General features: G+C 53.0%; 1 protein-coding gene across 2 annotated transcripts; it reads right to left on the reverse strand.

Annotated features, from left to right (window-relative positions):
* Positions 1 to 2491: 2491 nt before the first annotated feature.
* SYT6 (synaptotagmin 6) lies at positions 2492 to 59556 on the reverse strand. 2 transcript variants are annotated; one of them, XM_077767891.1, is made up of 7 exons: positions 59394 to 59556; positions 48653 to 49001; positions 46983 to 47541; positions 15783 to 15903; positions 10974 to 11145; positions 9642 to 9792; positions 2492 to 4065 (listed from the first exon to the last, which is right to left on the reverse strand). In XM_077767891.1, exons 1-7 carry the CDS (start codon positions 59554 to 59556, stop codon positions 3994 to 3996), a joined length of 1587 nt encoding a protein of 528 aa, XP_077624017.1. In that variant the 3' UTR covers positions 2492 to 3993. The 2 variants fall into 2 exon arrangements, with proteins under 2 accessions (XP_077624017.1, XP_077624024.1); XM_077767898.1 differs by lacking the exon at positions 2492 to 4065 and adding an exon at positions 5710 to 5727 and having other exon boundaries at positions 9663 to 9792.
* Positions 59557 to 69375: the final 9819 nt, after the last annotated feature.

A 69375-nucleotide genomic window follows, 5' to 3' on the forward strand; every position in this document is an offset into this window, starting at 1 on the left:
TCGGACACGAGCACAGTCCTGTGGCTCAGTATAGTCCTTGATTTCATCTGACAGTGAATAGACTATAGCTTCTCTTTGTTTCTCTGAATCAGACATTCAGTAGCTGTCACCCCCCACCGGTCTGCTAACCTCACTGTGGTCATCCCAAGCTCTAACCAATTATTTCCATTTCTTTGTCCCCTAGGCGCCTGGACACCTATATTTTGGGAGGCCACATGAGTAGTTCTGGGCAATGAACCGTGAAGGAAAGGGATATGTGTCGCCTCTGGGCAGGAGTGCTGAGGCCAACAGAAGAGCCTTCGGAGAGCTGTCTTCCCTCCGGCGTGGCAACTAGCAGTGCTGGAGATGTTGGCTGCCCAGTCGTCCCAAGTCCCCCTGAATACATCCGATGAGCAGAATGTCCCCTCCCTGCCACCCTGCACCCTTGCTGACCTGCGACGGGCATGAACACGGATGGGAAGTAAGCCTTTGTTGTTTCCAGCCACCAAAGTCTGAATAACCCAGCCCGGCCAGACAGACACGTTACCCCATTGCTAGATCTGCTCTAGATACATGCCAAGCCACAGGTTGACCCCTACGGCTGACAGGTGACCTGATGGGAGGCAGGAGCCAGTGGAGGCTGTGTGTTTAGGAAGCAGAGTGCCTCTCTCGGCACTTTGGCTTCCTTGCCGGCATCTCACTCCGGAGCACCAGTAATTTAGATGCAGATGTGCAGGAAAGGATGGTACCTTCCCCTCTCCTCTCTGTGGGCTGCTTCCTAAATTAATTAAAAGCCGGGGGTGAGCGGAAGGGATATTCTATTAAGTCAGAATGTTCTTTTTACATTTTTGAGCCTGCAATAGGATTTTCCTCCTCATTTGGCCAAGTGGTGTTTCACGAGAGTTAGCAGGATCCCTCGCCGGGGGGGCGAAAGCATTGCACTTTCCAGATTGGAGCGTGCAACCCACTTCCCTGGGCATCTGGAGGGGCCGCTCGCTCGTGGAGCTCGACAGCTGAGGAGACAGCACAGCCCCGCACCCCAAATGCTCTGCAAGCCACACGCTTGACCAAACGCAGGTGTATTCCAGCCTCTTGGGGATATGCAAGGGTTCCTTGGGCAGAACAAAAACAGACAAGCCTGACCGCTGTACCTCGGATGGAAGGGAAGTGGTTATCTACGTGAAACAAAGCTTAAAGGTAAAAGCTCTGCAGTGTCCTATGTGTATGTGGCCCGCTAAGCCTCAGGAACATACAGTGACAAGAGAAATGGGGGAGAGACAGCGATTTAATTGAATAAAAACTCCAGGCTGTGACAGGGGCGGAGAGACATGAAGCTGTAATTAACAACATAATTTTTTTCAATGACGATGCAATTAATTAACATCCTGAGTATGCGAAGGAAGTGGGGAGAGGCAGCTCTCAGCCCAGAAACACTGCTGAATAAAGGAGGGAACTTGGCGGTTTTTTAAAAAAAAACAACAACACATCGATATGCAAAAGGCCCTGGTTACCATGACATGAGCAAAGCTCAAAACGCCAAGCCAGGAAGGAGGTTTCTCGGGGCAGAGAAGTGAACACATGAATCAACTTTGTATTTCATTTCATTCTGAAACTTCTAATTCATTTTATTCTCACCCACAAGGAAGAGGTATTGGGCTAGATAATGACGTGGGCAGACATTCAGGTTCATTCATGCTGTGGGTTGAGGACTAGTCTCCTCAGAAGCCGCTGGAAGCGAGGTTTCTGCTGCCGAGAGCCTCCTTAGGCTAGGCTTCCCAGGCTGTAGAAACTCACCAAGGCTGCCACCGTGGAAGTGGGACCTGGGTCGGTGGTGTGGGGCAGACCGTACTCTGCTCAGGAAATGCTCTCCCAGACCCCCTGGGAGGCTCACTTGTGCGGGTTGGCTGGACATAAAAGGGACGTCTGAGAGCAGCAACTATTCCACCATTCACGCTAACACTGATCATGCTCCCTCCTCCAAAAGGTCCCAGGATCATCCTCACGTGTCTAAGGGTTACGAGGATGGCAGCTGGACATGTGTTTTGCGCTCACTTCTGGAAGGAGCCTTTCACACTAATGGCTGGGTGGCCACCCAGGAAACTCGCGGTCCCCTTCCTGGTTGCGGGGCCCACAGCATCCGCTCAGTGATTGAGACGGCCATCTTGAAGGAGTCAGTCTAAACTCAAGAGACAGAATGAAGTTTATGGCCTGCTGGGAGTCTTGCCATGACTTCGGGTTCTCACTCTCGAAAGAACATCCAGCCGCAGTAGTGGCCTCCTAGGATGGCCTATCAATCACAAGACATTTGGGGAGAAAGCTTATCTTTATACCATTGACGCCCATTAGCTCCAAGCCCCGAGACTCAGTACCGAGTAGAGTTTGGGTTTATCTGCCTTTACTTTTCTAAGCGGAAGACTTCTCTGGCCACAATATCCTGGTCACCCTCGTGCCCGGGCTGAACTTTGGGTAGAGGACACTGCCCAAAGTTATATCAGCAGAGAAACCTGAATGCTTGGCTTAAAGTGAGGGTTACTTTATTGAGTTTCTGCTCCTAAAGCACGTGACATATACAAAGAATAAGACACAAGGTGTGTGAGTAGCTTTTCCGTTCTTGACCTTCCATTGGCAGAAGAGGATCCTTCCTCAGACCCGCCTCTTGCAGGTCAACACACACACAACTCTGGAAGTCGGCATTGTGTAGTCACAAGATACAGTGGCAACTCATCACCATGAATTTACCAGGGCTATACAGACTGAGATTAAGCAAACCAACTGAGCTATAGGGGGTTCATGGGAAGACCACTAGAAACTCAACAAAAATGTACTGTAACAATGCAGAACACTTGAAACGTTATTTTTTCCTAAACTGAATTTGGCCTAAGGTAGAGGTCTAAAGGAGAAAAAAACCCCAAACCTTCACTACCACTGAAACAAACACTGAAGTACTTAGTAATTTATAGAACTAAAGTTGAAGATGAACATTGTCCCAGAGTCAAGGGGGGCTGAAATATGCTTAAGGTGACTTTGTTTCAATCAAGAAGATTCTGTTCAGAGAAAGATGGATTCCAGCTCGGACCTGGATTAAAACTCCACATTCCCCCAGAGAACCAATTTATCCGGGTTCTTCTTTGATCTTATGCAGGCATTTGAAACAGTTGCTTGACACGTCATGGAATTTTAAAGCTATGCACAACACGGAAGTCATTCTGGAACATGGGTGCCTTCTTTTCTTTACCACGAAGTTTCTTTCGGAGAACAAAGATCCTATTTTCAAACAACTGTGGTCATTAACCGTGGGTGTCAGGACACATAGGGCATGGTCAGTGTTGGCAGAGTCATTCCTAAAGAAAGTGGCTAAGTTCCCATGAGGGATCAAGACAATTTATTTCAATGCATGGGGAAAGTCAACAAGGAAATGGGGGAAGGGATCCTCACAACAGCAGAAGGCGCACAGACACCTGGGAGCCCCGGCGATTTCAGCGCAGGACCAGGAGTCTTCATCTCCATCTGCGTCACATCAGCGAAGAGCTTCCAAGGGTCATAACTAGCCTTGTAAAGGCTCGTGGCCCCGTCTGCACGCTTCAGCAGGCCTCTGCAGAAGCAGCCATTCCTCCAGTCTGCTTCCTTCATGTCCAGGATTGTGGAGCTTGGTGGAGACACGAAGCTTCAGGAACTCAAACCACCTCCCCCGAAAAGACGACTATTTTACACTGTATTTTCTATGAACCAGCCTCTGGGTTCTCTGCTCTTCTTTCTTTCCAACGATTTTCCCCCCTTCTTTTCTTGGCAGCAGATCCATAAAAAGTGAAAACCACAGAAAACATCACCTTGGGAGACAAAGAAGACTAAGACAGGTCTGGCCACTCGACAAATGTCTTGGCCTTGACCTACACAGGAGCGGTTAAGACTCGTGCTACGGCTGCCGCTGCTCCTGTGTAACACTGTGTTTGGACGGTTGAACAGGTGCAAAAAGGAATGCCACTGAGTCCCCTCGGTGTCGCCCAACCGTGCAGCTCATGGTGTGGGAGGTGGTTTTGGGGACGGGCACGAGCTCTCGCTGTCAAAGCTGGCAGCCCGGCCCTGCCACTGCAGAGAGGGGAGAAGGCTGGTTATTGATCGCCAAGGGGGTTTGCATTTCAACTTTCAAAACTTCTCTGGCCCATGCACTGAATTCACCTTTCCCGGCTTTTCATAAGCTTTCTGGAATTTTGCTGTGAGCCATGCAAAAACAGAAGGGAAAGAGCTGTAGGGCTTCTAGTTTGGAATACCTGATTTTTAAAAAAAGACCTACTGCAGAGATAATTAAAGCTCTCTCCACTGTGTGCAGTGCGTGTGCGTGTGCGTGTGCGTTAATGAGGTGCTATGACTGGGCCATTTCTGAGTGCTTCAGCCATTTTTCACACTGAAAATCAGATTATGTTAGCAGCGAAAGAGGCAGTCCACAGAGTATGCCCTTACTGCCAAGAACCCACGATCATGAATTATTAGCAATTTGTCTGGGAGCTGTTAGTACAGCTACAGACCTGATATTGCTTTAGCTCTGTGCTCTCTTTCTTAGGCCTAATGCTTCCTATGAGCATTCACACCCACCTTGTGAGGAGGTGGGGGTGTGAGGGGGGCAGCCCTGCTCCCCTTTCTGTGGCATCTCCTTCCTTCTGTCATCTCACAGGATGCCCCCTTTCAGACCCACCTTGACCCTGCTGTCAAAGTGGGTGATGTAATGGGGCATCATGGAGTGAAGAAGTTGGGACTGAGGATGGATGGAAGGCCGCCTGAGCCGTTCGACCCTTCCTTACACTGAAAAGCCAGTCATGCTGGAGCAATGCATTCTGGGCAAAGAACTGACCCCGGGCATATTCTTGACCCGTCTTGAGGCTGTGTAACTTCAAAGTGAGGCAGGGTCCACTGCTCATGCCATCCTTCTTATGAGCTGGGGGGGGCCCAGACCTCTCCCAGGTGCCCGTGGGATACAGCTCCAGAGAGTCAGGGCAGTGGTGGAGATGACCCTTCAGAACTGAAGTACAGCCCTTCTGCTTCCCCCGAACTTTGGGGGTCTCCGCCGTGGAATGATGGGCCAAGTAGAAGCTATGTTATCATTTGTGCATGAATGGGGGTGGGAGGGGGAAGGATGCAGTTCTCCCCACAGCACAGCCATTTCTAGACAGAGCTGAGCCCCCTAAGGAGCAGACCATTTGCCAGCCAGCATTTCCTTCTGGAAACCCACCGTGCTGAGGAGAGATCCAGGCCACTGGAGCACCTCCATGCTCCTAATTCTACACAAGGCCTCTGCCACCTTTCCTGGGCTCGGTCCCCTAGTGCTTCCTGTGCAGGCCGATCAGCAGACCCTCACAACTAGCCAAATACCGGACAATCCGGTACTGATGACCACCGCTGTGTGCCCTAGATCCGAGCGATCTTAGCCTGCTTGACCTGGAGGCGGGCCCAGGGGATCATCAGGTCAGCAATCTCGTTCTCACGGACAACAGAACGAAGACAGAAGTCAAGACACAGCTAGTTAGGGGCAGAGCCAGGATGTGAAGCCAGGACCCCTAATTCCCAGCGCGGCCTTCTTCCTGCTCCATTCCGCCGCCGCCTGAGCATCTGGCCGAATCAGGGGAAGAAGGAGATGCAAAGTGTGAGAAGAAACCTAACCTCTTTGGGTCCACACCAGGTACTTACTCCTAACTCCGGGTGGTAGTCTCTCTGCGTGCAGCATCCACGTGAATGAAATCACAACCGAGGGTTTCCCTGGTGAAATATTTCAAATAAATAAACGCCTGGTTGTTGAGCCCACTGTGACCTCTGACTCAAGGGTTCCCTAACTAGGAGGTGACACAGGATGATTGCTACTGTTCGCATTCGACTCGCCTTTGTTTTAGGAACTGGGCTTTTTTATGGTAGGACCTTTAATGTGGGTGAAAGGTGACACTGTAGTCTCTGGCTTCTTCCCTGGGGAAGCATGCCACCTAAACAGTCTGATTGATAGGCCAGTTCAGAGGAGAAAAAAAACGAAGTGGCTTCACAGAGTATCTGTTTTGCTCTATATAATAGCCCAAAGAGAAGTCACAGCAGTGTAATTGTTAATCCGGGACAGATGAAGAAGGTGCACTGATCNACAGAGAAGGGAGATGCATTCGTGGACAATGGGGAGGTGAATAATCCCAGCAGGCTCAGCATGGTGGCTGTGAAATAGCAAAGAACTGGCCGCCCGCCCCTGGCGGCTGTGTTTATTGCTCTGAAATGGGTCACGCTCCAACAGAGATCTGAAATCTCTGGAAGCTGCTCTAAACTTGGGGCTCCATGATAGAATGCCCTGGAGGAGGCTGCTGGTCAAGCCGGACTCTGTGCATGGTGACAGCAATGAAACGTGGCACGGGGCAGGAGTGCTGAGAGGGAAGAGGGCCACGGCCGCTGCCGGAGAGGGAGGCTCATGGTGGCTTAATCAACTTCTTCTCACGAAGACATCCCAGCGGGGAAAAATACCTTTTCAGTTAATTTGTTCCCCTCGACCTTATTTGAAAACCCTAAACAAGGGAGCAAGCATGGGGCCTTCTGTTCTCATTAATAAAAAAGAAATGATCACAGCACTTGAAACTCCTCGAAGAAAGGTACAATATAAATAGAGAGCACTTTACAGATACGATACCATTTATCTTCCCAGGAGCTGGGGAATAAGATTTCTTTATGTGCTGTACAAACGGGAGAAACAGGTGCCAGGAGCAAGGTTCTTGCTCAATGTCCAGCACAGAACTGAAGAGGTGAGCCGGGACCCCTAAGGCATGATCGAGGGGGATAAACGTTCAAGTACAATGCATCATGTGAGCCCAAAAAGGGTTTACCTCCTATCCGCCTGGTAGGTTTCTAGACGCATTTTTTAAAGATTCTTAAACTGTGGGCGCTCAAAGTGTAGGTGAAACCCTAAGTTGCCAAGATGAATGTCATTTGCAGCTTCTTCATACAGAGAACTAATCAGCTGAGTGGAAAAGGGTAGGATAATGAGTGGAGGAGGGGCGGTCTAGGGAGCTTGGTGTGTGAAGTCAAGAAAAAAGTAAGCCCAAAGGATAGGAATCAATTTAATCTCTTTTCGTTTTCCATATACTGTTACTTTCCCTTTACTGTCTCATCAAATATTCATTTTCAAGGGCTTGATTCTACTTTATCTTTCTTTCGTTTGCAGTCTGGACTAGTGAGTCAGAGTTTTCAAAGAAATGGGACTTGGAATCAATTATTTGGCTTAATTAGGTGGCATTCATCACGGAGTGATTCTGGAACCGAGTCGCGGCAGTCCGTGCCACTCGGCACCCACCCTCAACTCCAGCCGCTGCTGGCCAGTTGCTTCGGTTGGCATGGCCAGACCAGCGTGTCCTCTCTCTGAGGTGATGCACCCTGAGGACTCACTGGCTCTGCTATTCATCATTTAAGGGTCAGAGTTTCCAGAAGAGCAGAGATGACGGGAGCCTACCGCCTCATTTACCAGGAAACGGGAGACCAGAAGAAGCAGTGGCCGCTTGCGTGTCCCTGCCCCTAAACCATCCCGAACACTCCAGTGTACTTACTCTACTCTTAACGTATCTCCAGTGGGTTCAAAAAGGGAAGAGGGGGCAGGGCACCCTCCCTTGATTGAATCACCCCTGCATTCAAGTCTCTAGGCACCTACCGTTCTGTCTAGGAGCTGCCTCCTGAGTAGGCAGAGGCTGGTCGTGGGTGCCTCGCCCACACCCTGCAAAGAAAGCTTTCTGGATAAGAGGGGGCAGAAGCTCCCTTGGGGGAAGGAGCTGGAGAGCTAGGGATGGGACTGGCCTCAGTCATTCAAGCTTCATGCCTCTGGTAGAATTGAGGCAACCAACAAGGCAGAAACATGAGGCCTCAGAGGACCAGGAACATTGTGTCTATGACCTACTTCTCCATGCTGGCCTTGAAGGCATGCCTAGCTGAGTAGGTAAATCAATTAGCCTGGCTTCTAGAACCTTCTATCCCTCACAGGATTCCACACGTCCAAATCCCCTCAGCTCTCAGTCTCTCAAGACAACTCACACTGCTGGAAATAGGTGGTAACACCCCAAAAAGAAAGGGGAGCTGGGAGGTCCTCTGGGTTTGCCTCCCACACCTTTCCCATGTGGCAGAGCCTAAAGAAGGGATTACAGTTGACCCTTGAACAACATTAGGATTAGAGGCACTGACCCTCCACACAGTCAAAACTCTGAGTATCGCTTTTCCTCCTCCTAATCTTAACTAATCACGTACTGCTGACTGGAAGCCTTGCCGATAACATAAACAGCCAATTAACACATATTTTGTAAGTTATAGGAATTCTACACTGTATTCTTATAATAAGGTAAGCTTATTAGAAAATGTTAAGGATGTCATGAGGGTGCGGTGCTGGGGTGGCTCAGTTGGTTGAGCGTCCGACTTCAGCTCAGGTCGTTTTTTGTGGTTTATGAGTTCGAGCCCCGCATCGGGCTCCGTGCTGACAGCCAGCTCAGAGCCTGGAACCTGCTTCAGATTCTGTGTCTCCCTCTCTCTTGCCCCCTCCCCTGCTTGCTCTCTGCCTCTCTGTCTCTCTCGAAAATAAATAAACATTAAAAAAATTTTTTTAATAAAGCCATCAGGGAGAGAAAATACATTTACAGTACTGTACTGGTTTTACGTTTTAAAAAATCCACACCTAAGTGGACCCACACAGTTCCAACCGTGTTGTTCAAAGGTCAACTGTACTGTTTTTAAGGTGACTGCTTTTCAGCTGAGGGGCCATGTGGCATCACGATTAAAGCTTTTTTTTTTTTTATGAGTAGATTTTCCAATTTTATACTCTAGACTTCTTAGACTTGAAGGCTAGAAAGAACAATCACCCAGGTTTTTGAATATGGGATGGAGTATGAGATACTCAAAATGAAGTTTAAAGCTCACCTGGCAAGCCCCACCTCCCAACCCATTTGAGAAAAAGCAGGCCTGGGAGCCCCCAGGATAACACATCATGGGATCTTACATTGGTGGAGTTTGGCGGAGGGGAAGCCAACTGTAAATGTCACCGGAAGGGACAGTTTCTTTGCAGTTGGGAGAAATGATTGGCTCAAGATTATATAGCAAGTGTGAAGGGGCCAAGATCGGAGCCCAGGGCTCAGGACTCCATTACATCCGTGTTACGATCCGGTCACACAGCGTGCCACCTTGAAGCCGTACTCTGTCCCCAACAATGGGAGAACAAGCACTGATGGCAGCAAGACCTTCCCTCTGGCCATCGGCGCCCAGGCAGTGAAGACTGCCTTGGGACCCCCTAGCTAGAGCCTCAGGGAACCTAGTGCTGATCTCACCCTCTTGGGGCTTTCCCCCAAAGGACTGATGTGGCCCTGGGGGCTTTGTGAAAGTGTTCTGGGCCTGGCACGGCTGAGCTGCTGGGAAGGCTTCCTCTACATTTTAATTTTCCATTTAGAACTCAGTGTCACTTTCAATATGCTCGACATCAGAGGCTTTTTGTCAGGCAGCTTCCCACTGTCCTCCTCCATTTCCTTCCTGCCTGTTACGCACTGGGTGAGAAGCGCGTAGCCCCCCGCACACCCCAGGAAGGACCCACGAAGGCGAGGTCGTACAGCCGCCAACTGCCATTCTCCAGCCCGCGCTGCCATGCAGCAGACATGCCAAGGGCCAAGCGCGACCTCACCCACCTCTTTGAAGGATTTCTTTACCTCCACCAAGGAGTGCCAGTGGGCGATGGGCTTCCGTGGGTATGCCAGCATCTCGTTCCAGTGGTCCCTGCCCAGGCCTTCGGCATTGGTCCCCACGCGACAGACTCCTATGATCTCATTGTGGCCCACTCTGAGGGAGAAACAGAGGGCCTGGCGCTGGTGACCAGACACGCTGCCAGACGGGAGCTCCTGGGGTCTGGGATTCTGCCTGGCAGGTCCAACTCAGATTGCCGGGCTCTGAAAACAGATGCTCGGCAGGGGCTCGGAGTGCCCACTTTGCCCACCCTCCTTGGGGGGACACTGACACAGACCGATGAGAGAAGGTTACAAACTGCTTTGGAATTACAGGAAATGGTGGGCAGATGGCCTGACCTTAGGCAATGGGAGGGTTTAAGTCTTGTCCCTTATTGGACGCAGCTAGCACATCACAGCCTTGCTTGAGATATCAGCATGTGGAAATAAATCACCCCGCTCGAAGTACTCTTCCTCCATACCCACAAAGGCTAGAACGTGATTTATTCACTCAGCAAGAACATCCATCACCACTCAGCTGTGTTCAGCGAGCACCTAGTATGCCCGAGAGCTTGTGCTAAAAATTGCAGACGGAGGGCTACTGCATTTTTTCTTCTCTCCTTCAGCTGGAGTGACACCCGGAGAGAAGGTGTCATGGTGGCTGGGGTGGCTGGAAAACGTTTTTGATCCAGCTGAGGGAAAAGAGGGTCTGGATAAGCGGAAGAGAAGAAATACATCCAAAGAAGGGGAAATTAAGTTGGATGGACATGTGGGGTCTAGATTCTGGAAGGCCTTGAGAAGCATAGAGCCTGGGTAACAGGAGCCATTGATGGTTCTTGAGAAGGGTAGGTCCCAAAGAAAGTGGTCCTTTAGGAGAGTGTGCTTCTAGTGAGCCAGGGAGTGACAGGGGCAGGGGTCAGCTGAGACGCTGCACAGCCATCCCCGAGTGGAAGTGGTAGCAGCATCAGAAATGGAAAGGACAGAGAGACATTTTAGAGGACAGATGCCAGGACTTGGTGGCAGATGGGGGAACAGGAGTAGTCAGGGGTAAATTTGGGAAAACTGATGGGTGGATTGGCCCCTGACAGAAACGGGCCTGCTGTGAAGCCAAACTTGAGCTTCTGCTCAGGGGAATCCATGCTCTTCCTCAAACTTCTGCACCCTTCTTGGGTGGAGGCAAATTTGAGGCCAATGGGCCCCTGAGCCCTGAACCACAGGGTCCAAGGTCGGGAAACCCTGTGCTGCACTGGTGCGGGCGTGAAGGGCGGGTACACATGGCCCTCTGGGACCAGCACCTACCGGTCGTAATCCATAACCGAGATGAGCAGGCTGACTTGATCCATGTTCTCTGGGGGAATGTCAAAGATGATGGCTTCATTGTAGACAGGATTGAGAGTGTTCTTTTTTATGGTGGTTTTCTTCTTCTTCAGTCTCCGCCCGTCACAAAGCAGGGACACTTTGACATATGGATCTGTGCCAGCGGGGGTGATGGGAAGGGAAGGGAGCATGTTAACCAGATGTCCTGGAACATAATTTGCAGCGGAGGGACGGAAGCCACAGACCTACTGTCGCTCATCAGATGGTATCAGTGGGTTGTTAGGATAATTAAACCACCTTGTATTTATGTAGCACACCTGTCTCTGAGGACACTTCGTGCTTAATAAACACAGAGTCTAGCGACCTCAGGATTATTGGGAGAGTGCCTAATGGACTTTCACTAATGGTGAAGCTGGCCTCAAATCAGACAGGACACCTGCCCATGGGTATGTGGATCACGGCCCTAAATCTCCGCTCCAAAATGGCCAGCTGGCTCCAGAGGGTGGTGAAGCTGAACAAGGCACTCAGTTCCTTTCACCTACTTGGAGTCCTTTCCTCCGGGGGTTTGTCAGCAGTATTAACCAAAGGATAAGGGGGTAAAAATAGAGTCGATGACACCCAAGGAGTAGCAGCACGTCAGAGTAAATGAACAGCGACAATCACAATGCTCGTCCTGTCCTCCCACCTGACGATGGGATTATGGGTCTCATTGTCCCAAGGAGCTCGTTTCCAGTTGGTATCAAGAAAGGCCTTGCTCTCTGCTTCCCTGGGAAGCCGTTTCCTGCCCACTTCTAGGCAGAAGAGGAGGGTGGGGCTGTGGCGGGGGCCGTGAACAAGGCGGCTTCCTGAGAATCAGGGCAGCCAGCTGACATTTCATTTCTCAGTGGGATCTTGGATTCTCTCCATCCCCAGAGGAGATGTCTTTTTACTGAGCGTCCATGTGTCTCCCATCCCTGTCTTTCCTTTAGTTCCCTGAATAGGTCTTTTGTGGTCATCCTTCTACCCTGAAATTTTCCACTCATCCAAGTGAAGTGACACCTATTGTATCTCCTAGCACAGGTGTCTCAGACGCCATCATAATTGTTATTTATGCCGCATGGCTGAAGAAATGGGAGGGCGACTCACAGGTAATAACAGCTGTTGAGACGCTGATGTGCTGAGACACCTCCTTGCCCAGAAGCCAGGGTTCATGTGAATCTGTCCGTGGCTGTGGGCCAACCAGCCACCTCCTGGTGCCTTGATGCACGGGCATGCGGTTCTGTCTCTTGGGTACCTGAGCATCCACCAGGCCCTCATGCACCCTGGGCATCGCTGGGGTGGGGGTGGGGGTTCTCACAAAGAATCTCTGTGAGAGAGCTTTCTGGTTTCTGTGGGCTCTGTCCTCTAGGGAGGTGCCCGGGACAGTGCTCAGGTCCAGGCGGTCAGGTGGGAAAGCCTGTTCCCATACCTACCTACACTGCAAAAGGTGTACACTGCTTTGGAAAGTGTCTTCAGGCTTGAGGCCGCTCAAGGGCTGGCTCCACTTGCATGCACCCCTAGAGCCCAACAGATTCCCATGTCACCAGGCTTGGAAAAATACGGCAGGGCCACCTGTCCCAACGGCCACCAGGCCAATGCCTATTACTGACCGGGAGATTCTCAGCTTCCTTCCCCAACTCTGTTTACTCCCCCAAGGCCTATCCATTTATAAATTTCAGTGGGTGTATTTCCCTTGAAGAACCCATCGATCTTATGATTGTCCAAGAGGCTAAGCAGGGAGATGACCATTCCTTTGGATCCTCTGGGGCAAAAGTCTGTGGCTTCTAGTGGAGTGCTGCCTCCACATGGCCTTAGATGTTGTTTCTTCTCTAACAGCCTCTGATGTTCCGTGTGGCGAGGGAGGGGGCACAAAGCCTGGCAGTGTATTTCGGCCTCGTTGTCCTGAGAGCCATCATAATTCACCATTTAGTATGTACCAAGCACTGTGCGGAGATTTATGTACATCATGTCTTTTAAACTTCCCCCCGACCCCTATAAAATATTTATCGTCATCATCCCCTTTTATAGGTAGGGATATTGAGGCCAGACAGATTAAGGAACTTGCCTCCAATTTGAACCTAGCTCTGTCTGTCTCCAAAATCTAACGCTTTAAACCACCAGACTCAAATCAGTACCACCTGGATGTGGCGGAGATGGGTGGGTTTTGTGGCATCTGGACCCTTATTATTTTGTGTTATTTTCATTGTCATCATTCCAGTGGATGGTGGAGAATTGGTTCATGATTAGTTAAATCAAGGGGACTAGGAAGACCTGTGGGCTCAGGGGTCAATGTTACAGAAATCAAGAACAGGCAAAAAGTTCCATTTGCCCCCTGGCTTAGTCCCATATCAAAGCAGTCTGGGCTGAAGGCAACCTCAAAGTCCTCCTCAAAAACAGGAGATCTAGTTTCAGAGGCCCCGGGCACATACACCCCCACGGTATCACCCTCTGACAACGTTCCCCATGCTACATATTCATTCAGTCACTCATTCAAAACGTATTTATTCAACACCTATTGTGTTGCCGTGGGCCGTTCCAGACCTTTGCTTACATCTGTGAACCAAACAGACAGAAATCCCCGACAGAAAGAGGACCCCTGAATTTTCAGTCAAGTGGAGATTTAATACCCAGCTTCCAATCCCAGGTGAAAAAGAGGGTCAGTTGCAAGAGGGAGATCAGAATTTGGCATGAGAAAAAAATCTCTCCCCCACAACCCTCTGATGTGGAACGGCCATTCTGATTACCTCAGTGGCTTCAGCATAAGCTCTCTCTCTCTAGCACATCGATTTAATTACACCCGAGAAGATAGTGTGGGGACTTAGGCAGCAAAATCCTATTTCCCTCAGCAGCCTGGAGAGAGTCCTCGGTGAATTCCTGTCCCTGGCATGCACTTATTTTGATATTAAAATGAAATCTACATCAGCTGTATTTTTGGAGGAAGCTGACTTGCTGGGGCCTAAGAGCTTTACACATATCGGGAGAGGCTCCTTAAGTTCCTCACCACGACCCCCCCTGAAATGCAGGGGAAGGAGAGGCATTAGGGTGGGCGCCATCTTGGAGAGCTTTTGGTCTGGAAGACACGAGTGTCACACAGAGACAGTGGAGGCTGGGAGCAGAGGCTCCAAAGGATTCAGGGAGGCAAGACGCACACATTACTTCAGCATCTTCCAACCGTCTCCCCCCAAGCCTCATCTTTCGGGGTCTAATACCTCATCTTCTTCCACTTACACCAAGGTTGCACCTGGGCCCAGATGTCTGCGGCTGGACCGCCCCCTCCGTACGGCACCTGAGACAACACCAAGGAGTTTTCCAGGAACTAAGTCATGAATGGATAAAAGGAAAAATCTTCCATTACCTTTCGTATCTACCACCCAGGCTCAGAGGCACGTCTGCGGTGGTTTTCCACTGGAAACCTGATTCATCACAAGAGCCTCTTGGGTGATGGGTCTTGGAAAACAAGGCTTTTCCTTCATTTGTAGCTCTGCACGCAGCCCAGGCTGTTCTGTAAGTCTGCTCTTTGGGACACTTCACCCCATTTCGCTTCTCGGGCTGATTTGAGCAGACAGCAGGAAGGAGGCTCCTGGGACCCACGCTACTCCTCTGTTTTATCAAAACTCAAATACCTTCTCTGACAACAACGTTGCCATGGGAAAGGATCAGTCTCTATAGCTGCCCTAAGCAAGCACTTCCTCGGCTCACGGCTCACGCTTCCTGCTGTCCTTAGCGGCTCTCCTGGCACTGGGGCTGGGCGGGGCCAGGAGCCCTGCGGGAAGAACTCAAATACAAATGCACTTTGCTTTTCAGTGGCTTCACCCCTTTAACTAAGTCTGGGGGGCTGCCACAGGGCTGTGCAGACCTCCAAACATTTACACACTCAAACTTGACATAACCCTTAAAAGTCCTGGGGCCTCCTATCACTGGAAAGATTTTCCTTATTTTCTTTTCTCCTATTGTGTTTACTTCTTATTCTCTGCCTCTTCTGAGGGGAAGAATGATAGGAGTCGCTAATATCTACTGAGTGCTTATTTTGTGTCTGGCACAAGTGTAAGGACTTAAATGAATCAATGCATTTATCCTTAAAGCAAACTGTACGTTCTTTTTTCAGATTAGAACATCAAAGCATTACATGGCAAGGGAGTGGCAGAACTGGAATTTGAGTCCAGAGCTGGGGTTCCCCTTCTAACAGCACTGATAGTTTTGGGGCGCTTGGGGGGCTCAGTCGGTAGAGCATCTGACTTTGGCTCAGGTCATGATCTCATGGTTCGTGGGTTTGAGCCCCGTGTTGGGCTCTATGCTGACAGCTCAGAGCCTGGAGCCTATTTAGGATTCTATGTCTCCCTCTCTCACTGCCCCTCCCCTGTTCACGCTCGTGCTCTCTCTCTCTCTCAGAAATAAATAATAAAACATTAAAAAATTAAAAAAAAACAGGAAACTTCAAAAAAATAAGTATTAAAGTAATTTTTTCCCAGGGTGCCTTGGTGGTTCAGTCAGTTAAGCTTCTGACTTCGTCTCAGGTCATGATCTCACGGTTCGTGGGTTCGAGCCCCGTGTCGAGCTCTGTGCTGACAGTTCAGAGCCTGGAGCTTGTTTCAGATTCTGTGTCTCCCTCTCTCTCTGACCCTCCCCAATTGTGCTCTGTCTCTCTCTCTCAAAAATAAACATTCAAAGAAAAAAAAGAACACCGACTTCTCCCTTCTCTCTAACATTTTTCCAAGTCTTAATGTCTGGGTGGCTGGAAGACCACATGGCGAGCTGCTTGGGTAGGACAGGTACCTGAATAGCCTGTAATGTCCATCGCCTTGAGATTCCGACATTTGATCACTGTGAGCGTGAGCCTGCCTGCTGTGGGCAGGTAGCACAGCGAGAACATGATCTCTCCCAGATCCACGCTTTCCTGCAAAGAAGCAGACGAGAGGGCAGATGAGAGGGACACAGGTCCCTGGGCAGCTGCCACGGGCCACTCTGGGGCCCAGGAGAATGCCCTTTGGGGCAGAGTGCCATGTCTTTTGGACCCAAGGATCTGGTCTCCATGCCGGGAGTAGCTGGGAATTAAAGTCAATGATCACGATATTGCCTCTTCAGTACAATTTGCCCCCTTCACTGTTCCTTCCGAACTCTGCTCAGATTCTGGTCCCGGTCTTCACGGACCTGCTCTGTGCTGACTTGCCCTGCATGCGTCCCCTCCCCACCTCCCTTGGCTGCAGCCCCGGGACCAGCAGCCCCTTTGTGGCCCGGTCCTATTCCCTTCCAGCTCGCCCTTCTGAGCCACTGGTCCCCTTCACTCCACACCCCAGCCCCTTGCCGGGCTCATGGTCGTGACCATGCATCAGACACACCCCGGCCATCCAGAGCTCTCTCCCAGCAGGTCTGCTTCCTGCGCTTGGCTCGGTTGTTTCTCACCAGTCCCTCTGCTTCCTCGCCTCCCTGGAGAACCTCCAGCTCTGTCGCCTCCAGGCCTCAGTGTGGACACACTAGGGATCGTGACCTCGCTCCGGCCACGCTGCAGACCAAGGAGATATACAACTCTACATCTCATTTGTGCCCGGTCTTGGATCCCCCTTGTCCTTTCCCCTTAAATGTGGTCAACCTTCAAAAATGACCCCAGCAAAGAGTACACAGTGCTGTGTCTCCTAGAGGCCCCAATTCTAGGAAGTTTCTGAGCAACAGGGAACAGGAAAACTTCAAACAGGGTAAAGATGTCTGTCTGTCAGTTACATCGCTCTTTCCTGGACTGCTTCCTCTTCTTACTCCCCCCCCCCCCCCCNCTCTGAAACCTCCCCTCAGCCTCTGAGGCTGGCCTGCTGCCCCGGGGACCCCAGGTGGAAGAGGAAGAAGGCAGGGTTTGCGGGGGGGTGGGGGGCTTGGATTTCAGATGGGGCCATCTGTTCCTTCAGGCATCCGTTCAGTCAACAAATGTTCACTGAGCACCTGCTGTGTGCTGGGTGTTGTTCTGGGAAAGACCAAAATACACAAAAAGCCCTGCCCTGATGGAGCTTACATTTTTACTCGGGCAAAGGGCACCTGGCCCAGACTGGAGAATAATCCAGACACTCCCACCCCTTCCCTAGCATGTGGCCCTGGCTCTCCTCCAGATGGAGCCTTGCCCTGGCCCAAGATTCGTCTTGGTATTTTTACTCACCCCACAATTAAATCCCAGAGTGGCAGAAGGGGGGTCTGGCTGGGGCAGAGCCAGACACCCCATAGGGGCAGGACCCCCTCCAGCACACAGAGCCTGTGATGCCACAGAGCCGGCGACCCCAGACCCACAGCCACCAGCTCCCGGGTCTGCAGGACCTCTGCAAGCAGGCAGGGAGTGCTGTCACCAACCCTACTTCGCAGGCGGAGCACTCAGGGTTCAAACTCCCTTCTCAGAGCTCTGCCGGCCAGGCTTAATACCGCTGGCAGGAGATGCAGCTGGACTCCTAACTCTTAGGAGAGTGCTCCTCACACTCCATGCTGGAGCACCTGCCAGCTCACTGAGGGAGCACCTCAGGGTAACCCCGGCCCCTCTAGACCTTATACCACAGCTTCCTGCACCTGTTCACTTGTCGGCTCCTGTGGGCTGAGAACCTGATGGAGGCACCGAGCTTTGTGGAGAGCACATAGTCCCCCCTCCGCACGCACATGGTCCAGGGGCGTGTCACCAATCAGAAGAAGTGCCGGGATCTCCACCTCCCTCAGGGCGGCTCCTGGGCCCTTAGCCCTCTAGTCCAGGGAGCGAGAGAGACACAGGAAATGGTCGAGCGACAGGGTGTGGAGGGAGTGTGATGGCCGGTCCCCTCCTGCAGCAGGTCCCCAGGGCACCCGGCTGAAAGTCCTTTCTCTGACCGAGGCACACTGAGGTACAAGGGGGGGCCCCCAGCACCCTTCATGTCCCTTACAACCCTCCTCGGTTCGTTCCTACCCAAAGTTAGAGAAGCCTTTTCGACCCCATGGCAGCACCAAGAACTAACCCTCTCACCTGCCGACCATGTGCCACGTCCTTCAAAGCCAGATGGTCTCAAGAAGCCCTGCCACAGCCTTACGAGGTATGTGCTCCTATCGTCCCCACTGCAAGCGGCAGAAAAGGACTGCTTGGTGAAGTTCAGTAACTTGCCCAAGGTCACATGGCCAGTGAGAGTCCTGGTGCCAGATTCACACAGATCAGTGCTGCTGCTCAAGCACCCCCAGTAGCTCCCCTTGTTCCGCTTCCAGAATCAAAGCACGTCTTCTCAGCCTGCACTAAGGACCCTCAACAACGGGGTCTTGTCTTACTTCTTTGCCTGGTTATTTCTCCCTATTCTTCTATGCCTCCCCCCCCCAAAAGTGGTCCCTTCCTGTCTTCATGCGGACAAACCTGTGCATCTTGCAGGGGCCCTCACCCAAGGTCCAGCCCACAGAGAGCACCTCTCCCCCCACACCCCTGCAGCACCTTCTGCCCCTGGGCCACTCAAAGGCGTTACCAAGTCCCGCCTCTGCTGCCGCCGTGCCCTCCCACTAGCACCTGGTGCAGGCTTTGCTTTATGCCTATCCGTGCTTCGGGCTAAGCATGAGAGGCGCTACATGAATGCACGTAGAAATAGATGGTTGTGTCTTAGCCAGGAGAGCCCTGGAAGGAGTGGTCCTCAATGTCAATGTGACAATCAAGGTGGCGCCCGAGAAGGAATCCTGTGGCCCCTCTGTAGGGAGTGGCTTCTCTACGATACAAAGGGGCACTTTTAAGGGCCGTGCAGCTCGGGAGAGTCCAAGTTGAGTTGATTATGGCCTTAGGAGACCTGCCTGGGGTACCGGGGGTCTCTCAGGGTAAATGGAATCACTTGGGGCTCTATGCACTGCCCCTAAGGACGGCTCCTTCCAGGGGACCGCCAACCCGGGAGGTGCCCCTCTTCTGCAGGGGCGCCTTTTCTGGACCGGACTGTGGCAGCTGGGGAGCAGGTGGGGTGCCAAGTCAGCGGCATGCCGTGGGAGCCCCTGACCCCAACTCGGGCCCTTGCTCCCAACCGTGAACTTCCTTCTCCGTCACTGGGAAAGCCAACGGGCTAAGATCCCCCCGTGACTTGCAAGAAGAGAGGAAAGGGAGGCCAAGAAGCTAGTTCCAGGACCTTTTGCGGCGGGTGACTGAACCTCGTGGGGCCTGACTGCTCACTGGCTGCTCGTGGCTCAGCGGGTCAAGGGAGATGTTCCCTTGCACATACACACTGCAGGGGACTGGCTTATCCGAGAAATGAAAATAAATAGGTTACTTCTGAGTAAATAGAGGGACGGGGGCCAAGCAAACAAAGAGTCAGCACCTGGCAGCCACCTCCCTCTCTGGAAAGCTCGGGCCCCAGCTGGGACCCTCGGGCTACCTTGCCAGTCCTGGCTCTGCCCCACCCCCTTTCTCAGGAGGTTTCAGCTCCAGATCCTGTGCTCCCTGCCAGTCTTTTATCCTCATTAGTGATGCTTAAGACTTTGGCTTCAATAAAACCAGGCTGACCAGGGGCTGCGGAACAGCTCACACTTTATTGCTTTCCTCCTCACTTGCTGTCAGGGGAGGCCGCCTTAGGGCTTCTGACTGGTGATGAGCTCTCCAGCGATGGAGAGGTCACCGCTGTCCAAAAATTGGTGGAGACCGACCTGGCCCTCCTGCTAGACTACGGGCTGATAGGGCGGATCTGACCCCAGTGGCAGCTGGCTTTAAGTCCCGGCTAGTGTTTCGAAGGAGCAGACCCGCGGCCAGTGTAGGGAGATCCAAGGTGTTGGCTCCTGGAGAAGTCTGTCCTCAGGTGCCAACTGTCTATGTGACATTGTCACTCTCCCTTGGCTGCAGCGCCCAGGCGTCTGGGCAGTAAGTCGCGTCCACAGCACACCGTTGCTCTTGCAACAGCTCACTATAGATTTCCTTCTCTTTGATGCGCTCACATGAGCCCCAGGCATAGAAAAGAATTCTTGTCTGTGTGCTTCCCCAGGGGGAAAAAGCAGTGAACCCCGAGTCTGGAGCCTTGGACTTTAATCCTTCGGCCACTAACCAGCCATGAGAGCTTGGGCATGTGCTTTCACATCTCTAGGCTTCAAGTTGTAAGATGAGATGATTGTTCTAAATGTTCTAGCCTTCGGGTCCCTCCCTGCCAGCCATAAAGACCGAGGAATCACACTGGAAAATGTAGCATCAGTACCACCACTTGGGAGGGTGCCTGACTGGTGTCCATTGCCAGCCTCAAGGAATCCCGCAACTTCGTTTTGAAATCCAGATGCTCTCATTCCTTTAGTCCCGACTGCCCCCAAGTGTTTTTTTCCTCTCCAGGGCCAGCCTCCTCCTCTTCCTCCTAAATAGGCGATGAGTGGTGTCAGGACCTCCATGTCTGTCTTGGTAATCAAGGCTTCCCCATCTCTTAGAGAAGGCTTCTAGTCTTTTCGTCATTAAGTGGCTTGTCTGAATCTCTCACCAGCAGCAGAGAAGCATCCGCTACCCTTTCAGGAAAGCCACAGGAGACCTAAAAGGATGTCTGAAGCCCAGGGCAGGAAGTGCTGTTAAGCTACCCTCGGGCGGGGGCGGCCTAGAAGAGATACAGGGTGGAAGCCAATTTGGCTCCAATGGGTAGAGAAAAACAGCCAGTGAGCAATCCCTCCGTAAAGGTCTGAGACTTGGAATTGGTGGGGGAATGGGGGGTGGGAGGGAGATGGAGAGCTGAGTCAGATTTGGAGGCTGGCACTTGGGGCTGGGCCATCTCCTCTGGTATCTGCCCCTCCATCCCCCCAAGTACCACAGACCTCCTCTTCCATAGCCCGTGTCACCGCCATAACTTTCCTGTTGCTTGTGGGGATTATATGGCAAATGGTGAATTCTCTTCAGATTGTGGGCTCTTTCAGGGTCTAGTTTTCCTCATCAACATACCTGTCATGTCTTACCCAGAGCCCAATACACAGTAAGTGCTCAATAAATACTGGCTGATGAGCGAAAGGCTGAGAATACAGATTTGGGGTCAGGCAGCTCTGGGTCCAAGCTCCAGCTCCGATGTCCATGAACAGTGCAATTTATCTCACCTTTCAAAGTCTCAATTCCTAATCTGTAAAAGGGGCTGATAACAGTACCTTCCTCTTAGGGTTGTTGTTAAGATTAAATGAAATAATTTGTATAAAGCGCTCAGCATAGTGCCTGCCACATAGCAGGCTCTCAGAAAGTATTAGCTGCCAGTATAATGATTACTTCTATAAATACAAATATGATAAAGACCTCACCGTCCTGGGGCAGGCACACGGGAGAGAAATGTTGGTTTGATGGGTGCTTTAAAAGAGGTGTGGGCAAGACGTGGGGGAGCGGAGGAAGGAATAACAAGCTGCCCAGGGTTACGGGGAGGCTTCCCGGAGGGGGTGGCATTCACAGGGTCTGGCAAGGTGAGCAAAAGGAGTTTGCTGCAGAGGAAAACGAACGAGGACATTCCAGGCAGAGGGAGGCGGCACGAGAGTCTCAGGGTGTTAGAGGGGAGATGCAGGGTGGAAACAGCGCCCCCCCTTCAGGAGTCCACCCTGGCTCCTGCCCCACTTCGTCCACAGAGTCACCTTCCATCCAGACCCCCACACCGGAGACCAATTTCGTGGGTGCCATTCGTTGGCCACCCACCTACTCAATGTTCATGAATCTGGGATATGAACAGACAGGGTCCCAGCCCTCCAGGGGTCTGTATTCTAGGGGAGGGCGACGCAAAGAAACTCAGCCAGAGAGGCTCCGAGGGCGGTGGATGACTGTGACATGATGGGGGCTTGGGGGGGCACTTCAGAGTGGCTGGGAAGGCCGGCAGACCTGGGAGGGGAGAAGGAAGAAGAGGGGAAGGCGACGTGTGCCNGAGCTGGGGGGGAGCCAGGGTCCTGGAAAGATGTTTGCATTTTATTGCCTGTGGGAAGCAGAGCCCTCCGCAGGCTTGTGGAGAATGGACGGCGGGGGGAGAGAACAAGCTTCCAGGCCCTTCTGCACAATCCATACCTACTTGTACACGCTGCTCTGCCTTCCACGTGTCTCCAGACCCCTCCCCTCGGCACGACCTTAGCTCTGACCCCCGCCTCCCCTTGCCTACCTCTGACCTTTCCTCCTGGCTGTTCTCCTGCTCCGAATCCCCCAATGGCTCCCCACTTCAAATCCATTCTGTAGCTGGAAAACCTCTTCTCTGTCCAGAAGCACAAATATATACAACAGATAAAAAGTGGCTCAGAGACAGGGCACGCAGGGCTCCTACCTTCTACCCCACAGCCTACCTCCTTGCACTTCTGGGAATCAGCCTGAAAACCACACAGAATTGATTTCACGCCAGTGAGTGTGCTTTTGCACCCCCATGCTTTGGCCTGGTTCTTTCCACTTCCTGAAACGATCCGTCCCTACCTCTGATGGTCCTGGATGACACTCGTCTTTCCAGGCCAGCTTTTCTGTTCCTTCCTCTTACACTGCTTCCTCCTCACTCCCTTGGTCTGACTTGCGGGTCCCCATTGCCCCTGGGTCTAAAGGGCTGGGATCAAGTGTTACAAATGCCTCAAAGCAGAGGCGAGGGTTTCTGAGACAGTTAGTGGGTTCTAGTGACTGGCTGGATGAGGGGGCTGCAGGGGAGGAGAACGGAGACTGACACCCCGCCCGCCCAGCTCCCCCAGGGCCGGCTCAGCTCTCTGCTGGGAGCCAAGGGGGCGGGGCGCTTCTTCGGGTGCAGAGAGGACTCCTGCTGTGAGCACAGGGCCTGGGTTCCAGGGCGCTGGGGGTGCTGGGGTGGCCAAGGCGGAAGGGCGGGATGGGAGGGCTGGGATGCAGGGCTCGGGCGGGGTGCCGGGACCATTCGTTCCGGGTTCCATCCTCGCCTGCTTTCTCTCTGAAGTGCTTTCTGCCCCAAAGGCTTTGCAGCGATATGAATAAATGATGGGGCAGGAGAGAGGTGCCTTAAATGAACTGCACGGAATCCAGCCGCAGCCCGTGGCATAGACCCTGGGAGCCAGGGATGGCCCCGGGGAAGAGGGAGACCCCCCAGCTTGCACTGGGCCTGTGGCGGGGGCGGGGGAGTAGGGGAGATCCTGGGGCTGGGCTGGGTCTCTGGGACCCTTCGGGAGGTTAAAGCCCATGGGCAGGAGGCAAACATTCCTGTATGCGCGCATTTTTAGGGAAACAGATGGTTTTATTTAGCAAACTTTTGCTCAGCCTCTCCTCCATAAACCTGCCCTTGAAAAGAGGTTTAGTGCTTCACATGCACCATTACTTTTGGGCAAATATCTGTGAGTCAGAATCACACTGGGAGGTGCAGATCTCTTCCTAATGACTTTTTAAAAGGTGGGCGGAGAGGGAGAGGGGCTGCGAGGGGGTGGAAGGAGCTTGAGGACAGCGCAGTTTGGGGAAGTTCTAAGGGACAGAGGTGATGCCTGGTCAGGCCGGAAAGTCCGCTCCACGGGTGCCCGTCCTTCCACAGGCACGCCATTAATGAGAGACGGGAATCAACGGCACATTAATGAAATTAACGATGAGAATCTTTCTTCATTCCTCGCATCCAGTTGTCCTGCTGTGTGGCTGTCAAACAGCGGTCAGTTTCCCCCCAGGAGAGGGTGGGCGTCTCAGCAGTGAGTGAGCTGCCGTCTGCCCCGCGCAGGGCAGCAGCAGCAAGGGCTCTCAGCACGGGGGAAGATGCCCTGGGCCCAGTGAGGTTGTCCCCTGGAGCAGCTAAAGGGGCATTTCTGCAAACAGGTGCTCTGGGGGACGCCCAGCCGGCAGGGCTTTGGTCTCAGCCAAGGGCACCTGCTTGAGGAGCCAGTAACAGGAGCTTTAGGGCCCTCGCTGGCCCGAGGGTTTAGGGCCTCACCCGCCTCCTGCTGCAACATGCAAGAATCTGTTGGTCTTACCAGGGTGTGGCTGTCCTTTTCACAGCCTTCCCTGAGGTTGGCCATCTCACTCCGGAACATCTGCTTCCTTCCGTTCTCCCACTCTTACGGCTTCTCCCTCCCAGTCGCTGCAGGATCCCCCCATCCCTGCCTCTAAAAACAGCGCACTTCTAAACACACTCTCTCTGATCATCCGTAATGTTAATACCCATTTCTATTCTCAGGACTCCCAAATGTATGGCCCCTCATAGACCTCTAGGCTCCGGACTCCTATATCCCACACAAAGTCACCATGTAGATGTCTCACCGAAATCTAAAATCTCTCAGATGCTCAAAGGTGGACTTTGACCTGCCATTTACATCCTCCTCTGGTTCTGCCTAACTTGGCAAATGGCGCCTCCATCCACCTAGCTGCTCAAGCTGGAAACGAGGCAATATCGCTGATGCCTGCCTTCCTGCCCCCTGTACAAGTAGCTCACCACCTTGCCTGCCAATGCCACCTCCAGAGTCAGTCTCCAGGCTGCCCCTTCTCTCCGTCTCCAAGGGCAAATCCATCTCTCACCTGCCCACTCACAGCCACCTGCTAATGGACCTCTCTGCTTCCCTGTGTTCGCCTGCCCCACTTTCCGCACGGCAGCGAGTTCTCTTTCAAACTTATAAGATGAGGCACGTCACCTCTCTGTTTAAAACCCTCCAATGGCTCCCTTTTGCACTAGGAATAAAATCCCAAGCACTTACCAAGACCCACAGGGCCCTACCTGATCACAGTCTGAGTCTTCACCCTCCCCCTCCCAGAAGAGCCGAAATATTCCAGGGTCTCCCTGCTCCCTGGACTGTGCATATTCTGCTGTCCATTTGACCATTCCTTCCCCAAGTCTTCATATGGCAGATGTCCGTTCATCCCTCAGGCCTCTTCCTCCAAAGCCACATCCTGCTCTGGACTGCGTGTTCCCGAAGGAGAGGGACTGCATCTATTTTACCAGGAGTGGGACCAGGGTGATGCAAACCAGGTGCCCAGGGTACAGAAGTGAAGGAGGCTCATGCATGCCTCCAGGAAGGAGGGCCTCCTTAAATTTTGCCCCCTGGGTACCTCGTTTCCCAGACCCTAGTCCTAGCTCTATATGGACTGAGCACAGTACCTGGTATGTAACACAAGCTCGCCACATATCTGTTGAATGAACGAACAGCTTAGCTTTGTGGGATGCACCTGGTTACGAAGGTGGTACAAAGGGTTGGTGCAGGGAGTGGACCCTTGCTTAACCTTGGCCTCTGGTCTGCCCAGGAGTGTCCCTGTGGGTAACAAGATGGCTTCAGGGTTGAGCCTCATCAGGTGTTCCTCAGGGTGTGCTCCCCTTGAGGGAGGTGGAGGCTTGATTCTTGAGCTGTGCCCAACACCTACTGAGAGTCAGAACTCCAAAGTCGGGGCCGGGTGTGTGAGTGATTGAGAGGCTTCCCAGGTGATTCTTAGGTATCCTCAGTTTGCAACATAAGGCAATGAGGGGATTCTGAGGCGGCTCTGGATCAGACCCTAGAAGAATCGCTGTGGCGTGGGACATAACCAGCATCACTCAATATCAATGCCGCCAGACCAAAGTGAGACTGATGAAAGGTGCAAACAAGGTGCTGACGGGTCAAAGCCATGTGAGATCCTCCTGAAGGGGCATACTCACTCTCACTCTTTACCTTTCCTCAATGCACCATGGGCACATTGGATTGCCTAATTTTAGCAATAAGATGCCGCCCCCCCCCCAAATTTAAAGGGTCTAAGAAACCTGGATAGGGTTTTAAAGACGTCTGACGTTTTCTGTAAATACTCTGATTGCAGGTGTTTTCCAAGTGTGTTTCCCTGGCCAGCAGCATCAACGCCGTTTGGAACTTGACAGAAATGGAAAATTATTGGGCCCCTCCCTCACCAGGGTGAGAGCCATTGCCTTTTCCATTTAGAAGAACCGGCTGAGCACGCACACTATGGCCAGGAGTTTGAAGGGGCTTTGACTTCTTTTTTTTTTTTTTTTTTTTTTTTTTTTAATTTCTAGGAGAGAGAGAGAGAGACAGCATGAGCAGGGGAGGGTAAGAGAGAGAGGGAGTCACAGACTGAAACAGGCTCCAGGCTCTGAGCTGGCAGTCAGCACAGAGCCCGATGCGGGGCTCGAACCCACGAACCGAGAGATCATGACCCAAGCGAAAGTCGGACGCTCAACCGACTAAGCCACCCAGGCGCCCCGCTTTGACTTCTTTTAACCTACATTTTTTGGTGATCAAAGCCAAAGTAAAGAGAGAAGGAGACTAACAGATACAGCACACCTGGATACTTAACATAGATACACCTCATTTCATTCATACCACACTCCTTGGAGAAGCCCATAATCATTGCCATCTTGAGGTTCAGAGAGGTTAAGTAACTTGCCTAAGCTCTCAGAGTGATTGACTAAGTCTGGGTTTGGACTCCTGTCTGTTGACTCTGAAGACCTTGCTCTTCTCCACCATGGCACTCAGCCTCCTCTGTCTGGAACTGTGCATGTGTTGCTAATTTCTCTTCACCCCCACCTTCTGCCCCTGGCTATTAAGGGCCAGGTGGGCTAAGGACCTAATTGGTTTTTGAAGGTGAACCTTCCAGTTGCTCTGGTACCTCTCTCTCTGCTGCTTCCTCTAGAGAGAAGACAAGTGGGTGGTGTCAGCCAACATTACAGATTGTGAGGGCATCCATCTCCTGAGCACTTAAACCAGCCAGTGCTGCCCCAACCCCCCAGCCTGTCATTCCTCACAAAATGCACCTGTATGTCATCATGTCATGAGGTACTCAGCTGTTCCCGTGGACACTGCCTCGTGTGAGAGGTTGGGAGGGGGAAAAGCTGGGCCAGTGGAAGGCATAGCCCTTGGGCCGGAAGTTCTGGTCTCCATGCAAGGACCCTATGCTCTCTCTGCACAGAGCTTCCCACCTGAGCTTTACCCCAGGGTGCAGACACCAAGATGGATGGAAGGGGGTGGAAGGGACACCCTTATATGAAGAGTTTTGTCTCTTGCAGAATGGGAGTATTTTCTTCATTTTCGTTTTCTTGCTTCCTTAGGTTTTGAGGGGGGTGGATGGTTTGCAGTCCCAGTGGGCTTCTTGGGAGAGTTGCAGGTGTCCTGTGTGGGGATTCATTCTCTTGATGAGGGATCTTTGTGGATCCAAGGAAGACCACCCCAACCACATGCCTCTAGGCAGCAAGAGAAACCACAAGTGATTGCTCAGCTCACCCAGTCCTAGCATCTAAATGGGACTGCACCAAATGGAACAATGAAGCCCTCTTCTGAAAATACCACTCACACTTTTCCCAGTGGTCCGCCATCCTGGAACTCGGGAAATCCTCCCTACGTCCACTCCACATATGCCCTTCCTTCCCAGTTCCCACCTACTATTTCACCATGATGCAGACGTTACACCTTCAAAGTCTGGAAGACTATCTCAACTCTCACTGAATGTTCTTCTTCAAAGCCAAGAAATTCAGTGTCCCTGACCTTCTAAAATTTTCAGGCTCCCCATGGAGACCCACAATAATCAACAAGGAACATTCAACTGGAGGTCTGGTGGGAAGCTGGGGTCTTGGCTCTTCATCCAACAAGAGGGGAGGGAATCACTAGTCTGCTTCAAGGGAATTAACACAAACAGCTCTGGTGGGGGCTGGGGGTGGCGGAATATGTGGGGTTTGGGGCAGAACCTTGGGTTCAAGTCCCTGCCCTTCTGTTTTCCAACTGCATGACTGTGAACGTCATTGAACTTCTCTGACCTTGTCTGAGCGTAAGCGTCAGCCACCCTCAGGGCGAGTTCCTACAGGGCTTAGCTGCTCGAAGCCCCTGAGCTGGAGCCATGAGAGGAGGCCACATGGTGGGTTTGCCAGCTGCTAGTAGAAAAACCAAGATGTGGGGCGCCTGGGTGGCTCAGTCGGTTTAGTGTCCGACTTTGGCTCAGGTCATGATCTCGCGGTTTGTGGGTTCGAGCCCCGTGTCGGGCTCTGTGCTGACAGCTGGCTCAGAGCCTGGAGCCTGTTTCAGATTCTGTGTCTCCCTCTCTCTCTGACCCTCCCCTGCTCATGCTCTCTCTCTCTCAAAAAAAAAATAAATAAACAAACATAAAGAAAAAAAAAAGAAAAACCAAGACGTATGAGCGGCAAGCACACGGTCTGTAAACTCAGCCCCCAGCCATGCCGGGACAGCTGGTGGCCCAAAACCCACCTGGTGGCCCGAAGGGCCAGGTGTGTCCCCTGAATGTCTGGGTCAGCAAGAGGAGAAGGAGGGTCAGCCATGTCCCTGAGTGGAAGGTGACAGTGAGGACATCTTTTAGCCTGGCTTTTAGAGGCCGGCTCCTGGCTGCAGGGCCCCCAGAAAACCGTGCTGGTTCGCAGGCGGCCTCTTCCCTCCATCCCAGTGGGGGCTCCCCTCCCATCAGCACCTTCAACAAGCAGGGTTGGGGGGACATCTTGTGGGTCTTCTCAGGCTGCCGGCTGCAGCTTGGGTGTCCCCAGGACCAGGATGAACTTAGAGCCAGGAAGCAGGGTTCAAATCCCTACCCTGCTGTCGACCACAGAATGAGGGAGGGCGAGTCACTGCGGCTCCCTCAGCGGCTGTAAAATGAAAGCGTTGTACCAGGTGACAGCGCCTTATCATAAAACGGGATGCCCCGTGAGGCGGACCGCACGCGCGCCCTTTACCCACTGCAAGGCAGACTCTTCAAGCATCTCCACACACTTTCAACCTGCTCCCTGCTTTGTGCTGCCGTGGGGCTGTAGCTGGCAGCTGACTGGGGCTGGCTTCTGGAATCTCCAAGCTGCGTTCTGACAGAGCATCACCGGGAGAAGCAAGTAGCAGGGTGGAGCCCCAAGGACGAGGGAGCACGTCTCCACGGCCTCTTACAGTGTCGCACAGCTCTGCGCTGGGTGGTTGTTGGGAACCAGGCCCCAGGCCTCTCTTCCCCCTCTGCCCACCTGGGGTCTCAATGATGAAACACCAAATTAGCCCCATTATTGTAACCCCACAAATTATTGGCCGCACGTTCCGCCAGAGCCAGCTCATGTCTCTGGCCGGTGAGCAGGTGACACTAACGGGTATTTCCGCCCTTCCAGGCACCAAGTGCTGAGCGGCAAAAACNCCCGACTCCCATCCGCCTCTCCTCTTACACCACACAGAACATCTCCTGTCCTGGCAGCAGACGCCCCAAACGAGAGTGGAAACAGCGCGTTCCCAGGCAGACCCAGGCCCTTGACGGCCAGGCCCGACACGGACACTGGCAGGACCTGGGTTCACTGCCGTTCACACGGCCCCTGGCCCTGCCCGCACCCAGCAACTGTCCCCCGGCCCCGCGCCTTCTTCAAGACTAGGGTGGGAACTGGGTCTCTTCAAAGGCTTCCTGACCAAGCGCCCTCTGTGGTGAGTAGTTTCAGAGTAAAGCCCTCTCTGTGATAATCAGGATAAGAGCTCAAGGGGCCAGAGATATGACAAAGATCCCTGCTCGTTTTCCAGATCACGGAAACAAGGCTTTGAAAGGCTGTGTGGCCTAGGTGACACGAGAGGGAGTTCCCCAATTCCTAGGCCACTTTGGAACCCCTTTCCCTTACTTCCCAATTTCACACCACATGTATAAATTGAGTACCCACTAGATGATGGCCAAGGGCTGAGGGTTAAGAGCCACAGGGGACAGAGAAACCAATGAGACCAGAGGGTGGCAGAGGAAGGTCGGGATTCCCAGGCTCCAGGGATGCCCCCTTCTACCACGGTTAAGGATGATTACAAGGGCAAACAGTCAACATACCACCCGTGGTGAGCATTCACTGACTTCCCCACACCTGGCTAAGCCCTCTGTGTGTTTATGGAGTAGGAATTCTTCTTTTTCTTCCTCTTTTCTTTTTAACATTTATTTATTTTGAAAGACAGAGTGAGACAGAGCACAAGTGGGGAAGGGGCAGTAGTGGGGGGGCACACAGAATCCAAAGCAGGCTCCAGGTCCTGAGCTGTCAGTACAGAGCCCGACACAGGGCTTGAACTCATGGACTGCGAGATCATGACCACAGCCGAAGTTGGACACTCAACCGACTGAGCCACGCAGGCGCCCCAAGGGGTAGGAATTATTCTTACCCACATTTTACAGAAGAGGAAGCAAGCGCAGAGAAGAGAGCCACAGAGATATAAAGCAGAGATATCAACGAGAGAGCAGGGGCGGTGCCCCACACAGCCAAACCAGCCACACCCGCCAAACCAGCTTGATTTTGTGGAAGGTTGCCATAGGGATTAAATTCATCACACTCATTCCCCAATGTTGGGGATTCCCCCAAATGCTTCTGGAGTCCTGATTAAGTAGCGATGTTATCTCAGTTACTCATTTTCTTCTTCTTTTTTTAAAACAAAAATGTGTATTTATTTTTGAGAGAGAGAGAGAGCGAGTGTGCAAGCAGGGGAGGGGCAAAGAGGGAGGGAGACAGAGAATCCCAAGCAGGCTCCAAGCTGTCCGTGCGGAGCCCTGTGCAGGGCTTGAATTCACAAGCCAAACCATGAGATCATGACGTGAGCCAAAATCAAGAATCGGATGCTCAATTTACCGAGCCACCCAGGAGCCCCTAGCTAATCATTTTCACCAGTCTTTTAAAAAGCATCTCATTTAAATCTCATGAACAAATTTAGGAACTAGGTCTTATGACTACCCCCACTTTGCAGATGAAGAAACGGAAGCCTACAGGGGCTACTATGGTTTTGGGATTCAAAGACCATGCTCTGAAAAGCCTCCGTGATGTTCCTTATTCTCTCCTGTCCCAGGGCTGGGAATAGCTTTGCTTTCCCCAAGCACCTGGTCTGTTTTCACGGACATAGAATTCTGGGACTGTTTCCCTCGTGTTACTTGCTAGAACGCTCCAAGTCAAATGCGTGCCTGCTCTGGACAGTGGAAGGCAGAGTCCGCTGTGCTGTGTAGGGGTGCCCCTGACCTTCATTGACTGTCTTTCTGGACCCCTTTGCTACATTTGTTATCATGTTTGAAACTAGCTAAATCCCTTCGGGAGCAACACTAACAGACAAAAATAAATCAAAGTTTCTGCCACTCACAGTGCAAACTTGAGACAGTTCACTCGGTCTCTCTTAGCTTCATTGTCTTGATCTGCAGACTTGGGATAATGCACCTACAAAGACTCGCTGAGGATTGAATGAGAAAACGTGTGCAAAAAGGTCTGTAAATTCAATAGTGCAAATTCAGGCAAGCAAGACCTGTCAGTAACATTGTTATTAATAACAAGATGGGTCCCTGCCCCCGGCACCTGCACCGTGTACGGTCTGGACCCAGGGACTGGCGAAGACAGTCTAGTTGGCTGGCGCCCAGTCCGACAGTGGGGAAGACCCCCCCACAGCCGTCCTGGTTTCCAGGTCCACCACAGGGTGGCCTGATGCTGGCCCAGGGAGGGGAGCGGACCTACCCCAGACCTCACACCTCCCAAACCTGGAGGCAGTGCCTGCTGCTCGGCCCCCTGAGGAGCTGACTGGAATCCCCTAGGGGAAGGTCAGTTCACTGTGAGGTTCTAAGGCCCCCCAGGACCCTCCTCATCCCCAGGGAAGAGGAGACCAGCAGCCTGTCCTAGGGCTCATGCTCAGGGCGCTCAGGGGTTGGCTAATAATAGACAAGGAGTGGCCTTGGCGTATGGTGAGAAGGCAGTCCTGGGGCTCGCCACCCCTGAGTGTGTCTTGACGACCTCACCTCTGAGCCTTGGACCCACACGCCTGACCATCCCCTTCCCCCTGTTCTCCACACACCTCCTTCCCTTCCTTCCAAAATCACTTCACCACAGAAACTTCCAGGCCTCCTCTAGCCATTGTATCAGCACTCTCTGAGTCTCTGTTGCATCCATGTGATTTTTCTAAGCAATAGGAGGGCTCTGGGTTTCATCAAAATAGTCATGGTGGTTATTTCAGGACAATGGCTGTATTTTCCAAAATACCTAAAACACCACCTTGCTTGGAGGCAAGGAAGGATGAACTATATTACAGTCATACCGCTTTGAAAGAAAATGATCTGTTTTGGTTCTCTGTTCTAGCTCTTTAAGACCGTGTGACACCAGGAGCACCTGGGTGGTTCAGTTGGTTAAATATCCAACTCTTGATCTCGGCTCAGATGATCTCATGGTTCGTGGGATCAAGTCCCACGTCGGGCTCTACGCTGACAGCACAGAGCCTGCTTGGGATTCTCTGTCTCCCTCTCTCTGCCCCTCCCCTGCTCATGCTCTCTCTCTCTCAAAATAAAGAAATGTTTTTAGAAGTTAAAAAAAAGTTTAAAAAATGTGATTCCAGAAATTTCCTCAGTTTGCCTAATCTACAATATTGACATACTGATTTCTTACTGGGCCGTGAGGTTAAATGAGATCATAAACTTGGAAAGTGCTTTATAAGCATGTTAGGTATTACTGCCATTAGCATCAGGAGTCATCACCTATGGGAAGAAGCTCCGAAGGTCGTTTCTCATTGATATTTAACAGCCTCACCGCAACCTTGTGACATACAGGTTATTTCGCAATTTCATGAATGAAGAAACAGAGAGGTAATGTGATCCATCTGAGGCCACACAGCAGAGGCGGGAGGATTCAAGCCTTGATCTCCTGACTCTGAGTCTTGTTTACCTGCAAGTCCTTGAAGGGCTGGCACCGTACCCGCCATGTTCCTCGTGGGGCCTGACTGGCTGCCCCGAGCTGACCGTGTGGCCTTAAAACCATCCTACTCCCTCATCCTCAGCCTCCCCATGAGTGAACCCAAGAAATAATCTTTATCCTCCTTTCTCGCCTCATGGGAGACACAACCTAGAGCAGTCGTGGGTTTATTACCACCTCTCGTATAGGTGTCGATTAATAAGCGGCATAATCTTTAGGACACACAGTCTCACCCAGATTATTCTTTTCCAAATGAGGTTCCGTGGGGCAACCACAAGTGTCCCGTTCTGGGCCGCCTGAGCCCTCTGAGAAGGGGAAATGACAAAAAGCTGATCCAACAAGCTTGTGTCAGGGACCCACACCGTGTGCGTGGGGGTGGTGGCGTGCAGCGGTCGGGCCCGGGGAGGGCCCTGCTGACACCAGGGAGGTGCTGAGAATCCCCCTCCCCATCTCACTCAAGAAGAAACGATTGCTTGGTCCGAGTTTCTATAAACAGCGCCCCAATAGCGTTGGGGGATTATTTTTCCTTAGGGAACACTCACTCCCTAAAGAGCGCTGAGTGTTTGCCTAGCCTTGGGTAAGATTTACTAATATATATTAAAAAAAAGAAAAGCCCTGTCAGCAGGAATTGGAATCACCAAGGCGTTCGCTGCCTGCCTTCCTACCAAAAAGGCCCAGAAGCAAGAAGGAAGTTTAGTGCCCCCGTTTCTCCCCTTAAAAGCCACCTTGGAGCCCTGAGCCCACCTTCAAAATGTCTGTCCAGGGTCTGCCTTCCCAGGACAGCTTGCCGGCTCCAGGGTTCTCGAATCACACTTCCTCTTGCCTCACTGCCCTCAAGGCTTTCAAAACTTCTATGGCCTTCCCTCCTGCTCTGTCGCTTCCTGCTAACTTGCAGCTAATCTGATGCGTGATTAATCTGATGCATCTGATGATGCATTTGAAGACGCGGTAGGGAGAGCTCCTCAGAGTGTCACTTCAGCAGGGACCTTGGGTGGGGGGGGTGACTCAGCCGGAGATGCTTTCTGCGATGTGGGGGAAAGCATTTTCCAGCAGGTGCCTCAAATCACAAAGCCAGTCTGTCCCCAGCTTCTCAAGAAGGGCAATGCTTGTCATGTTTGCCCGACATGCCACCAGAGCTGTTTTTTCCTCTCTCTGGATGTTGGACTGTTCCTAGCACGTGGTCCAATGTGTCACTACCAACATGTGAGTCAGCCAAAGGCCCTCGGGGGGAGTGGACTCACTCAGCCCCCTAGGGAAGGAGCCCTACGCAGTGCTCTTTGAGGGGGTGGGAGGAACAACCTCTCCCCAACCGGCCCCATGAAAACAGGACTGCCTTAATCAGGGTGGGGGGGGGTGCTCTGGAGAGCACTTGCCAGGTGAGGAGGGGCTGGAACCCCCTTCTTTCCCCCCTGAGCTCCCTCTTCTTCTGGGTTTTCTCTCTGGGTCCAGTTGCCCTCTTGAGTTCTGCTCGCGCACTCTCTTTAAAGCTCCACCGCCAGGGGCGCCTGGGTGGCTCAGCTGGTTGGGCCTCTGACTCTTGATTTTTGCCTCAGGCCATGATCTCACAGTTCGTGAGTTCGAGCCCCACATTGGGCTCTGCGCTGATAGCTCAGAGCCTGCTTGAGATTCTCTCTCTCCTTGCTCTCTCTCTGCCCCTACCTTGCTTGCTCTCTCTCTCTCAAGTAAATAAACAAACAAACTTAATTAAGAAATTTTAAAATAAATAAAGCTCCAACTCAGGTGCAGACCCAAACCTTGTCTACTCCTGGTTCCCACAGCATCCCTGAAGTGGGCTGTACTGGAAAAAGGGACTTGTCTCAACACTATGAGTTAACAAAAGGAAATAACCACAGACAACACAAAAAGTTTGCAGGTAGAACGCTTCTGGAGTCTTTAATCGTTGGGCTCTAGCCCAGAGGGGGCTGGGACAACTTCACAGGCCTGTCCCTGGGGTTTCCCCTGGCAGCTAGCTCTCTGCCCATTTCTGGGGAGTGGCATCCTTTCTTTCCTCGACATTCATCCACAGTCTCCTAACGGCCTGTACCCTTCCTGGTTGAGACCCCGGCCAGTCCATCTACCAGTCTGGGGCCTCCCTTTCAGGCCGCACCTTGGTGGGAAGAGCTCCACTCACTGGCAGAACTGGGAGGGTTGACATGGATGGTGGTCCCCCTCCCCTGTCCTATCTTGGCCGGTCCCCCCGTCTAGCCCCCTAAGGAGGGGCTTCATCCCACAGACACAGGGAGGGCCTCACCTGCCCTTTTCGGGGTTCACAGAATGCCAGTGGCCATAGCAGGTGTTAGGTAACAAGAGAAAGCAAATGTCACTGAAAACAATTGCCTTCTCCGGAGGGTGGAGCCTGGGAAAGGCAATCAACCAATCCCGGGCTTCCACTGCTCCTGGAGAAGATGGTCCATCGTTACACAACGAAATACCCTGAGTATTTGAGTGTTGGAAGATGGACCTGGAATGCGGCCCAGGCCCAGGAGCTAGAGAGAACTAATTGCCCAGGGCAATTTAGAGAGGACCCTTGTTTATTTGTTTGTGCTGTGGGTCTTGGAAGCTGAGGAAGGTGGAGAAGAGCCCAGAGGAGGACGGGAGCCAGCGCTCCTCAGAGGCTTGGTGGGAGGCCCTCTCGGAGCCGGTGCTCACCAGCAGCCCACTGCGGCCTGCCGGGTTCTCCCCTGGGCGGTGGGCGGAGAGATACCCAGTTCCCATGACAGCAAACCTCCAACCAAAGTGTGGCTACTCACTTTGTGACCTAGGGTTGGATGGACCGGGCTCATGGCCCATGACTGGGTCAGTGAAGGAAGAGCTACCAGAGGCAGAGAGGTGGACATTTCAGAAGAGGCAGAAATTAGAGGGAGAGGGAGAGCATCTGCTCCTCCATCCCTGAAGAGGCAGGACCTCGGGGAGAGCCCTCACCAGCCAGCTCCTGAGAGGGGAGGACTGGGGTACTTCCAGTGCGGCCAAGTCACCTGCGTTTGGCTCCTGGCTCTGCGTCTCCCTGGCTTTTCGCTCTTGAGCAGGTTGCCCGAGTTTCCCCCCACAATGGAAACTGGGGATAACAACAGTATCCGCCCTGCGGGAGTGCGGTGAGGATTAAAAGCAAGCTTCGTCACTCGGAGCCCGGCACACAGAGGGCAGAAGAGCCCCAGCTGATGCCCGCTTACACCTGTAATCGGATTCCCCACAGACAGTAACCTGAGCCCTGTTCTTCTGCCCCTTTTCCCGGCGCCTCGACCCCACTGCACAAAGACTCAAACACACACTTTCTGATCACAATATAAATTCCCTCCAGGAGAAACCGGGGTCATGGTCAGGGATGCTGGTGTGCTCCCTGAACGCCACGCTGCACCAGGCTGGAACTGTCAAGGGACAGGCGTGGGAGTTTACTGAAGCCATCACTGATGTTTCCTGGGCCATCGAGTCTGAGGGTAATGCTGGCCAGAGAGAGATGAACGTTCAACCTCCGGCCCCAGGGGCGCTCTCCCTGCTCTGATTCCTCATCCCCAGGCCAAGTGGACTGTGCAGGAGACTCCCCAGCCAAGTTTTGCTACAGCCCTAGAAAGACCCTCAAGGTCTCAGAGACTTTGTCTGGAGAGGAAGGCATTGCATATTCATGGAGAATGAGTAGCTGTCAACTCAGACATGAGAGGAGAATGTGGCTACGGGGACAACTGATAAGGATGAATGGGGGCCAGATGGGCGCAAGGTTGGCCCGCGAGGTGGGGAGAGGGGGCGGAATGCTGTCTGCCAGGGAGGCCACATATTTATTTCTACATAGTTGCTGACACTAAAATGCCCTAAAAATATGCTAGCAACTGGACAAGGTTGACCCAGACCCTACAGCTAGCCCTGCCTCCTTCCTCCTCCAAAGCATAAATATTTATGTGCAGTGGGGAGGCTTTGAAGTCGTGGTTAGTTGGCTTAGGGTCTGAGGCACTGTGATAAATGGCCTCTCTGTCCTCCTTGGTTTTCGTGCTGACATTGCTTGTTGGTTTGCCCTATTTCCAGTCTTGCTGGAGACCAGAAGTCTCTTCCATGCAAGAGGCTAACTGTGGGCAGTGAGAATGTGGTCTTTGCTCTGTGCCCTTTGGCACTTCATGGCTTGGGCTCCCCATCTTCCCCTGGCCCTTCCCTTGCAGGACTGAGTCACAGGCAGAGAGCGAAGACAGCTTTGGAAGGGAAGGGGAGCGGTAAGGAAGGAGTAACAAAAACCAGGGCAAGAGAATTCCCTATAAAAGCCTGGGGTTGAGCAAGACAGTAGCCAGAGCACAGGATGAGGTCTCCTGACACCTGGGTTTGGGGTCCAGATTCGCACGGACTCCCCAAGCGACACCAGACAACCGTGACCTCTCTGGCCATGACGCGCTCATCTGGAGCAGAAGGACGTGAGGCCAGGTCATCTCTGAGGCCCTTTCGAACTCTGACCTTCCCCCAAGTCCATGAGGACATGGAGTTTCAACACTGTGCTCCGCAGAAGCCGCCCTCCACCAAGACCACCCCAGTTTTCCCAAAGTGGTTGCTATTCTGCTCATAGTCACACCCAGTGATCCCAACCTCTGCACTTAGGCCCATCTAAAGGACCCAGTACAATCCCTTCCTCCTGAATGAATTCTGGAGGCTGAATGTCCTTGACAGTGTCCAGAGGGAATGTCTGGCTGTTGCTTCCCTCGTGACCAAATAATCGCTCTCCAGGAGAAGATGTCACTGGGGGTTATCAGGTGACAGAAGCGACAAGGAGGTGCATACGCTCTGTGCCGCAAGGCGGGGGGAGCGCAAAAGTGCCCCAGCATTAGCGGAATAGAGCGCGGTTGATGCATGAGCCTCTGCCTAATGATTTCCCATTCATTCTTGTGCAAGGCAAAGATGAGATCTTTATACCATGGAGCTGCGCAGCATACTAATGAAGGGCACGTGGGGCTGGGCAGGGCAGGGGCGGCTGGCCTGGCCCGCTGGGGGCTGCGGTGAGTGGTGAGCGGAGGAGGGAGGCTGCCCAGGCCCCGTTGGGTCGCCAGTGGGAGCTGGGCTCTGCAGGGAGCCGAGTGGGCAGTGGGCTGTCTGGATGTGAGGAAGTCATCAAGGGTGAGACCCGAGCCGCCTCCCCTGCTCCAGGCCTCCGGCAGCCTCTTAAGGCTGTTTCCTCGGAAGCCACGGGCAAGGCTCTCCTATGAGGCGAGAACACCCAAGGCCAGTGAAGCGGTTATTGAGCAACTCTGCTCACAGCTGGGTCAGGGCGCTGTCTGAGCCAATTAGCTCTGTTTTGCAGCACCGCAGGGGAGACCTTTAACCCCACGTCCCCGCTGCTGGCCCCAGTGGGCCCAAGTGAGAGGGTGTGGAAGGGGGCAGTGTCTGCCCGGCACCTCTGCTGGAAGAACTCGCAGACCTGGAGAATTTACGGGGGTGCAGGGGCCCTGCTGCTGCCCTGGGCGCATGTGCCCCGTCTCCCCAGCCTGTGCGATGGAGCTCGGACCCCACGCCCCACCTCTTCCCCTTGCTGGATTCCTGATGCATCCTCCGCAATCCTTTTCTAGAAAAGCCTCGGCCCTATTGGCTTCAGAAGCTGGGGCCTGGCAGGGCGAGCCGCATTCTCAGGACTTAAGCTCTGAGCATGGAGGAACTGTGAGTACATGCCCTTCCAGTGTGCCCACGGCCATTACAGGACAGGAGCTCAGAGGGTAGGGCTGTGGTCCTTGTCCTGAGCAGGAAAAGCGGCTCCCGGCTCTGATGCCCTCATCTGATCAAGACCTCCTTCCAGGGAGGCAGCCAGGCCCTGCCTCTCCTCCCTTCTTCATGGAGGAGAGCAAAGGAAAGCTCCCACCCAGCTGTCCTCTGCCCTGGCATGCAGGGGCGAGGTCTGGACGTTTCCGTGCACCTGCCCGAGGCAGGGGTGCAGGATGAGAGCTCGGGGCTCGGCATTCCAGAGAAGAGTGAGGATAACGAGGCCAGGCCCGAGGGAGGGCCGGGGTATATGAACATTAGCAGGCCGGGGGACAGTCCATGGAGCAGCATTCAAACAACGGAGCCTTGCAGCCCCTCTCGGCCCAGGTGGCCTCTGACCCTGCCTGCCCCCTGCACAGGGCTGGCAGCCTGGAGGGCTCACTGGGGCCCCGGCTGTTGAAACAGCGGGCAGGGCTGCTGGCCTCATGCATTATTCAGAGCACCTCTGCCAGACGGCCTGGGGAGTAGGCGTCCTGCTGGGGGCAGGCAGCCCAGGCCGGGCTTGCTCCCCCACACCTTCTGGGCCTTCTCTGTGATCCCGAATTGCCCTATGGGCCTCATTTCGGAAGCTCTCCTTCTGCTTCTATCCTGGCTTGGTCCTGCCTGCAAAAGTGTGGACACGTGGGAACTTCAGGCGGAATTCTATGGATGCCGAGCCCTGTTGCAAACTCCTGACAGACCGTGTTATCTCGGCCCGGCCGCCCTGAGTGGGCCGGGGCCACTCGCCCCCACCCGCCACCCCAGCCCGGCCTTCCGCGGGGTCTGACCTGTACTTGGAGCCAGACTGTGGGCACGCTGCCAATCCAGCCTTCTTCGTCCCATAAGTCACATGAGGAGGGCCAGCCGCTCCGGAAAGCACGCACAGAGGGACAACCTGTGTCCCAGTCTTCTGCACGGGATCCCTTCCCCAGCCGGGCTCTTGTCACGTGACACTGGCCACCTGGTGTCTCTTACTGGGCCCACCCGATGCCGCTGGTGTCTCCCTCTCCCCCTGCAAACACTTTCTTTGTTTCCCAGGGCACCGCTCTTCCCCGCTTTGCCTCCTACCTCACCGGCCCTTAGTCATTGGTCACCTTCGCTGATTTTCCCTCCCCACAACAAGAGAGGACAGTCCCAGGGCTCAGTCTGAATGTGGGTCTCTAAACGTGGGATCTCAACTACTCTCCCTGCTTTTAACACCATTTATATGCTGGCTTCTCTTACATTTTTTTTTTAATTTATGTATTTATTTTGAGAGAGAGAGAGAGACAGCAGGAGTGGGGCAGAGAGGGGGAGAGAGAGAATCCCAAGCAGGCTCCATGCTGTCAGTGCAGAGCCCATGTGGGGCTTGATCCCACGAACTGTGGGACTGTGACCTGAGCCAAAATTAAGTCTGACACTCAATCGGCCAAGTCACCCAGGTGCCACCTACATTAATTTCCCCATCCAAAGCCTCTCTCCTGGACCCTCAACTCTGTATCCAAGTTCCTATCCAACAACTCCGTTTGGATGTCCCCAAAGTATCTGCAATATAATGTGTGCAAATCTGAGCTCCTGAACTTCTTCCCTGAAACCTCCTCCAGGACTCCCCAGCTCCGTGAACGGCGATTCCCTCCCGAGCTGCTCAGGCCGAAAACCTCGACTCTTCTCCTTCCCCATACCCCAAACCCTACCCCCAGTGTGTCAGCAAATACTGCCAGTCTGCTTTCAAAATGTATGCAGAATCCAGCCAGTTCTTACGTCTCCACCACCCTTGCACAAGTCACCACTGTCTCTTTTTTAGGGCAAAGCCTCCCAACTGACTTCTCTGCCTTTGCCTGGGTGTTTAGTCTACGCCTAGCCTGCTAGCCACAGCGATGGCTGAATATGTGACTACAGAATCCCATTTAGCTTTCCTGCCCCTTGGCTCCTCTCACTTCATCTTCTGCTCCGGGCCCTCCCGGCCCACTTTTGCGTCAGCCACACTGGCCCCGACGGGTCACTGCCAAGCCAGGCGCCCTCCCGTCTCAGGTTCCTTGCATCTGCTGTTCCCTCTGCCTGGGCCTCTCTTCTTCCAGATGTCTCCGTGGCTCTCTCCTGCTCATCATCTGGGCCTACTCAGAAGGCAGCTCTCGGGGAGGCCTCTCCTGACCGGCCTGGTACCCCCACCCCCATCCTCTCTTCAAACCGCCCTCCCCACCATACTTCCCTGTTCTGCTTTCTCCGCAGTCTCCTTCTGATGTACCGTTTACCCCACCAACCCATTTGTGTCCCCAATCCAAGTGTAGGCACCCAGACAGCAGACTTTGTTCAGCGCTGCAGCCCCAGGGCCCAGGGCCGGGCTCGGTGCCTCATGGGCAGGCTTCCCCTCGCTTCCTCAGTCCTCTTTTCTCTTGTGTCTCCTCCTGGTTACTGCCCTTTGCTGGCCTCCCCTCTTCCTCCATGACTGGGGGTGTCCCCAAAGCTCAGCTCCTGCTCCCAACTTCTCCTTCCGCCCTCTGCACCCTCATCCCACTCACCCGCCCTCCACAATCACCTTGCATCCCTGTGTTCGTTTGATTACATGGACTTGCTCTGAAACCTTCAGTCAGCAAACGATAAGTTCCTTGAAAGCAGAGCCTCAGTCTGCCCCTTCAGTTGTCCTGGACCCACATAAGTTCTGTGAGGGATCACTGGAGGCATGTTGAGCCGAGGAAGATTCCTCATGCTTCCTCCTTGCTCCCGCCCACCTTCCAGCCGGGATGGCCCCGAGGGCCTGAGATCCGGCATCATCGGCTGGTCAATGAGCCTCGGGGAGGCCTCAACCCAACGGTGATTTAATGAGTCACAGTGGATCAATTTCGCTGATTCTCCGGCTCTACTTGAAAAGGCCTTTTGTGGCTACCCTTGGATCTCATTTGACTTGAGTATGTGGGCGTGAGAAGGGGATACAATTGAACTCTTTTCTGGCAAGAAGGGAAACTGCATTCCAGGAGGCGGGCCTTCGTCAGCCTGCCGGGCTAGTGAGGACCTGCTTGTCCCTGGGGGACGGCAGAGCCGCCTCCCCAGTCAGACTATGGAATTTAAGTCATCCAATTCCCAACACTCAGCTGGTGCCTGGTATACAGTTAATTACCCAAGTAGTCTTGCACAAAGGAAAATAAAAAGCAATCTGATGTGAGAAACATTCTTTCTAGATCCTTCCCCCCATCTGGAGAACATAAAGAAACACACTCCCCTACCCCTGACACCCTCGACCCTCATTGCCATCGAAGCCTAGCCTGAAACTCTCCTTTTCTCCGCTTCTCCCCGACATTTCTGCACAGGGCCTTTTAGTCGAGCATAGTTTTGTTGCGAGCATCCTTGCCCCCGGGTATCCTCTAAGGTGCCCATTAGCCTGGGCCCTCTGACGTGGAGGGCTCCTTCTCTGTCACCCTTTCCATAGCCAGCTCAAGCTTCTACATCTAGCAAGGTGCTCTGTCATGTGACCGACCGCACACACTTGATGCTCCCTAAATGTTGGTTGAGTCAAAGAGCAGTGAATGTCAGGCCACTGTCCACAGGAAAGAATCCTGGGGAGATGGTATGGGAATCCTAGTGTCAGCACAAAAGCTGCCCCCCGGAACGAGAGGAAAGAGAGAAGCTCACCAGGCCGAAGAGGAAACAAAGCTCTCTTCTGGATGCCTGGAGAAGCTGCACAGTATCAGGGTCTGGCTTCTGCCCCAGGGAGCGATCGAGCTCCGCTCCAGCTGTGCAAGGAACACAGGCTTGGTGGAAGACCCGGATTTGAATCTTGGCTCACGACCACCTTCTCTCAGGCCGACCCTGGTAAGTCACTTAACCTGATCCTTCATTTCTTTATTTACAGAAAGGGGATGATAATAAATAAGGCTCGTGGTGAGGAAAAAAATGGGATAAAGTTGGCTGTGCTCTCAGCTGCTGGTAGGAGCTCAAGTCACGGGCCACTCCACTNGGGAGACAGCTTGTTGGTGGGGAGCAAGGGCTTCCTGTGGCAGGGACCCCCTGAAGGAAGGACATCTCCCAGGGGCTTGAAGAGAGGACTGATTCTTACTGACATTTCAGGGAGGAAAATCTGTCTGGAAATTCTGCCCAGTGGCCTACTGACCCAAGTTCAAGGCCTCTCCTAGGACCACACCCCCGGCAACCGGGTAGCTCTGCTCTGAAAGCAAGAGAGCCAGGCGTTTCTCAGCAAGACAAGCCAAGAAACTCAGCATCTCAGAACTCTGAAGCTGGTTTAATACAGAGGAAACTGCAGCTCAGAGAGGACAAGTCACTTTTCCAAGGTCACACAGAGAACATACCGCATGGCTAGGAGAAGAAATAAACTAAGAATGAGAATAACCAGCAACCTGTCAGAATAGGTGGTCCGGACCCAAGACAGGGGTCGGGTCTGAGAGTGGTACAAACAGGGACCCACAGGCTGAGCTAGAAGGAAAGTCACTGTGACAGTGGGGCTCAGGGGGCTGCTCTGTGACAGCGCTGACCTAGGCATCTCAGGTACGTTTTTTACTGTTGTTGTTTTTTTAACAGTGACTTATTTATTTTGAGAGAGAGAGAGAGTACGTGCATGCACACTCAAGTGGGGGAGGGGCAGAGAGAGAAGGAGAGAGAGAATCCCAAGCAGGCTTCGCGCTGTCAGCGCAGAGCCCAGCACAGGGCTCAATGCCGGGCTTGAACTCACCAAACGGTGAGATCATGACCTGAGCTGAAATCAAGAAACCGACCGAGCCACCCAGGCACCCGACTTTTCTCCATATAGTATCACTACAGGCGATCTACCATTATTATCCTGGTGTTGCTGATGCAGAAACTGAGGCACCGTTTAGATGAGGTCTCCAAGGTCCCAAAGCCAGAAAGAGCAGAAGCTACGCTACAACACGGGTCTGTTTGGCACCAAAGCCTGACTCGTTCTGTGCAGCCCCGCCCATTCCCGGGATAGAGACTATTCCACCACACAAGGCCTCTCTTCCCTTCCTCCCTGCACACTCTGAGCCCAGGATCCCTGGAGGCACACGGACTACATACTACACCATCACCCCCGTGCCCACACACACCCACACCTGCCCACTCTGGCCCGGTGGGGACCCGGTAAGGCAGGAAGATGGCTGAGTCCGTTAACGACACCAAACACAACACATATTTATAGTCCCAATTACAGGCTTCCCCCTCCCCCGCCAGCAAGGAGCTGAAACAGCGACAGGAACAGTTGTGTGCAGCGGGGTCTGAGGCCTCTGTAGCAATAACTACAAGATTACAGAGATGTTAGCAAACCCGGGTGGCGGTGGCTCTATTATAATGATAAATTTATGGCTTTATATAGAAATAATGAGACTGGGGGTAGAAGATGGGGGAAGGGAGAGCAGGGGGGTCTCAGCCAGTCGACGTTCTCGGTGGGTGGAGAATGGCAAGCCGCTGGGAATGCCCAGGAGGCCACCTGCGCTATTAGTCAAGCAAGGCAGGAGTGGGGGCAGCAAGAGCGCAGGGGGCACCCTTGCCTGGGGCGGGAGTGGACTCGATGAACTTCCACGATTTCCTTCCCACTCTGGGCTCCTTGATTCAGTGGAACAGAAGAGGCCTCCAGTGGCTCTAGCGCGGCCGGGTTGCCTGCTTCTCACCCTCCAGCATGCTGGGGGTGTACTACCTCCATGGCTCCCCAGGCTTCCCTCCGGAACAAGCTGGGGGCGGTGAGGCAAATTTCCCCCGTGGCTTAAGATGTGCAATGGACCAGGAGCTAGACTCCCCAGATGTACAGCTCCCCTCCACTAGCCGGCAAGCTCCTTCTTCAGCGGTTGTTGAGAAAATGGAATGTTCTAGGTTTTGCTACTTCACACCAACTTGAGCACTGGGGCTGGAGCCAAAACAAGAGACACACCTGGTTCCACCTGCCAGGGCTGAATGTGATGCCGCAGTACAAACGCAAGGACCAGCAAGGAGACGGCATTCACGGACTCATGGGGCCTCGGAGCAGCCTCCTACACCCCGATTCTCACGATGCCTGTCCTGCTACCTCGCCTGTGAGTCACTGACCCCCCACTTCAGCCCAGACTCTCTGATCCAACTGCTTAATCAACTTGCTGCTCCAGATATACACCATTTACCTGAACCACACCTCTGAAGGGCTGTACGGGCTGCCTCTCTCCCCACCACGCCTGCCTCCACCCATTTTCAACATACTGTTTGTCCATCTCCTCCAGGAAGCCTTCCCAGTTCAATCATCCCTGATTCCCATTGCTTCTTCAATAATCCCTTCTCAGTGTACCAATGTGTAGTTTGCACTGAATGAACAAAGGCAAGAAAGTCAGCACACGCAGGGGACCAGCCTGTGGGGCAGAGGCGCCAAAGAGTTCCGGGCAGAGCAGAGCCGAACGCAGCTCTAGGAATGGAATCCAGCACACAGGGGAGACGGGAGCCCCTGTGCTCATCTGTACCGCCCGCACCACGCTGGTGGCAGGATTTCACATGCTCTCGGCGCTCAGTCATTCCCAGCGACTGACTTGAGCCTCTCTGGCTCCCAAATAATTACAATATCAGAGTCAGCTCCAAAACAAAGGTAAAAGCACCAATCTTCTTACTTCTTCCCTTTCTCATCTACTCCTGAAATCCGGCGCACCGGAGGGGCTGCGGGAGGGAGAGCATCAGCTCAGAGTGCAAGTGAGACAGGGTGTGTGAGCCCCTCACCTGCTCTCTCCTGGCCAGGATGCGAGCCCTTCTTCCTTCAAGCTAGATATACTGCCCCTCCCCACCTTTCTTCGTTCATCCTCACCTGGGAAATATTCCTGGGCTGTCCTAACTCTCAGTTCCAACTTCACACAGAATACACTCTTCGCTCCTTAGCGTTACTAACTGCTGCGTGGACGTCTCTTGTCTCCATAATCAAGTTATGCATTTCTGCGTGGGTCCAAGAGGCTGCCTTCTAGCCCAGCCGCACTCACTCGCACAGTGAATGCCTGGCACCGTGTTCTGCTTAGGAGGAGAGGGAGGGGGACTGGATGAGCACTAACTGAGGATGGCGACAATCTGCCCACCGCCTTTTGGATGATCTGCTGTTTTCTAAAGCGGGGCTGAGGAAGGGGGGTGGGGTGAGGGGCAAGGGCAGCCACGGAGCTCTAGCATCTAGAAAGTTATGAGGGGTGGGCTAGGCAACGCCCTCCATTCCAAGCTTGGGTCTTCATCATGCCCAGAGCTAAAGTCCAGGAGAGGGAGAGGAGGACCCTGGTGAGAAAAGGGAGGCTCCTCAGAGGCTGAGTCGAGCTCTTGCTTCCCCACCCGCAGGTCCTCACTCCTCCCTCTCTCGGACCCTCTGGGCCTGCACCTCAGCCTGGGAAGGACCAAGCTGCTGTTCTCTATCTGTGCAGTCACGATAATGAAGCCCATAAGGGAAGAGCTGCACCAGATGTAAACTTCACAGTGATTTATAGAGCAGGGCTTGGGCTCGCTGGCCCACAGCTGCTGCTCCAGCCCGCCCCGTCTGCCCGCCCTGTCTGCCCGCCCCGTCTGCTGGTGCCACTCTTGGGGATTTCATGAAAGCAGAGGTGGGGGATACCCTGGGGCATCAGACTGAACTGGTCAAAGTCAGCACCAGCTGGGAGAAGGGGGCGGGGGGGGGGGGGCNGACCTTCCCTAGGGCAGAAACCCTAGGGAGCCCACCGAGCTTTGAACAAATCAACTTTCTTACACTTTTCCCAGCAGAGCAGGGCGGATTTTCCTGGCCTCTCTCCTCTTCAATTCAACACAGAGATATTGAGGATTGGCTGTTCAAAGGGAGAGTCTGAGACCGAGTGGGGTCATCCCCACCCCAGAGAAACCGCGCAAGAAATATCCTAGGAGACAGTCACCCAGCTAGCACGCAAGTGTCTGGTGGGGACACCCAGCATGGCTCTCAGCTGCCTGGATGGGCTTAGAGAGAGGGACCCACACCTGTGGGATCTACACTGCGTGGACCAAAGGGCTCTGGATGTGTCCTCTTCGTTCTCTGCACCATGCTTGTCCTCCCTCTGAAAACCTCAGCTCCTTGAACCCTTCCTTCCCTGGTTAAGTGCAGTTGACTGTGAACAGCCAAGCACCCCCTGTCCTCGGTGTGGACTCAGCCAGGTTCCCTTCCCGGCTGGCCTCCCCCGTGTCTCAGACTGGCCTGGGCAGGCAATGCCTGAGAGTAGGGGCCGTGTGGCAGTCACTAGCGCTGGTCACTGGGTTCTCCTTCTGGGCACACAGTAGGACTTCTTTGCCCCCACCTCCTGAGTCTTGCTTTGGCTAATGAAATGTGAGTAGAAGTCACACGTCTCCCTCCGCCACGGAAGCTTTAAGAAATAGTGCATGGTTTGCCACACCCTTTCTCCTGATGTGGTACCCACAGGAGCACACGTCCCAACACAGCCTCTGTCAGCCTGGGCCCCTGGGTCTCAGGGTGGATTATTTGTTGCTGCCACATAATGCCGTTTGTCCTGATTAACATGCCCTGCTCTGGACCACCTTCTCCAGGCTTCTAGTACACGGCTGCCCTTGGCAGATGGTGCTGTCTGATTCAGCCTAGAGACCTGGCCCGAACCTTATGCATGACCAGAGAGATAGATACCACTAGGGTGGTGGACCTAAGGCCTAGCACGGAGAGGGAATGGCCCGGAAGAGCCCTGCCAGCCCACAGGGGAGCTCAGCTGCCCCCACCCAGGACGGAGTGCAAGGACTTCCCCAGGGTGGGCTGAGCCACTGGTCGGTTTCCAGAGTCCCCTCTTCACACCCCAAGGGGCAAAGGCCTGCGTGTCTCTAGGGGTGAGGAGGATGCCCCCCTCAACCCAGCACTAGGAATCTTCCAGAAGCCCCGAGGCGAGGCTGTACTCACACTCGTGGCGTACTGGATGTCCTTCCAGATGGAGGTTTCCCGGGACAGGTCGGAGGCCTCAAAGAGGTTGTCCAGGATGACCTCTCCGATCATGTCGTGGCGGGAGAAGCGGTCGAAGTCGAAGACGCTGAGGTGCAGCTTGCGGTCGGCCAGCTCCTCGTAGGGCACCGGGAAGTGGAAGTTCTCGTCGAAGGTGGGGTTCAGGGTCTTGCGGTGCACCCGCGTCTGCAGCTTGCATTTGCGATCGGGCAGGAGGTAGATCTTGACGTAGGGGTCAGAGCTGCCACAGAAGTCCTTGGCGGGGAGGTCGAAGGCCTTCAGGATGCGCACGATTAGGGTCTCGCTCTCATAGTCGTAGCGCAGGCTGAAGTTGATTTTCCCGCAGCTCTTGGCGGCCTCGGACTTGGCCTCGTCGCCGTCCACGGATTTCTGCTTGTAGAGCTCGGGCTTGATCCGGCCAATGCTGGTGGGCTGCTCGGCCGCCGGCGGGAGCTCGTTGCCGTAGTCCACGCTGGAGACGTGCATCTGCCGCGGCAGGTGGCGCTTGAAGGACGTGTGCCTGGAGGGGGCGGGACAGGGGGCCAGAGGTGGCGGGGTCAGGGTGGGGGGAGGGGCACGCAAGCCACGCCTCCCGGGAGCCCTGGCTCATCCCACCCTTTTCCACCTGCTCCTCGACCCTCCTTCCCTCTGCACACACTTTGAGCACAGGTGGCGTGAGCGTCACAAGTCTTACCATGTGTGAAGTACTTGGAACGGGGCCTGGTGTATAGTGAGCCCAATACCTGCTACCTTTTGCTGCCATTTTCTTTTCTTTTTTTTTCCCTGGTACCTGCTTTCTAGGTTTCTTTCCTAGTAGATGTGACTCTGGTCTCCCTCTGAGACCATGAGATCCCTTAGGAGAAGGACCATCCTTTCTTACCCGGGACGTGGCTGTTCCTTGGTCACCACCACCACCACCACCACCACCACCACCACCACCACTGTCGTTAACATGTACCCGGCTTTGGAGCCCGCCTGCAGAGATTGGCTCTGCCACTGTCTAGCCATGTGACCTCGGTCTAGTTGCTTAGCTCCTCTGTGCTATAAAATGAGGATACTACACATAGCAGTTGCATAAGATTGCTGTGAGCATGGACCGGATTAATACATACAACGATATTGTTGTTGTTTCGTTTTGTTTTGTTTTCAATTAAAGAATGCCGTGTCTACTGTTTTACGGGGACTCTGTCAAGGGCTACAAAGGAATCCTCATCGTCAAAGTGTTCAGGACCCCTTGGCTCCTCTCCTCACACACTCTGTGAGGCTTTGCTGGCATTCCCCTAGACGCATCATGAACTTTTATGCCTCTGGGCCTTTGCATACTCTCTTCCCTGCGCCTGCAATCTTGCCTTCCCTCCAAACAGCAGCACCTCCCGCCCACACACATCCCAGTGCACAGCACAGGGCACAGCACCCAAGCCTCAAAGGTTCCCCTTTCCTGCAGCCTTTCCTGGTGCCCACCCCCTAGTTGGTTACCCACCGCAGAGCACATCCTCTGCTATAGTCCCCAACCCAAGTTCATGTGTTCTCATTTCTGGTCTCCGCTCCTCACAGGCTGGAATCTGATCAAGGTATTGAACATGAAAATGCGGAGGCATGGGGGTTAGGGGGAGGGGGACGTCCACCCTCACCTGGTAGAGGATGCGGGCTCAGTGGTCTGTCGCTGCAGCCGCGTGTGACGCATGATGTGCTCCTTGACCGACATCTGCACCTCGGCTGGGATATCTGGGGATGTGTGGCTGATCTTCACAGCCGCCTCTAGGAAGCCCAGGCTGTTGGTGTCCTTCAGCTTGTCGGCCATGTTGCCTCTTGAGCTGGGGCTCTGGGGGGCCTCCAGGGGAGGGTTAGCAGAAGCGGGACTGGAGGCCTCCTTGTTCCTCCAGGGCGTCCAGCACAGCTTCCAAAAGAGAAAGAGAAAAACTGCCACCAAGGCCACGCCACACACAATAACTACCACTGCGAGGAGGCTGACAGAGGTGCCTGCGCCCGGCATGAGCCAGGGCGGGGAGGGACAGAGACAGACAGAGGCGGGGGAGAAGCAGAAGGGGTGTTGGAAAAGGGGGCACACAGAGGGGACAAAGACGGAAGAAGAGAAAAGAATGGTCATGAGAAAGCTTGCCAGCCAGAGGGGAGGTGGTTTTCGGGGTGACGCTCCACAGTTCACTTCCTGCTGTACCTGCAGCCTGGCGCCCACCTCAGTCTGACTCCCCCTAGCGTGGCCCCCTCCCCCACCGCCAGCTTGGGGAGCACCTGGGCTGCCCCCCCACTGCTTATTGGCATGTGCACGGGGAAGGGAAAGCAATTTAAATAGCAGCCTAAGCAAATGTGCAAATTCGTGAAGTGTTCACATTTGGATGCTGTTTGAATTTCTATTAGAGCTGTGACTATGGCCAGACTTATAGCAGAGTTATTTTTTTGTATACAGCTCTCTTCCTCAACAGGCTGTGTGGCCTTGGGGACCAGAGGCTCAGCCAACTCCATCTCTTCCCTTCCCCCACCCCCACTGAGCCCAGAGCAGGAGCTCAGCAGTCATGAGCCGACTTGAAGCGAATGAGATGGAGCATAGCCTCCGCGAGGCAGGGAATGGGTCTCCCGCTCCTTCTGTACGCTCAACTATGCACACAGTAGGCTCAATAACTACTTAGATTAAGTTGGAATTTGACCCACACAGTGTATTTCAAAGCTACATACAAGTGATTCTTGTAGCTGTCTTTTCCCATACCATAGCTATTTGAGAGCTCTGCTGTGAAACTGGTAATTTGTTTCAGGTGATTTATTTATTTTGAGAGAGAGAGGGAGAGAAAGAGAGAGGGAGCGCGCGCACGGCAAGCAGGAGAGGGGCAGAAAGAGAGAGAAGAGAGAGCATCCCAAGCAGGCTCTGTCTGTCAGTGCAGAGCCCGATGCGGGGCCCGAACTCATGAAATGTGAGATCATGCCCTGAGCTACAATCAAGAATCTGACACTCAACCAACTGAGCCACCAAGTGCCCCTGTAAAACTGGTAATTTTGGAGGTCGTGGTTGGCTCCGAGGCAGGCACTCACTGTGTCACCCCCAGCCCGCATCCCCCCCGGCCTCCAGAAGGAGGCCCCTTGTCTCAGGGGAGCTGTGGGCAATGCCTCCCTCTGCAAGAAACGATTAAGCAGATCTCTCCCGCCCGCCTTTAGGAATGACCCTAAGAGCCCAAGATCTCTTGCTCTGACTAGAGAGGCCAGGAGGCTCTGAATCAATGGCACACTTGGCAGGGTGTGCCCACAGGTCATCATGCGCAGGCCAGCGGAGGAGTCCTGCATGGCTCATGTGACAACTGGAAAGTCAAGCAATTCCACCGCCATCATCATCGCACCAGATTTCTGGAAACTCTGGGGAGGCCAGTTGGCTGAGTAACCAGACCTGTGCTCCTGGCTGGTGGCAATGGCACCAGCAAATGGCCCTTGGAGGGGCCCCTGCAGGCTGGTGGGTTTGCAGGCTCTGGACTACCCTGGCCCAGAGCCCTAGCAATCTCAAGATTTAAAGTGAGAAATGACCTTAAAACACTGGGGACAGGCTGGGCTTTGGCAGACAGGAGCAGTGGTCCAGAGAAGGAGTTTGTCTGGGTTCACAGTTGGGACACATAGCCTGGACCAGGGTCCAGAGTCCACCGCGCAGCCTTGTCTGTCCCTGATTCAACTGTAGGCCATTGTAACTCTGTGCTCTTGTTTTTGCACAACAGAAATACAAGAACACGGAAACTGGCACATGAGAATGAATGAGTGAGGGAAAGAATGGATGGCACATAAAAGGGCTATAATGATCTCTCAACCAGTATTTACTAAGCACCTGCAAGTACGAGGTGTTAAACTAGGCTTTGGGTATCCAGATGCTAAGCCCTCCTGGAGGGCCGGGAGTACTCTCAAGGCACACAGACGCCAAGCAAAGCTGTCCCCCATCCAGAGGGACCTGGGAAGGAGGTGAGAACATCAGCTACCTTCTCTGGGAAGGTGGCACTGCCTGGATGTAGGGTACTGGCCTGAGCCAACTACGACAGCCACCTGCCCCAGGCCCCTGCACAGAGGGCCTCTCCCTGGTCAAAGGAGGTGGGTTAGTCTCCACACAGAGACTGCCAGGGATCCGGAAAGCAGATTCTCAGTTAACTTCTAAAGCAAAGGTTTCTGGTGCGTGTGCCTGCGTCATGGGGGCACAAGAGAAAAAAATATCAGGTTGTTTTAAGATTTATTTATTATCTTAAAAAACAATAAATCACACTTGCAATATACAGGTTGATCATCATAGAAATGACAGCATTTTATTATTGGATTTCATTTTGGACATTACTATGTGCAAAGCACAGAGTGCTTTTTGCTCGCTGAACAGTCTCCAGTGAAACAGAGTGATTGTTACTTCCATTTTGCAGATGAAGAAAGCGAGGCACAGAAGATTAAACTGCCCAGGGTCCCACAGCTAGGAAGCGGCAGAACGGAGCTACAGCCCTGATGTGTATGTAACATGGGAACAAATATACATCAGAGGCATTAAATCAAATCATTTGTGCCGTTAAGAGGTCGTTATCTAAATGGTTTGAAGACTGTTTCTTTAGGCCCTTCTGCCCCCGGGGTTCACCAGGAAAGCTACCCCAGACCTATGGGTCCTTATTCTAAGTACCCAGCCACCTCTAGACCCGTCCACATCTGTTCTCGGTTCCAGCTGTTCGGCTGCATTCTCTACAATATGAGTCACCTTAAAACAAAAAGGTATTTCTAGGGCTTTGCTTTCCTTTGATCATACATCTTACTTGCTCTGGTAATAATTAGAATTTTAATGAGAAAGAGGGAGAAACGGGGGAATCCAGAGAGCATAGAGTGCATTTAAATGTTCAGCCTGACAAAAAAAAACCCTGAATTCATAAATGAAAAGAGAGGTGGGGGGGGGTGCCGAAGGAATCGGTTTTTCCTCAGTGTGGTTGCTATTTTGAATACTTGTGCACGTGACCCCCCTCACGGAAGTTCACTCGGAGCTGTGATCAGGGCAGGCAGGGGTATGGATTATTGGGAATCAGCACCCAGCACTCAATACAGGTTATGTAAGACCCAGAGGGCCTCCCTCTGTCTGGAGAATCTCCTTCCAGAACACCTCGCCGGCAGGACTGCAAGAACTGTGTCCTGTTGCTAAGTGGATTCACCCTCACGGGGGATGCGAGGTGGTTAGCAAGGCTGGTAAGAGCAGGCTTAGGCCAGGGCAGGGGCGGGTGATCGAATAGGATTTAGCCCCTGTAAAATCACTGTGTGTGGCCTTGAACTCAGCCAGCCGACATAGCCTGGTTAAAGGTCCGCTGAGGCTGGGAAGCATAGTCTCCCGCAGTCTAAGGGCTGTGCCCAGGCCCAGGTCAGCTATGATGTGTGCCTTCCGACCCTGCGGCTACTGGGGCCAGGCCACCAGGACATGTTGCCCTCTAGCAAGTTACAGGTGCACACGTAGCCTTCAAAGCCTTTTTCCCATTCGCCTCAACATTGTGAGGCAGATAGAATTTTGATGGCAACACAGACACCTTTTGAGTCCTGATCCATTGTTCTTCATATTTCATAGTGCGGTCAGGCACTAGCTTCATGAGAGAGGCAGCTCTCCAGGAAGGGAGACTGCCCTTACCATGGCACTGAAAACGAGAAAGTACTTCCTAAGTCTTTGTGTTCTTCCTCTCTCTCTCCTTCCTTATTTCCTCTTTAGCCTGGAGGGAAAGAATCACTGCCCTGGGGTCAGACTGGGCTCATTCAATGTCCATCTCCATTGGCTTTAAACCAAACCACTTAATATTTCAACTAGGCCTCAGTTTCCTCTTCTGTCATATGGGTATAATAATAGTATCTAACTCATAAGATCGTTGTGAAGTTTAAAAGAGATCAGAGTGCCTGAGTGGCTCAGTTGGTTAAGCATTGTCCGACTTCGGCTCAGGTCATGATCTCACAGCCCGTGGGTTTGAGCCCCGCGTTGGACTCTGTGCTGACTGCTCAGAGCCTGAAGCCTGCTTCAGATTCTGTGTCTCCTGCTCTCTGTCCCCCTCCCCATTCACACTCTGTCTCTCTGTCTCTAAAAATAAATAAACATTAAAACAAGAGGATCAAAAGTGCTGAGGACAGTACCTGGAAAGTAGTAAAAAGCATAATAAATATTAGCTGTTTCTATTAGAATCACCTAATTCTGTCAAGTCTAGTTTTGAGTATCCCCTAGTTTAGAAAAATTTCATTGGCAGAAACACATGAGCCATGTTCCGCAAGCCATGAACACTAATAGAGATGGCTGTAACTTTATCCTTACAAATTAGGAAGCATCTTACTAGCAGAAAGAATATAAATATTTCATGTATAGCTAGATCTCAAGACATAACATTATGTTAAAGATCTCACAACTCCAAGTTTTCCTGTCAATACTCGTTCATTTACTTGCTATTTATCCAGTTTCGTTATTACTGTAAAAAAGAAAATCATGGAAGAAAAATCAACAATTGCAAGAGCATGCTATGGTTTTGCAAAGTTTTCTTGGAGATTTGGAAAAGGAAGTCCGGTCCATTACTCTACATGAGGTGTGAAACATTTTTATTCAGGTGTCAGAAGAACCCAGAGTTCCACAGGCACCTGGTTTGGGAAATCATACTGGCCAATTACCCAGCAGCCTCTGGGAGAGCAAAGAGCTGTGGGACTAGGCTTCTAACCCTGGCAGGGAAGTGAATGTCCCTGAGGGCTCAGACACTGGGCAGAGAGCTCAGGGGAGCGCCAGCCCCAGGATGGATACAGAGCACACCCATCCACATTTCTAATTGTGTGGGCAAGTTACTTAACTTTCTCCAAACTTTGGTTTCCTCTTTTATTTGATGGGAATTCTAATTATTCCTACTTCACAGAGTCATTATGAATATTAAATCAACTAAGACTTTGAGCTTAGTTCCTGGTATATGGTAAATGCTCCCCAAATGTAAACTGCTATTTTATTTCATGTTTTGATGCTGCTGCTGCTGCTTCTTCTTCTTCTTCTTTTTTGGTGGCAAATAGTAGTCTTCATGCAGAATGGACCCAAAGCTGGGCCTGAGGAGACAGGGAAGGAGGACACCAGACCACAGGGAAAGCACCCGAGAGACCTCAGGCCTCTCTTCTCTCCAGAGAAGTTAAAATCTCCCCGAGTCTATGAGGTCAGGAACTGCTTGTCACCTTAAGTGAGACTGTCTGGCAGGGGTAATGGCTTATGGCCTCCCTCTCTCCCTGGAAATTGCTGGGTTATTCATTAGCAACACAGGGCTTGCTTATCTCTCCACACTGACACTTCTTTCTCCAAAGACAGAGCCCTGGCGCCCCCTCCCCTCCTCCCCACCCAGAGTGTTAGGATTCATCAGCAGCTCTGATCACTTGCTATTGTTCCCATTTTTCTAATGGGTTTCCATGTCAGGAAAATCCATTTTGCAACAGTGGCAGGCATTTTTGCTAACAGATTGTAATTGAAAAGACAAACTGGGGAGGGGAAGTGAAGAGAAAGGACCCTTTTCTCTGCTTCCCGCAAAGCTGGAGAAAACTGGCTTCGGAGCCTGGGCTTCTGGTAGACCCTCAGAAATGGTTTGGTGTCAGGGCTGGCCTATACAGGGCAAGGGCTGCCTGGGCTCAGGAGCTCTCATTTAGACACAGAAACAAACACAGCCCAGAGATCAGACAGCAAGAAAAGCAGAGGCCCAAGCTACTGGAAACAAGAGTATCAAGTCTGGGAACTGAAAAGACTCTGGGCAGAACCATTAATATTAATACTGGCAATGTTACTTGTTATTTATTTCTACGTGGTCAGCACTGTGCCCCTTACATTATCTCATGCAATCTTTACAGCCTCCCTAAGAAATTAGCATGCAACTCACAAAGATAAATGAACTCGGTTAGAGGTGTTAACTAACTTAGTCAAGGACACATCACATGAAGCAGAAGAGCTGGGATTTAAAACCTGGGACTTTCTGACGCCAAAGTCCAAGCTTTTGAGCCAGTCCCCTGAGGGGACTGGGAGCTGAGTGGAAATCCAGGCAGGGGAGCTGGGGGCTGAGTGGCAATCCAGGTGGGGGGGGGGGTGGCAGGGCAGCATTTCTTCGTTATAATCAGGGGAGTGTGGAAGGCATCCTCTACTATTTGGCCTGATCCTCTGCACCCTGGGTACAAACCCGGAACCTAGGATTATGACCAACCTCCTCATCCCCCATCTCTTCCTTCTTCCCTGGAAAGTGTAGACTCTACAGCTGACCCATCAGGCACCAGGCAAATCACTAGTGGTTGTGGAAACACCTCATCCAGAGATGTAGCAAAGAAACACCTGACAGTGTGTGTGTGTGTGTGTGTGTGTGTGTGTGTGTGTGTGTTGGAACAGGAGCTATTCTGTTCTAAGGCTTACAGACGTGGTCCATTAATAATAAACTCTTCCACGGCTTGTAAATTTATTAGGAGAGCCTGGTGTAATTAAAATTCAGGGTTAGGGGAGGGGGAGCAGAGAGCCTTTGCTTCCATTCCTTCTTTCAGAGATCCAGGCCGAACTACTGATGGGGATAATTAGCAGAGTCCAAACAGAGAAGGAATTAATGCTCCTGAAAAAGCTGTGATGAGGAGAGACAATGCCGGGCTAATTATGGCCTCACAAGCTCTATGACTGGGCACCCGCTTTCACCATCATTAGGGGATTCAGAGATAAATCGGAGACTAATGTGGAGTGCTACAGCTAACAGAGCGTTGGCATTAATTTAGCAATTATTAGTATTATTATTTCGGCAGACAGTGACTGTACCTTTCTGCCTGATCGGTCAGGGCTTGTGGCCCCTCTGAGATGTGGAGATCAAGGCTGGGGTGATTGGGGTGGGGACAGACAGAAAGCCAGAAAGATTCTTTCCCTCTACACCCCCCTTCCTGTTCACACCTGCAGGTACTGGGTGGAGAGGTCTGCCTGGGTCCACAAGGGGCAAGAAAAAGAGATCAACAATAGCGAGAAGAGAGGGATGGCCCCATGTCATAAATCTAGAGTGTCCACAGCTGGACGTCCTGTTCACCTCCACTTTCAAAGCCCCCTCAGCTTAAAATTCCTAAGTGTGGCTCAGTCCTCCAGGGCTCAGGGATGTCTTTTCCTAAGCAGGACCAGCAGGGGTGCCGGCTAGCTGGGGCAGGACTTTCTCTTACCCTGCTTTTCTTCCCACTGCAGACCGCCTTATGCAGACCCTAAGGCGGATACAGATGGCTCAGTCTTAGACCTAATTTTTTGCAACCACATGTTATACCTCCAACTCTGTGCACACAAAGGACAGAGAACAGAACAGTTAGAGTGCATCTTTTGTACAGAGTGTGGAGGGGATGGATCCACCATTCCGCTCCTGAAATTCCCATAGCCAGAGGTAGAGGAAAACTTCTAGAACTGTAAATCCCAGCACTCTACAACTCCTAGATACTTTTCCCTGGTTCTAGAATCTTAAAGCTCCAGACACACCCTAAGATCAGAGCATCATCTCAAGGATGTACCTGCGAGAGGATCGCACATTGCACCTTTCCCCAAAGAAGGCAAAATCTGCAGAATTTCTTCCTTCCAGCAAGGAGTGGGGGAGTAACTGATTGTTTAGTTATAGAAACAGCACTTTTGTGTTTTGATGAAATGCTGTGCATTTAACCTACCATCACAAGTAGGAGAAATAGTATCTGTGCTGCAAAAGGCCAATTTAAAATTCTGAGTCGCAGAGCATCTCCAGAGGCATTAGAGAAATGAACAAACATTCCATACATCTCACAGCCACACATAAGCCACAGAATAACCACCCCTGGCCGCCAGCTTGGCAGGGGCAGGGCAGTTCAGGATCTCCCAGCGGGTTCCTGAATCTCTTGGAACACCACCGAACCTCTGCTTACTACCCCAAAACCAGAACCCACCCTACCCACGCCCAACACTCTGCAATTTAGCCTATGGAGCCAACTCATTGATCACGCGAGGCAAATGCCATGAAGGTCCACTGGCGGCAGGGGTGAAAGTGGGGGGATATGTTGAGGAAAGTAGACCCTTTGCCTTTAGAATTTTCCAAGAATATTGGGACTTGCTTTTATCTGGGACCGTGTGTGTAGAGGTGTTTCCAAGTCAGGAAAGTTGGGGAGATCTAATTGACTGAGGTTTCCTGCGCAACTCCTAGCACAGACCATGGCGGATGGGGGGGAGTCCCAGTAAATGAGAGCAGAGCCTGAATCTCATTTGTTGAATCTCGGGGTGTTACTAGAAACCCCACGAGCCAGACACTTAGAGTGGGAGGCCGGCAGGGGAAACGTGCAGCGGTAAAGAGAACTGGGCATGCGCTAGTCACTTGCAGTTTTCATGAAAATACAAATGAAAAGATCCGGCGTCTCTCTGACTGTGGAATCTGGACCCAGGCGGTGGCTCTGGGATGCAGGGAGGAGGCCAGGAGGTACCTGGTCTCCTGAGCCCAACAGCAACTTCCAGACCTCGGATTCACTTAAACCCCAAGAACTCAAAGCCACTCTCCACCATTTCCTTTTGCTATGATCAAGGGTCTCCTTCTGCTCCTCCATTCAGCCCCCTACCTTGGCCCCCCGGGGGCTTCCTAAGGCTTGTGACTCAGCAGCCAAAGTTAAAGTACCCCAGGGCTGACAAGTCAAGCTTGCTTTCTCAAGCAGCTTGATTGCAGGGAAAGCACGCTGATTCATCTGAGCCTGCTTGCTAGCCTTCCTCAACCTTCTCTCACCCTCAGCCCGGCCACAGGTACCCCTCATTCGCGACCGTGGGGTTTCCCTCTGGAGTCAGAACACCAGAACACCTGTATCAGAATGTCCCCCACACACACACACACCACACACACACACCTTCCCTGGAGGGCACACTGCCCCCTGCCCTCCGCAGCAGCATTTCTGCTCTGGGAGAAAGACAGGGGAGGGGGGACAGCCTCCATCCCAGGTGGAACCTGGCAGGTGTGGTCTCACCTGGATTTATCCCAGTAGGGTGTGAGAGGTCAGGACCAGCACTGAGGGCCCCACTGGAAATGAACGATGGAAGGGAACTGGGTAGGCAAGCAGGAAGAGACTCCCTAACTTGGGGAGCATTGTGTATCTGGGGGAGATGGGGAGTTGGGTGGCACCAGAAAACCAAAATCTGATAATACTTGCCGGGCCTAATCTATTAGGAGATTCTTAAAGAGGGAGAATTACCTCTCCAACATTCGTCACCGTACCGCCCTCTGAAAGTTCTTCTTTATGTCTAACCTCAGTCCCTTCTGCTGCAGTAATCAACCCATTGATCAAATCCCGCCAGGGCCAGAGAGAGCGCTCGCGGGGAGCGCAGCGCCCCCTCCGACCCACACCGGGCTGAGATGCGCCCGAGGCTGGGCACAATCCCCTCACACACACAGTCCTCCCCTGGCCCACCACCCTCCGTCTACGCCGCTCCCTCAGCCGTCCCTGTTCCTAACCTAGGACCCGCCAAGAGCTCTGACTTCTAACCTCAACTGAAAACAGGGCCCTGAAAGCTGCGGCCTCTGGAAAGCTTACCCCACCTGCACCTGCTCTGGGAACCGCCTTTCCAGCCCCCGGCTTCTGGTCCCTGGAGACGCGCGTGGAGACGAAACTCCCGCCTCTCGCGGCCCCTTCCTCCCGTTCCCGCGCTGCTGGTGCGGAACCGCAGGGGCGACCCTCCTTAGCCGTAGGCCCGGCGCCACCGGGGTCAGGGTCCGGGGCATAAGGAGGGGTGGTGTCTGCGGTCCCTGCAGGATCTCCCCACCCCCACTCCGCATCCTCTCGAGGCTTCGCACTGTCCCCCAGCCCCTCCCCCCCGGATGGAGAACGACCTGGTGCTCCCGGCCGCCCAGGACCCTCCAGACGTNTCGGACACAAAGACCTCGTGGGGCTCGCAGACCTAAGTTTCTCCCAGAGGCCCGGGGGCTCGGACGGGTTCCCCGAGAGAACAGACGAACGGACGCGCAGACCGACAGGCGGACCTTGGGACCTCGACAACCCCAGAGCCGAGTTGCTTCCTCTGCCGGGATGTTGCTGGTCTCCTACTCGCTCCACAGACCCCCTTCCCAGGCAGATCGCCTGCGGGGTGAGCGGAGAGACTCTAGGGAAACTGAGCCCCCCACTCCGAGGGGCACGGCGCCCAAGGAGCACGGCTTTTCGCGAGAGCCCCGAAGAATCACACGGGAGGGGGCTCGGGGACCCTCTGCCTCCCGGGTCCCCTTCGCGTCTCTCCGCTTGCCCTGTGGGCGATGGAACAGGGCACTGGCTGAGGCTGGTTCCGAATCCGGGATCCTGAGCCGGAGTTCTCTGTCTAGGTTAAGGGGCTCCCGGGACCGGGGCTCTGGGGAGAGAGGATGGTCGGGGGCGAGAATCCAGGAAGAGAGGGGGCGTTACCTGGGTCGGCCGCGCTCGGACTCCTCTCGGGGGGCTGTAGCTCGAAGCTCCGACAAGTCTCCACGTCCAGCCCGAGAGGGGGCGGCCGGGCCCGGCACAGCGAGGCCAGGACCGCGAGCGCCGCCTGGCACCGAGGCCCCCCGGCCCCCCACACCCCGCTCATGCCCGGGACACCCCGGCTCTCCAGGCGGCCGCCTGAACCCGTGCTGCTGCTGGACTGGGGCGGGGCAAGGCGGCCCCAAGAAGACCCTCCCCGCAGCGGCCCCCTGCGGCTCCGTTCAGCTTTTAATCATTTCCCCGCAGGGTCTCCGCCCCTCACGTGGTATCCCGCGGCAGCTGGCAAGTCTGGCGCCTCACGGCCGCCCCCTCTACACCCGGGGACAGGTCTGAGTCCCGGCGGGATCGAAGCAGGGGAGCCGGTTGTACAGCACCCTGGAGGGTGGAGCCTGGGATCTGACCCCACATTCGCTGCCTGGTGTGACCTTGGGCTTCTCTGAGCCTCAACTCGCCACCCTGTGAAAGGGGTATAATGATTACGAGTGCAGCACGGGCTGCCTGGGAATATAAAGACCGTGTTTTCGAACACACTGGGTAAACTGCCACATGCCACACAAGTGGCAACGAAATAGATAAACCCGTTAACAGAGGGCTGGGTGGGAGTGGCAGAACCTTGGCCCAGGGGCCTAACGGGAGAAGTTAGTCAGACTGGCCCCAAGTCCCCAGCTTTGGAGGCAGAAGACCCTAAGACTGCGGGGCTATTCGAACTGCGGAAAGACTTTCTGAGCCCCGCAATCCTGCGGTCCACGGTACCCGCACGTTGCTATGGCAACGGGAGGCAGCGGCTGTCTCTCTCCATGGCAACGGGAGGGGAAAGTTTCTGGCAAATAGGAATGGTGGGCATTTCAAGAGAGCGCTCTGTTCCCGCCAGACCCACCTCCTCGCAGCGGTGGAACACCACTGGAGATCATGTATCTTACTATGAAGCATACCAGGGGCCAGAAAGACCGAAAACTAAACGGCAGGGGTGAGGCTAGACTTCAGGCAGACTTCCCCTCCAGGAACTACGGCGTGAGGTCCAGGAGCAGGTTGGCCGAGGGGCTCCGAGGCACCGCACTCAGCCGTGGAGATCTACGGGCCGCCACCTGTCACGAAAATCTTGCGTCCTCGGCGTGTCGGCGGATGGGCCCCTTCCTGTGTGCGGCTCCCCCGAAGCTCTAGCTTCCCCGGAGCTGGGAAGGAAACTTTAGCTGGAGCCTCCGGAAGCCGCGGGGCTGGTGTGTGCCGGGTGGCGGGTGGGGGAGGAGGGTCTTTCCTCCTAATTAACACGCTAATTGGAAGTGGCTAGGGCGGTGACTCACGTTCCGGAGGGAGGGGATTCGGAGCCCCAGCTCCTGGCGGTCTCCATCTGCGCCATCTGCGCCAACCGCGCTAGCGGGCACTTGGACTTGAGAGCCCCCGGCAGCTGCTGGGCGCCAAGCCGAGGCCTGCGAGGACCTAGGCCGGACCAGGCGGGTTTTGCTTTGGGGACGCGCTCCTTGGCTCTGTCCACGGTGCTGAAGGCCCAGTTGCCGCAATCCTAGCGTGGGCGCCGGGTTAGGGAAGGGGGGAGGGGCAATTGCGGCGAGTTCAGACCTTCCACCCTGATCTCTGGAGCCTACGATAGGAGAGGGGTAGAAACTGAGCTATGCAACCCCAGAGACACTATGCAATCTAGGCCACCTTCCTGAAGGAGGTGCTCGGTTGCCGTTCCAAGAACTGGTCAGGCTGTGGAGTCCCCCATTCGCTTCCCAGTGCTTCTAGAACCCACCTGAGGAGCCCAGAAGCCCTGTCACTTCCCGCTCCACCACCCAACGCAGAGCTCAGTGCCTGCGAGGCCCCTTGTTACATGCTCATTAGCAGTTTCCGAGGCAGCAGGTTTGTGTTTATGTAAAATACAAATGGAGAAGAGCTGCTCTCTGCCCATGTTTATGGCAACTCTGTCACTCCGCGGCGATTTCTCCCTCCCCCTCCTGAGTTCCTGGGGAAATTCGCAGAACAAAGCGCCTTGTTTTGCCTTTGCAGAGAATAAAAAAGCACAGGACCTTCCAAGGGCCCAGACCTGTGATGCAGGGAAATCAATATTTTGCTTTACAACGAGTGGGGGAATTTACATCTAAACTGAAGGCAAAGGAGCCTGTTTGGAGCAGAGCAGGTGGCAGGAGCCGAGAATTAACAGATAATTTCTCATTGTTCCCGGATTCAGCCTCCACACTAGGCAAATGGTTCTGCATAGTCTCTGGTGCCCCAGCAGCAGCTCTGGACCTGGCATTTCTCAACAGAGCAGGGAGGAGTTACTGCTCTGACAGGGCTGGGGGAGGGTCTGGGGCTCCCGGGTCAGTCACTGTTGAATTGGGAGTGCGTGAATCAGTGTGTATAAAAGAGACAGAAATGAGACAGAGAGAAACAGAGGCACAGATAGTGACACAAGAGAGATAGAGGCAGAGGTTGAGACATATAGAAACAAATACAGGAGATACAGGGAGAGATACAGAGAACAGAGAAAGAGGGACAGAGGGACTGATACACTTACGAAGACATACTCATTCAGAAAGGGAGATAAGAGAAACTTTTTTTTTCTTATATTAAGAAAAACGCCCACCTTAGTTGTCTTCTTCATGTACTCTCTACCCTCCAGTTAATGCTGATACCTGCGGTCACATAACCAGCCACAAACCAACCAAACAAACAAAAAAAAAACCATGTAGAGATGGGAACTTTTCCTCTCTAAAACCCCTTTCCCTGACAAGCCCACTCCTATGTGATAAGACCAAATTCAGACTCGCAGGGTCCCACTCAGAAGTGAAGAGGGAAGGAGGTAGAAAGAAGTAGAATTGTTGCCCCTCAGTTCTGTCTTTCAGAGAAGGACCATCTGAGTTTTGACTTAGGGGTGGGGCAGAGAGAAGGAGGAGCAGAGATGGCATGGCCTAGTGGTAAACAAGGGCACTGGGTTGGGCAGCGGGAGGCTGGGCTCCGGAACTGGTGCACTAAACCAGCCACGGGGCAGTCACATCCCTTCTCAGGGTGTCAGTTTCATTATTTGTAAGATGATGAAGCTAGCTGAGCTCCCCGAGGCCCCGTCCAGCAACAACATTCTAGGATCTAGGCAGGGAAAGGAGGAGGCTGAGTGGGGAAAGGAAAGAGGGCAGAAGAGCAGTTTTTCTTGCTCTAAAGAAGTCCAGACTCACCTTGGGCTTGCCCTCCCCCAGTGCTCTCATCTCATCTGCAACTGTGGCCGAAGCATTNAGCAGGGAGGGGGATTGGAGGAGGGGTGGGAAGCAGAATGGGAGGAGGTTTGAGGCAGAAACTAGCAGCTTTTCACTCGTGTGCCCTCCTTTCTTCAGAAATAGCCAAAGTGTTCATGCCCCGCCCCCACCCCAAGTCTCTCAGGCAGTGGCGTGACTGACCTTGGACAGGTCCCCCCACTCTGCTGTGAGCAGCGGAAGTCTGTTGAGTTATGCTACAAATAAAATAAATTGAAACAAAATAATAATTGCTAAAAAAAAATTAAATCTCGGTAGGAAATTGCTAATGCCGTAGGCGAGAAGAATGGGTTCCTTTGACATGAGCCGATGTGTCACATTGTCTTTCCATCTCAATGCAATTTCTAAATAGGGAGCCCTTTCCCCATTCCCTCCTCCTCTCCAAGCCCCCAGCAGAGATGTAAAGGGAGCAGTCTGACGTTCGTAGCCCATTGTCTGACGTACAGAGAGAGACAGAGAGAAATAGACACAAGTGTGCTCGCTGCTTTGTCAAGTGGCTTGGAGCCAAGAGGGCTCTGACCCTACCGTGAGGGGCCCATCTCCTCTTCCCACCTCCCCCGCCTCCTGCCTAGTGAAGCATGTGGACACTCTGTGCAAGGGTTCTACATTTACTCTAAGAAAACAGATAATCAGTTGAACGTTCACCATTCTACTGCGGGTGGAGGATGAAGTTGATGCCCTGTATCGGGGACTGGGAATACTTCACACCACTATTTAAAACAAACACTGCTACGGAATCCCTATGGGGTTTCTGACAGAACAGCTTTATCAGTATTTCCAGCAAATGTCACCCCCTTGTCCCCCTCCCTCACACCAACATAGCCAATTCTACCCAAAGCTGGGTGCCTTCTGCTGCAAACCATGCCATCCCAAGCCATCAGAAGAATTTCCTGGAATTTCTGAAAAAGATGCAGAAGACATTGCAAAGCCCTGCACGTATGCCCAGGTATTTTTGAGAGTCCAACCTTACTGTTCCAAGAAAGGTCTGTGACAATTCAAACCTCCGGAGCCAAGCAGGGGTATGTTTGCTTCTTTCTTAATCCTTCCCCATCTGTGTTCCATGCTCTCTGCTCAAGCGTAATGTTTCTGATCAGACTTGGGAAGGCTGGACAGGGCTAGTTGCATTCAGCGGGCTGGGCCTAGGGAAGCAGAGGCAAGTTCAAGGTTGGAAGGCAACATCATCCCGGAGAGTTTTAGAGCTGTACCTGAGTAGCCATGGTGTGCCTAAGGCTCTCCTGTATTACTGGAGGCCTCAGAATGATTGGGAGAGAAGAGCCAGAAGGGAAGCCAAGTGTGCTCCTCTTCACATTGACCTTGTGTAGAAGAAAGAGCACAGGTTTCGGAGTCAGAGAGACCCGTGTTCAAATCCTGGCTCTGTCACTTATCAACTGTCACACTTTAGGTGCTGTACTTTAGCAATCTGAACCTCAACTTCCTCATCTGTAAAATGGGACATCTATGGCCTGCTTTATACTGTACAAGGGCTATATGAGTTAAATTAAACACCTAATATCCTGTAACTTATTCATGGCAGGTGTTAAAACTGTCTGTCTCTCAGTTCATAGAGGGACATCCATGAGGCACCCTGTCCAGTGGTTGACCCACATTCTTCACGTGAGCAAGCCCCTGAACCCTGCCAAGAAGGCATTGATCTCATTTAGTCTCATAACAACCAGAATGGGTGGATGTTCAAAGTCCATTTGGCAAATGGGGAAATTAAGTGACTGGTCCCTGGTCACACACCCTAGGAGGTGGCAGAGAGATAGAATCTAGAATCTTATGATTCCTGATTAATACCACTTCTTTGTACTGGGGAGGGTGTGCATAATTTTTTCTTCTTCTACAAAAGAAAAGGTTATAATACTTTTAAATTGACTTTATAATAAATAAAATGTATTTGGAAAGAAATTTCAAAGCAGTGAAAGGTTTGCTCTTGTGTCTCTTTGCAAAGCTCTTGGTCCTCTGACGTGAGCCACCCCAGTTGCATGTGGGGCCCAGTGGCTGCTCTGGAGGACAGATAGCATCCCTGATAAAACACAGGGCTGGAGCCAGACAGCCTCACTCTTGACAGACAGAGGACTCCCCACAGGGCGACTCAGGGAGTCTCTGCTGTGTCTGGGTCAGAGGCCAGCTTCCAGGAAAGAACCAAGCCGACATTCTTATAAGACCAGGACCCCAAAGACTAGAATTCTCCCCAAGGAGCCTGGAGAGAGTTTTCCATCTCAGGGCTCTGGCCGCTCCACTAAGGAAAAGAAACCAGATAAAATGCCAAAACTAATTAAAATGACAATTCCAAGTGGGCTCTGTCAGGACCAGGAAGTCTTAATCTTGGATTTCAATGGAAAGCAAGCAGAAGAATCAACAGAACATATTTTGAGTCAGTGGCCTGCGGCTCTCTGTGGAATTGAGGAGCTGAAGACCCTAGAGAGAATAAATTCGTTCCCCCACTTTCAGCCTCTGCCTGTTCTTTACGACAAAAATCCTTTTCCATCCCGGCCACCAAGACTTATCTCCATCTCTGCTGTTTGTGAGAGGTACAGTAAGTGGTTTTAATGAGTCAGCCCCCAACCTTTGTTAATAGTCTCATACGTTTGTGAAGCCTGTGACGCTCTACACCGCACTCTCACACTTGCTATCTCACTTCATGCAACAACCCTGAGAACGGGATATTCTCCTAACTTGGGTTGCGAGGCCTCAGAGAGGCTGCAAATAACTCTCTCAGGGTTATAGCTGGCAAGCAGCAGAGCCAGGATTTGAGCCTGTCATTTTCACATCGTTCATTCATTCATGGAGCACTTACTGGTCCTGTGCAGACCCGGTTAGGTGCCAGGCACACGAGATAGAGCCCTGTGTGATTTCCCTTCCGCACTGGCCTCCAGTCATGGGGGTGCTGGGCCCTCAGTACACAGGCCCTTTCCTGGGGGAGGGCACATAATCAGCCGTGGAGAGAGGCCACGCGTGGAATTGGTTTCAAATGAGTTCTTTGACCTCCTTGCTGCAGTTGCCCACCCCCACATCAACTGTGAAATTCTCTTCTGTGACTTGAGCCTGGATTCCCCTCCCTTCCTTTCACTCTCTCTCCTGCCTCCTCCAGGCCTTTTCATTTTCTCCCGGGCTCAGCTCTTGTCCCTCCTTTCTTCTGTCTCTTCATATTCTGAGTGATCTGAGCCACCCTGAGGGCTTCAAACACTAAATAATGCTAATACTAAGAGTAGCACCGCTAAACGTTTACTGAGCTCGCACTCTGTTCCCGGTCTCCCCTGCTGGCTTCATAGGGACCATATCATTTACTTCTCACAATGACTCCCTTATTATGTGCAGTCTACAGGTACCAAGTGACAGAGCTGCATGTGAACCCAGGCAGGCCAGAGCCCAGAGCCTCGGCACTCCAGATTCTGTCTCTCTGCCGTTCTACACATGCATTTCTAAATTCCCATTCAAACACCTTGACCCCAGACCTAAATCCCTGGTGTCCAAGACAGAATTCAGATTTCCCCTCACAAACCTGCTCTACCTCCTCAAAGAAAGACAAAACTAAAGCAAACTAAACTAAAACATCTCAGATCCCTCCTTGACTCTTCCCTCCTTCCCCTCATCCACCACATGCAGTGTGGCACTGAATCTTCCTGGTTTTCTCTCTAAAATGTTTGAACCACTGTCCCCCTCACCCCTGTCACTGCCCTAGTCAGCCACTCGACATTCCTCTTCTGATCATGCCAGCCGCCTTACAAGACAATACGATTATGTCACCTTCTCATTTAAAATCCTTCGTAGACTTCCAGGGCCTTCAGGATGAGGTTGACTTTCTTGAGCATGGCATTCAAGGCCCTTCCAGACCTGGCTTCCGTCCACCTATCTGGCCTCGTCTCCACATGCTCCTGATATCCTCAGGCTGCCGTGCCAGGCTCACAGAGCGATAACTGCCATCTCTCCTCCTCACATCCCACCCGAACTTCCATGCTTTGCTCTATGTTCCTGCAATTCCTCTTCTCCTCCCTGCCGTGCTCTCTCTAGATTCTGGAGCTTTGCAATTGCTTGTCTCTGTGCCCTGAACACCTTTCCCCTTTTCCTTGTCCAGCTGATTCCTACAGGATGCTATAAAGCATAGAGGTTAGAAGTGTGGGCTTTGGAGTCAGTTTGCCTGGGTTCAAACCTTAGGTCTGCCATGTAGTAGCTGAGTGACAGTGGACAAGTTACTAAACCTCTCTGTGCCTTAGTTTTCTTGTCCATAAATGAGATGATAATAGAAATATCACTCTCATCAGTTTCCTGGGAGGTTTCAAGGAGGTGATTACACAAGGCATTCAGAAAACTCTTGCCGTAACTTTCCAAGCTGTCTTAGATGTCCCTCTTCTTAGTAGCTCATTGCATGCAGTGCCCATCCTTGTCATAGAGTTTTACAGACTGGGGTCTGTATCTTATTCATCTTTATGTCCTCAGTGCTTCACATCGAATGCACATTCAGTGAGCGGCCACCACTTTGAAGAGAGGTGAGTGTGTGAACATAACATAGGGCAAAGTAAGAATGTGAGGGCTAGAAGAATTGGAGTTGAGTTAAATGGGTCAAGTCAGGGAAGGCTTCTTTAGTGGGGAGAGTTTTGAGATTTGAGGCAGGTGAGACTGGAAGAAATTGAAGAACACAGGAACAGCCCATGATAAGACTTGGGGACGAAAATCTGCAATTTTCAAAAGGGGGAGTGAGCAGGTTTCTTGGCCGGAGAACAGATGGGGGCCAGGGTGAGAGACAGGAGCCTTGGCCCTAGGGCAATCCCGCATTCACCCCTCTAGTCCTCAGTGTCAGCGGGATTTGTATGGAGAGCCCAGCTGTTCATGGCAGTGGGAAGGCAGGCAGGGAAGCCATCACCCTTGCCCTCCAGGAGATCCTGACGACACCAGAGGAAGCAGCTCCAGTGCCCCTGTGAACTCACCGGAGTTTGGACCATGGAAAGTTTCTTTATGCGAAGAAACAGTTCCTTGTTCTCAAGTGTCAAGTCATCGCTGTGGAGGAAGAGTGTGTGTCTGCTGGGGCAGCTGACTGTTTTCCAGGATACATTTCTGATCATAACACGAAGTCATTAATGTACAATTAGCACTGCTAATGGGGAATGAGGAGTTCCCTTCCCACTCGCTCCCTCCCTTCTTGCCGCTCTCTGCTCACCCTCACCCTTGCACGCACATTCTTCTCTGACCTCTGCTTCCCAACCTCCCAGCTGGCTGGGCCCAGGGTGGCTCTGTCAGGGACTAGATTATCCCAAATTATCAGGGGGCCTAGGGAGCTGGGGGAGGGGCAGACAACAAAGGCACAAGGATGAAGGGGGGGAGGGAGAGCTTGGCCTAGGAGGAGAGCATGACTAAGGTTAAAGAGGGAGGCACCCGGTAGCCGTTGGGGCAACTGGCCCTTTGGGGTAGGTAGCTGTGGTCTGCCACCCCAGGGACTCTAGCTAATGCCCTGGTAATAGGGGATTTGATTTGCCCCAGCTGTGGGGAGACCGCCCAGCACCAAGGCCAAGTAATGGAGTTGTGGGCGGGTGATGCTGTGTTTGTTTAGGCTGCTGGAAGGAACCGCAGCTAAGCCTGATGGAAACATATTTTGTTTCATTCTGAGTAATTATTTCCCCTACACACACACACACACACACACACACACACACACAGTGTGCACATGCAGAATCCAGCAGTTAGACATACGTGCATAGACCACACTCAGACTCACGCCCCAGGGGGATGTTTTAGGCACACTCCTGAAAGCACCTGACAGATTCTCCGACGCGCTCGCCCTCTGGGAGGCCACTGAGAGTTTAGAAACTCTCAGCCATCTCCATAGGATGGAGAGAGCAAGTCTTGAAACTTCCGAGGTAATCATGGAGGGAAGGCCAGAACCCACTGAGGGGAGGCAACCTCGCCGCCCAGGGAAAGAGGGTGGGCAGAACAGGGAAGGAGGAGGAAGATGGTGACGCCTGTGGCTCAAGGAGGAGGAGGGACAGGAGGTTGCTGGAGTGAAGGGCCCCGGATGCAGAGGAAACTTCCAGACCAAGCGGACTTGGGAGTGGCAAGCAGCCAGGCCACAGCCCCCCAGCTCTGGGGATGCTCAGAGAGTGGGTGGTGCCTCCAGCCCTAGAAGGAGGTGGATTGGAGGGCCTGGCTCATCGCACAGCCAATTCTTTATGATTCTTGTGCATGAAAATTGCCAAAAACCTATCGCTCCCCTCACAGCTGTGCTCACCTGGGGTGGGGGCTGGTGGGGAGGGGGTAGGTGAGGCAGGGGGCTTTTCATTATTCATTGGATTCACTTGTTAGGGCCAAACAGCACAGTAAAGGGAAGCCTCGTTTTCTCTGAAAGCCCTTCTGATTGGTAGCTGAGCTGGTTGGATGTGGGCCTGGTGGCTTTCATGGTTTTGTGCTGCCCTCGGGGCTCTAAGTGGAGCTTAGGCAATCCTGCTAAGGCAGTTCACTGGCCAAGAAAGCACCAGCCATAAGCCCTGAGGCTTATGGTAATTATTTATTTAATGATCTATCTCCTAGACCAGATAGGGAGAGGCCGTCAGCAGCGCGATGGAAGTTCTGTGTCTTATTTTGTTCACATCAGTGTCCCCAGCCCCGGCTGTCACGTCTGCTACATGGCAGGTGCTCCACCAATCCTCACTGAATGAATTAGCTGAGATGGGAGTTTTGAAATTTGGTGG

Source organism: Crocuta crocuta, unplaced genomic scaffold, assembly GCF_008692635.1.
Source record: "Crocuta crocuta isolate KB4526 unplaced genomic scaffold, BGI_CrCroc_1.0 scaffold180, whole genome shotgun sequence".
Taxonomy (NCBI): Eukaryota; Metazoa; Chordata; class Mammalia; order Carnivora; family Hyaenidae; genus Crocuta; species Crocuta crocuta.

What these genes read in the sequence shown, in the direction of transcription:
- SYT6 (XM_077767891.1), bottom strand. Translation starts at nt 59,556, where the DNA reads ATGAGCGGGGTGTGGGGGGCCGGGGGGCCTCGGTGCCAGGCGGCGCTC. An exon ending in GGACATTACAGGCTATTCAG is followed by an intron (nt 11,146 to 15,782) that starts GTACCTGTCCTA and finishes CCGCTGGCACAG; the next exon opens with ATCCATATGTCAAAGTGTCC. An exon ending in TCGGTTATGGATTACGACCG is followed by an intron (nt 9,793 to 10,973) that starts GTAGGTGCTGGT and finishes TTTCTCCCTCAG; the next exon opens with AGTGGGCCACAATGAGATCA.